Here is a 71796-nt window from a genome sequence, read left to right as displayed (position 1 = left end):
TCAGGGAGCTCAGAAGTTCTATCCTTGCTGGTATTGCAAAAGTTCTTACATTTGTAGCTTACACTTAGTTCTGCAGATGTTCCACACTTTACTCTAGGATCCCACTTTTTTTCGCAAGCATTCCAGAACTACTTGCAAGAGAATCCGCAGTCCACTGCATGATTACTTCCTCTAGGCCAGGTATTTAGAGTGGCAATACTGCAGCACAAGTGATGTTTCTCAACCTGTAAACCAGATCTACAGCATCCAGCTTGTCACCTGAATGGACTGCATCAGTGCAGAGAGCAGGGTGCCAATTTTTAGAAAGCAGGGTTCTTACAGGTTCTTACAGGTTTAAGGCAATACAGGGTCCCGAATGAACCTCACATGTGAACTCCATGACCCTGCCCCGGTGCTGTGGCCCTGCCCCTTTCTGGGTGGCAGTAGGTTTCAAAATCAAGATGACTAGATCAGTTCACACCCCTTCAAGCCATTGTTTCAGGCTGTCTGCAGACTCAGACAGGCTTCCATAACACTTGGTTCACATTTTTGAGCTTTTCTTTGCATCCATCAGGGACAGAGCCTTTTTTTTCCACGAAAGCTAAGATTTTGATTTCAACATGTGACTTTAGGAGATGGTCCCTTTGTCACAGGCCTATAATGCCCATGTCTTAATTGGGCCCCCTGTAGGTTCATTATTAGGTTCATGCTGAATATTAAACAGTTCAGCAATTCTCTAGTTGTTTTCTGTAAGTCACGGTAAATGGACATGATAATTTATCTGTATCCTATTGCATTTCTGGCTCCCCCTAACCCATAATAGCTAATGGAGAGGCAGGCTGAGTCTTTCTGATGGAAAAACAAGTCTTTTCTTTTTCTTGCTGTTGCCTTTTTTACGTGGCATTATTCAAACAGGTTGGTGCCTGAAAACTGAGCTCATCATGGCAAGAGCAGTTAAAAAAAAATCATGAATTAGTTATTTTCTACCATGGCTGACTGTATCACTTATCAGCCCTTCAATAGGAGAGTTGGCGCTGCTCTCTTACCATGTGCACACTAATGGCTCACTCCTCTATTATCTCCTTTGATCAGACACAGGTGGATGACAAGCCTTCTCCTTGTCTGTTGAAATAGGTGCCCGTTCTTGTCAGGGTGATTATATCTAATTACATCCTGGTTAATTATCAAATATGATTAATTATAACAGAGCCACTCTGCTCTGGAGATTGGTTCCTTTTTTCAGATGTCACACTGCTGTCTGTAGGGTGCAGTTCCCCAGACCTCTTTTCACTGTGGACAAAGTCATCACTGAGAAATACAAGTACACGATAAACCCTAAACAGTCCAGTATTCTTTATTTCCCCCTTTCTGGTCTTACTGATGATCAGTCTAGATCACTTTTCTGTGTAATTTGCACTGAAAATACAGGTGTCTTACATTTCTTTAAATGGTCCCATTCACTGATGTCAATGAAGTTGCACCTTCTTGTACTAGGTCTGAATTTAGTCCTCTGTCTCTCTCTCTATTCCCACTTGCTCTTGCACTTTCTATCTTTTTCTCTCACATAGTCTCTGTCCAGCTTTCTCTCTCACTCAGACAATCTCACCTCCTTAGTCCATTACCTCATGATGTGTACAAGAGTACTGGAGGGAGAAAGATGTGTCAAAAAATATAGCAGGAAAAGGGGTCCCCTGCATACCTGTGACCATCCCAAAGCAATGTGGAAATCAGCCTGAGCATAGGGGACAATGGGTGGTAGTTCATATACTACTGTTGGCCCCCATCCTACTGGATTCAGACTGGACCCCCATGTTACGTGCAATGGTGATTTGCAGGTTTGATTTCTGAAATGCACCATGGTTGGGAATGAAACTGCTTGACGTAAAAATAAAAGAGTTTGTTAATGTAGAATGAAGCCACCTGCAACGCAAGCTACTGACAGCACATCATCCCAAAGCACCACACTCTTTACTGGCTTCTTGCTAATTCAGGATGTCAGTGCTCATCCATGGGGGTGACGACCTCACCCTGAGTGATCGTGACCTTCCACAATAGCTATGTTCTCCTGGGAAATTGAACTATGGTTTCATACATGATACTTGAGTGCCAGAGGCAGATCTGACCCAGGATTGAGGGAGTTCACTTCCAGAAGAGACCAGAATGACCATGAATCGCAGCACTCACAGAGCAGAGTGCAAAACCCACTTCTCACTAACCCCACCAACAGCCCCATCTATAAAAATACCACATCAATTAAAACTGCAGAACAGAGGAGGAGAAACAAACACATGAACACTTCAGACAAACGTAAGGTGCTCACACACTGCAGTGACGGTCAAGGCACAGCCACTGGAGCTGGCTTAACATTTTCGACATTTTTCATTGATGTTTCAGATTTTGATTAAAAAAATATTATCATGACCATTTTTGCAAAAGTTTCCTCCTGTTTTCCAACCAGATCTAATAAGACGCTAGATGGATACAGAACACCAAGCCCCAGTAAGGTCTGGGGCAGGGTGAAGAAACTGTCACAAAAATGCACACATGAATATGGAACAAGGAGGCAACCCGGTGCAGTGGCATCTGGCATCTGCTGCTGGCAGGTTTCCTTGGCAGTGTGCTGGGACAGTCATAGACAGTGCTTTGAAGTGCCAGACAGCTGTCTACTGAGCTGAGGCTCTGTAAGCGAGGCCCACATCACCATATTGTAGCAGAGCTGTCTTCTGTGTGTACCCATATGACCGCACTAATGACCTTTATGTCACCTTTCTCTATTAGGGTCAATGACATGTGCAAGAGCCAGTATACCATTCTGCTGACTGCTAGTCAGTGACCTACCACTGTCTGTGGACACTGTCCCGCTGGTCAATACTGCTTAGCAGGTCCACTGTTGCCAAAGTGTCTTCAATGAGTATCAAATTTTCATCATGCTTTTAACAAATCATCTAAAAACACCCAGTAGAACTACCACGCTTAGCTTTAACTGGCACCTCCCCGCAGGCTCTTCTCACTCACAGAAGAGGTTGGATGACATGATGCAGATGCTGTTTTCATTACCCATTGGTCCCCTTGTGGACATGATACTTGGCTTGTGCACATCACTCAAACACTCCTACACAAGCTGGAGCAGCGCTACAGCTTTTCCATTTTCATGTGCATTGCTTGTCTTTCTCCAGGCCAATTCATAACTTGTGTCTCTTTCAGACTATTCACACTGGGGGCGCCAATTTGTGCCTTGCAAAAAAATACTTCATTTCATATCGCAGTTTACATAAAAGACAGAGAGCTTTGTTCTCCACCTTGGGATTTTACCTCATTGTGGTCCCTGCTAAGGCTTTACTTTTCCACTGAATAAAGACCTCAAACTCAGGGGCTGCAAAGACCCATTTAAAATGGGTGGGTGGGGTATAGATTTGTGCCCCTCCACCTGATCATCCTTTTCTCCTTTCAGGCTCTCCCTTCCCCAGCAGCCTGACCCTCTGCACCTCCAGCCTATGAGCCCTACACCTACTCCCTCCAAGTCACTTAAATTTGGCCTGAATGCCCCTCTGTTGTCACAGTGCCAATCAGCTCCACAGCTTGAAATGCTTACTGACTAATTCCAATATCATTCTGTCTGCCCTTTGCTGGAGCTTCTGCATCTGCGTAATACCCCTGCAAAGAGGGGAAGAGAATAGAACCACAGAATACACAGATCATTAATATCACTCATCTCTTATCCAATGTTAAAATAATTTCTTTTTACATTCTCCCAATATATATATACACACGCATACATAGGAACTGCCAGACTGGATCAGATCTGAGGTCCATCTAGTCCTGTTTCTGACACTGCTCAGCACCAGATACCTCAGAGGACAGTGCAAGAAACCCACAGTAGGCAGATGTGGGATAAACTACTCCCACTAAAGTCTCATCCGAATCTTTAATAGTTAGAGATGGTTTTAAAACCTGAAGTGTTGACATTTTTATCACTTCCAAAACTCTTTGTTTTCATTAACCTTTATAACTTTGGCTATTCTTGTTGTCCATATAAATGTCCATTCTCTATTTGAATTTTACTATATTCTTGGCGTTAATGAGATCCAGTGGTAGTGAATTCCAAAAAATTATTTCCCTTGATCAGTTTTGAATTTGCTACCTATACTTTCATTGAATCCCCCCTTGTCCTTGTGCTATGAGATAGGGAGAAGCAAAGTTCCCAATCTACCTTCTCTAGGTCATTCAGTATTTTGCACATTTTTCTCATGTTTTCTCTTCCTCGTCTCCTCTTTATGGTGAACAATCCAATCTTATCAATCTATCTTCCAATGAGAATTTTTCTGTACCCTTGATCCTTCTTCTCACCCGTCTCTGAATCTCCTCTAGTTCTGCAATGACCTTATGCAGATGAGATGCCCAGTACTGCACGCAGGGCTGTATTCCAGATGAGTGTACCATTGATTTACATAAGATATTCATAATTTATATTTTTCATGTTATTCTCCATCCTGTTCCTTATTTATCCTAACATCTTGTTTTCTTTCTTTTTTTCTTTTTTTGACTGGAGCTTTACACTGAGTAGAGAGATCCTCAGTTCAGCTGTCCAGGTCCCAGTCCTGAGTCAATGCAGTTAATTTAGATCCCTGTAAGGTGTCTGAGTAGTTCCATTTTCCCCCCTCCAACATGCAATACTTTGCCTTTAATGAACACTAAACTTCATTTGCCATTGTGTTGATCATTTACCTCATTTGACTGAATCCCTCTGAAATTTCTTAGTCTTCCCTGGATATCAGTTACTCTGTATTATCTGAAAAATGGGCTTGCTCATGCCATCTTTTTCCAGATCATTAATATTAAACAGTACTGGACCTAATGAAGAATCCTGAGGCACTCTGCTGTTAACCTTCTGCAATGATGAAAATTAGCCATTTATTCCTACTCTTTGATTCCTATCTCAAGCCAGTTTACACATACGTACGGGACAGTTACGTAGCGAGGTGGGATAAAAAATAATGTTGTTGGCCCTCCCCAAAATCCTAAGGCTGGTGCCATGCATATGGGTATGATCACAGTAAATAGGGGCCCTTTAAACTTGGCAGGGGAGGAATTGTCTCGTGGGACCGCTCCAAAATGGAGAAAGTGCCTCTGGCTTGTAGCTGTTTTCAGTGGAAGCCATGTGCATCCAAGGATAGAATTTTTCTTGAATTTTACTGTATTTAACCCACAAACATCCTCCTCTATTTCTCCATTCGGTTGCGCTTGCCAGAGGTTCGGTGAGCACCAATTGCCCATCCCTATGCATAACTGTGACAGGGTGTATCTTCCCCACACTGCTACAGCAGGGGTTAACCCTTCTCTCTTAGCCCAGGAGGCCACACACCCCTGGCTCTGCTGGGCATGCTCCAGCTGGAAGCAGGGTATAAAAGCCAGCTGAGCAGCTCAGTCTGGGCTGACTGCTGGCGAGGAAGGAGATGTATCACTAGCTCCTGAGAGAGGACTGCCTGCACTCCTAGATGAAGAAGCCAGCCAGTCGGAGACGGACCCCAACACACCACTTGGGACGGCACGGAGAGTGGAGAGACCAGAGAATCCCAGAGATGGACAATCCAAGAGACTCAGGTAGGAAGTAACCGAGGGAGGTTTTGCAGGGAAATGGTCACAGAACTGGAGCAAGGCTCGGTGTGTTTTGGTTGGAGCCCTGCCCGAGCTGGTGGAGAGCAACCCTGCCACTGATAGGGTCCTGAGTTGGGATCCATTGGAGAGGGTGGCCCAGGTCCCCCTATCCTGGCCATACCTACCCTGAGGTGGTAACCCCACTCACCAGTATTAAGACTCTGGCCGCCAGGCTGCACTGCCCTGAGAGCGAGGGCCATACCATTGGCTTGGGCCATTGGGCTGCACTGCACTGAGAGATTGACTCTGGCCACTGGGCCACACTGCCCTGACAGGAAGGGCTGTAGTATTGACTCTGGCCATTGGGCCGCACTGACCTAACAGTAGGGGCTGTATTACCTACTCTGGCTGCTGGGCCGCACTGCCCTGACAGCAGGTGCCGCAGTACAGACTTTGGCCACTAGGCCGGAATGCCCTAATAAGAGGGGCCGTATCATTCATTCAGTCCATCAGGCCATACTGCCCTGATCACAAGGGTCATCGGACTAAGGCCACAGGGCCACGCAGCCCCAAGACCGGGGGAAGCCCTACAGACACAACCACGGGGCTGGAACGCCCCCACCCCCAAAGGGTGTCAGGTGTATCAGTCCTGCGACAGTAACACCTCATTATTTTAAAGGAAGAATAGTGTGCAATGTGGTATTGCCCAACTGTGTCAGACCCAAATATGGCAACACAGAGAAAGACAGGAGAGGTGCCAAGCATGAATTAAGTCTGCATTCTGTCAGAACAATACCGCCTAATACAGATGTGTCCTAGGGCATACAGAGCTCTAGTGATAATTTCACAGAATTAATTTTCCCAAAATTGAAAATGGTAACAACACAGAAAACACAAGGCAAATTACCATCACTAATCAATCTCCCTCTCTCTCTCTTCCCCTTCCCCTTGTATGATAATTATGATAATTAACAAGATAACAAGCTTCTAGTAAAAACAGTTCCAGAATTTCAATGTATAATTAATATTTACATCCATAACAAGTTGCCATTTATAGTACATGTTGATTTTTTAAAAATCAACACTTTATACTCAGAAGAGAAAATCCTTCAGAGAACATGCACAAAAAAGGCAGCCTATATTCAGAAATTGTGTCCTTATTATTTTATGTGGAGATTTTTTTTATGCCTAGAACTTTAGCATCTGAGCTCCTTACAAAATATAAAGACACGCATGTGCACACAAAAAAAATTTTATGCTACACAAAAAAGATATCCCCAGCTTATCTCAATTTCAGAACATGGCTGCATCCAAATGGCCCTCATGGTGTCAGGCATTGTACCATATTGTCAAATGCCTCATCCAATCAACCTTACGTCATTTCTTGGTGACTAGGCTTGGATGGACAGTCAGATCCAGGTTGCCAAGATAAGGGCCCTTCACTAAATAAAGCTTTGGGGCACATCCAGAAGTGTTCACTCCCAGGAACCAACATCTGTGGTGTCCCAGCTGTGATGGGGTATAGGGTGAGAGACAGTCTTTAATAAAATAGGGCCTGTAGTTCTTATTCTGGCAGATACCACAGTCAGATACCACGGTGTGGATAGATGGATAGATGGATCATTGGATGGGTAGACAGATAGGATATGGAAAGATGGATGATAGTATCATCCCACAAGTGGCTAGGTGAAATACCACAAAGGGAATTTAAGAAGGTCTAGCACCCAAAGTGCAAATGAAAGCTTTCTTATACTATCAGAGAGAGCTATAAGGGACAATCTTGATGATAGATGCTAATTCAGTAGAGCTGAACCCTTTTTCATACCATATCCCCAATTTCAGTCACTCACAAATGGTTCTCTTCAGAGGCATTCTATTTCCCATAACACCATGGCCTATGGCACTTCAAGGGATTTGCTGCAGGAACTGGTACAATGATTTATGGGGCACTCCTGGTTTCTGAGCAGCACTAGTTGCAAGAAATCAAGCAAATCTGTTTCAGCTGAAGACTAGATATAAACAATGGGAGCAACGTCACCAGTCTACCAGCCCGGAAAATTGCTGGCAACAACCATCTCCTTTATTTGTTATTACTCATCCTGATATATGTGTTGGCTGGTTAGCTAGCTTGCAGAGTGAGCATTCCCTATAGTCATTATATTTTGCTTCATACAAACCACTCAAAAGGAGTAAAGTGGATTGTCCCCAGTAGGTTGGTCGGACCATGAGAGCATCAAGTCATGACACAATATAGGAGATCCAAATTTAAAATCAGTAATGATTACATGACTCTAGCTCCCTCCGGTGGAGACCATGCCATGTGCTGCAGAGGTGATAAGCTTGGCTGCTGGCTAGTGAGCAGGGTGGAATACAAAGACAAAGAGGAAAAAAAATGAAGGCAGAAGAGAAATTTGTGTTAACTATTTCAGACCTGGAAAATATAAGTATAGAAGGCTGAAAGTCTCTCTACAGCAGAGGGAATTAAGGAGATGTTGGTGCCCATACCCTGGAGGTGAAACCCTGGGAACAACTTAGGAGAAGGTTTAAGTTTTGTTGTTGTTTAAAATAATCTTTTAAGGTAAATCACCAGAAGGGGGGAAGTTGGAACTATATCCTGTGTGTGCCCTGTGCTAGGTTAAGAAAGGACTGTACAAGATTGAAAAGATTTGGCTGTCTCTGTGTACTAGGCCTATGCAATTGACCACAAAGGAACATGAATTATTCAGACTACCTTGCAGCCAATGCTCCCATTGAAACATGCACCCACTCCAAATCTTCATTTTCACAATACTTCACACAGAAATTAAATGAGCCATTCAACTGTTATGTTTCTTCCAATCTACCTGACACAGAGACTCCTGTTGAGGACTTTATGGCAGGGCCATTCGGGTGGTGTTTCCGAGGTGACAGAAAACCTAGAATTAATATACTAGGACTTAGTTTTAGGATGCAAACCCTGTATCTTTGTTGTATACATCCATCCTGGATGGATGTCTACACATGTACTGATTAAACACTCACAAAATGTCCAGCCCTAGGAGAAGCTGAGTCTTGTATTCCAGCTAAAATGGATTCTTCAGGAGCTGTATCTAGTGTGCTTGTTCTAATGTCCTGATCAGCAGTGCGAGGAGGGGATCTTTCCAAAATCTACATCTAGGATTATCAACGTGAGTTTATGGGAAATAACTCAGAGCTTGCTAAAGTTTTTACAGGGAGGGTAATTAACGACTGGAACAAGTTTCCAAGGATTTGTGGTGGATTGTCCATCACTGGAAATTTTTAAATCAAGAATAAAACAATATGTTCTGGTTCAACCACAGCTACTGGGCTTGAAGTAGTAATCAATTCAGGAAGCCCTATGGCATGTATTGTACAGAAGGTATACTAGATGATCACAATAGTTCTTTCTGGCCTTATAAAACTACGAATCTCTGGTGATGGTAGTCTCTGACATGTCTTTCAGATACATAGGATCTAAAAGTGCAACAGAGATTTTTCCAGTTATTCTTAGATGTATTCTTCTCTGCTTTGTTATTTTTCTGTTCCTTGAAAGAAACAGAAGTCATGATCAGAACCCAGATGTTTCCCTCCTCAGTTTTCCCCTCTTGTTAGACAACATCACCTGAGGCTGTAGCCACTATCCTTCTAGTCAAAGTCTGGTTGGAACTCCTTACAAGGCCTGTCAAAGAATTACTATTAAGGGGTGTGCAATACAATCTCCCACCCCACTCCCAAAGAGTCAGAGCAAATTGCCTCCATAGTATTAGCCTCGTATTGACAAGGAGAGAACACATCTCCTGGTAGCATTGCAACGTGGCTCAGTTTATCTTTCCTTAACAACTGCTTTCTGGTAAAGCACTACTCCCTGTTTTATATTTGATTCTTTAAAGCTCAATAATGCAAGGATATCTTGCACTAGAGGCTATGCACACAAAGGCTGAGTGAGGAAGAAGTGTCCTTTGCTTCCAGCTGGACCCACTAACTCGTACTTTAACAGGTGATGATTTTAAAGTTAACCTTTTAATTTCTCTGCTGCCTGATATCAGGTTAATCTCTAGACTTTGTCCCAAAGTTTGCGATGACAACTTTATAAACCTGTCTCTATTTTTAGCCAGGTAAAGGGGTGTGGATACTCTAGGAGACTGACAAATTCACAAGGGGAGTATATTGTCTGTTACTGATGCCATTTTAGCAGATGTGTGTACATCATGCTTTCTTTTTGTTTAATATCATGCCATAACCATATGCGTCATAGCACATCTTGCTTCAGCTCCCAAAGGGATTAGTGTGAGTTCCCACTAATGCTTCAGCCAAAGACAGCAAGTGGGTTGAGGGGGGCCAGGAGCCTGGCCACACTCCCAGGGCATCTGACTGTGGTCCCTTGGGGCTGTGGAACACTGCGGAGTGCTGGGCCAGGCCTCCCACCTAGCTCTGCAGGGGATTGCTCTAGGTCTGCATTCTGTAGTGTCTGTGCACAAGTTCACTGAGAAAAAGAGTCCCCTAGCTGTCTCCTGACAAGAGCATTCATGCAGAGCAGCCTAGAATTTTGTCCTCAGTTTGAAGGTGCCAGTGGTTAATCAATGGAAGACCTGATTATTTTATCCCTACATAAAAACGTGCTTCTGTGCAGAATAACAGAAAATACAACAGCCCTCCCTCCCCCCCCCCGGGTATATTTGTTTTCAATGAGTTAAATCTTTGAGGAAATCCTTTTGATAAAGCCAGTTAATAAGATTAGATAAATGTCTTTGAAAGCAAAATGCTGATATAAAAATCAGAATAACAGTGCCCAGAGCACCAGCTGGCTTTTCTTTCACTCATTCAAATGCAGCTGGAACGCCTCAGCCTGCTAACATTAAACCTGACAGTGATAAGCAGTAAGCAGGGAAACAAGAGCAAGATGCTTCTGGAGGAATTTTCCCCTTGGTGAGAAAGGTAGATTAACTCTAATTCTCAAGGCAGCTAAACCAAAACATTTGCCTAAATTCAGACATAATTTAAATATTGATACAGAGAAATGTGACAGCCCAAAGTAGCTGTGAAATAAGATCTTAAAGTCACAGCCAATTATTTTATTTAATGTTGAAGATGATTTTTCTTTTAAAGGAAGGTAACTGTTGTACTGTACAATTCAGAGACCAGATTAATTAGGTGTAATGATTAAAAGTTGTTTAGTTAAGGACACCAGGTGAGGGAAGGATATTGCAGGCTATGATAGCTCTGTGCACACAAACGCACACAGTGCTAGGCAGCTTAACCTGCAGGGTGCTGTGTACACAGCAGGCTAAATAGAGAAACATTAACTAAATCACAAGATTTGGATCATTTATCTTACCGTTGCATGGGGAATAGTTTATCTTTCAAGCAGGCACACCTGTTCTTCTTGTAAAACTTTACTCCTGCCATTCCTGAGAGCGTTACTGTTTCTTGTTCAAACATTCCACTGAAGGAATGGGATGGAGCAATATGTCAGTGCCAGACAGGGTAGGGCACCCCCTATCCCCAACTGATTCTATGGGTATTAGTGCAGATTAGAAGTAGACAAGCTCCAGTGCCCATTCAAGTTACCAGCATAAAAGATGTTGGGCTGAAATCAAACCTTCCTTAGAGACCTTTACAAAGGTCATGGAGACATTTTTTTCATTTAAGATTCTGATTGCTTACATAGAGGGGACCAATATTGTTCACATATTAGAGAGGCAACAATAGAGGGAATGTCCAGGGGCCAAAATCTGTATCCCTGTACTAAATCCTGAGCAAATAGGACTTGTGTCAGAGGCAAGAGGAAATGGAATCCTCCTCTTCAAGGCAAAGAACACCAGTACAGCCACTGCAGAGGTTGTAGTTGCTGCACCATCGTAAAAATCAGAACCCAGATGTGGCCAGTGGATCTCCATTGTCATGGACCAACTGCTCATGTCCCAGTGCACCCACAACCTCTCTGCCTGTCTCACTGCAGAAAGGGCTGCTACATTGCAGCATGCAGATCTGGTCCTGCTCCCCAGCCCTAATGCAGTGCAATCACAGTGGTTCTGTTAGGTGTATGATCTCCTGCAAAATGGGACAGCAGGATCTGGCCCTCAGCAACTAAACTTGGTCTTAGCCCTCCAGTCACCCATGTCTTTTAATCTCCTTTCAACATGAGCTCACAGAGTGTGTACATGATGTCTAAGTGATAGGGGAAAAGTAGTTCAGATGAAATGCAAACCACTGTGCCTTCCTCCACAGTCTCAGTCTGCAAATTTGTACAACCTTTTCTGAGGTTCGGAAGTGTTGCCCCATTTACCACAACTCCACACTGCCAAGATCTAGCCAAGAATGAGTGAAATTGCTAGTTCAGATTATGAGGAAGCTCTTGTGAGATTCCCAGCCTGATTCTGTAGACTCTAGAGGTTCCAGTAGGGATCCAGGTCTTGGGGCGCTTATCCAAACTGAAGCCAAACTCTGAATTCCATCACCTGTGTGAAGTCATGATATGATACAGACATGCGGCTAGATTAACCACTCTGCTAGGAGACATGTAGGGTGTTCCAGGAGTGCTTCATCTCTCTATATAGGTAAATAGTTAGTTAATAGATAAGGTGCCAGTAGATGACACTCAAAAATATGCAGCAATGGTCTTGCATTTTGTAGTACCAGTAAAACTTGTTGTTGTGCACTGCAGATGGCTTCCTCTGTACAGCAGGGCTCTGAGGGCCAGAGGGCCTAGTGGTTGTGCACTTTACCTCCAACCCCTGTCTCTCTGTCAAAGAGGGATCGTAACAGTGCCTGGCTCGTGACCCCAGGCTGGTAAGTAACACCGGCAGGTTCCTCCTCATAGAGAGCCTAAGTCTCCCACCCTGTACTATTTTCTGCCTATGTGCTCCTTCAGTATGGGGAATGGCTTCTATAGTCCAGACAGTCAATAGCTTAACAAACAAAGTTCTAAATGAGAAGGTTCCCTGCAAGATCAGCTGGATCTCAGAGTGGGTGGTGGTTAGAGAAGGCACTGCCTGAGGGCATTACCTACTCTGTGGTTTCCTCTTAGGCTCCACCTTCTGTCTGGCTTCCTAGAGAAGGATTCCTCTCTCCAGCAACCTGTCCACCACCCTTTGCCTGGGCTTCTGAGCTCCTTTTAAACTGCTCCTCCAGTCAGAACATGCTCGGCAGGCCTGTAGGGACAGAGCTACCTGGGCCCAGTATTGCCTTTTACCCCCTTTGGGCACAGGGTGGGGTTTGTATACCCCATCACAAGCTCCTTTCATCAGCTCTTAACAGGAAGCATCAAAACAGCACAACTCCAAGCCAGACTGGGTGGTAAGCATGCAAAGGAGGAGCACACAAGCCAAGGAGGCACCTCCTCCCTCCCACCAAGTCTGTGAACACTCTTCCATGCAAATACTAAATCCACAGATTTCAGGGGAAAGTAGCTAGTCAGAAGAGGATAGAGTTAGGAGGTAAGGCTACTTTATGGAGTATCATCCCCAAGCAAACCAAGGAGAATTTCCCATGGAGGCAATGCTGCTAATTTCAGTATTAATGCATTCTCTGTACTTTTGCTCCCTTCATGGATGAGGATAGCATTTAGCCACCTGAGACAGAGCTAATGGCAGCCCAGCTTCCAAGTCAGCTATGCCACTAGGAGAAAGTGGGGCTCAGGGAGCGGCATGAAGGGGCAATCCCTCTGAGTGTATGTCCCCCTACCCCAATATCCACAGGCTGGGGACTGGATTCCTTGCAGATCGTTGGCATGGTCAGAGGGCCATGATCTTTGTTTTTGCCATGATCTTTGTTTTTACAGGTTCCCTCCAGAAGCAATATCTAGCATTGTCCATGGCTCTCAATTGCCATACTTCCCTATTTTTCCACCTTCCATTTTCTTTTGCATGGAAGCAGATTAAATAGTCCTAGGTATCTATAGGGCAGTATACCACCAAAGTTCCTTAATTTGACTTTAGCACAGTCCATGCAAAAGTTATTTTTCATTTATCAAGGAAATAATATTGCTGAGAGGAGATTTTGCTGTCTTTTTCCAAGAGACAACTTTGTTCCTATGTGGGAAGTAGTCCATCAAATCCTACCGATAAGTGAATATGAATCATAATTATTATTTTTTGTTTTTGTACCGCTAGTTATAACCTTGGAAGCCAAAACCAACTACAAAGCAATTGCTTTTCCACCTCTGCAGTCCCCCATAGATTTTAACTGTGAGGGAAGTGTTATTTACCCCTTCACCCAACACAAGGACAAGAGCTCACACAATTAAATTAATAGGCAGCAGATTTAAAACAAACAACAGAAAGTGCTATTTCAAACAACACACAGTCAACCTTTGGAACTCGTTGCCAGGGAATGTTGGAAATGTCAAAAGTATAACTGGGTTCAAAAAAGAATTAGATAAGTTCATGGAGGATAGCTCAATCAATGGCTATTAACCAAGATGGTCAGGGACATAGCCCCGTGCTTTGGTGTCCATAAAACTCCAGCTGCCAGAAGCAGGCACTGGACAACAGGGGATGGATCACTCAATAATGGCCCTGTTCTGTTCATTCCCTCTGAAGCATCCAACACTGGCCACTGTCAGAAGACAGGATACTGGGCTAGATGGACTATTGGTCTGACCCAGAATGGATGTTCTTATGTTCTTTTAAGTATTGCCTCATTTTCAGCGGTTCCGTTGCTCATTTTCAGTGTACTTAGTACTTAGCCCTTCTCCTGTAATTTAGTGCTAGTACGTGATGCTGACTAAAGTCCATAAAACGGACAGCTTGAGAAGCTGCAGTATAATCATCCCACCAGTGTGCTTCAGTCTGTTCTGAAGGGACAAGCTGAGGGGCGAAAGGTGATGGAGAGGATACTAGACAGAGAGCTAAAAGACCTCAGCTCTATTCCTGACCATCCCACTGAACTCCTGTGTGACCTTGGGCAAGTTATTTCAGCTCCATGCCTCCATTTCCCCTCCCACCCTGAGTTTGTACAGTGCCTAGCACAATGGGACTGTGATCTTCCATTCAGTTCAGATTATTATTTATAATCTCACTTGGGGCTTCTTAACACTACTACTATAATGCAAGTAATACATGATGATAATTCAGTCTCAATGCTCATTTAGTTCTTGCCCTCTCTCCTGAGTTTGCCAACATTTCTCTTTCTTCAGTATAGTGGTTCAGTTCTAGTAAAGGGTCTGCCATCATCTTGATGTTTAACAACTTCCATGCTATCTAATATTCAGGGCCAGCTCTACAGTTTTTGCCGCCCCAAGCAGTGAAAAAAACTGCCGCCATGGATGGAAAAAGGGAGACGCTGCGGCTGAATTGCCGCCACAGCAGGCAGAATAGAGAAGCTGTCGCCAAATTGCCGCTGCCACAGAAACACTGTCGCCCCTTTCTAACTGCCGCCCCAAGCACCTGCTTGGAACGCTGGTGCCTGGAGCCGGCCCTGCTAATATACCAGGTATATGGAGCATGCTGAAAACAATGCGCTTTGTACACATGCAAATGACAAGACAGACTTGAGCCCCCCCTCCACCCCAAAAAAACAAAGCAGGTTAAATTAGCCAGTATTTCTAGTTCAAGTAATGGATTTAAAATAAATAAATAAATGAAAATGTTGGGTGGCAAAACTTTAAAGCTCACAATGTGATTCTACATGTCAAGCAACCATTGATTAATCTGAATTGGAATTAACACCAAACTGGAAGATAATTGTGCAGCAGCTATGTAAATCTTGGCTCCAGAGTGCAGGTTCTGGACCACATCTGCCATTGCATATAGTATATAGGCCATTACTCTTAACCAGAAAACACCCTGTCTACTTTTACAGCATAATACTCAAGAGGACACAGAAATGCTATCAATTTAATAGTCATCAGTTCTATAATTGTTCCATAGTCACCTCCCTGGAGATAGATTTATTATTCATTTTTTGAAAGGAATAGATCTTCCCGACTACAGGGGTAGCACACCCAGTAAAATGACACACAGAATAACATACATTAGAGACTGAATGTAATCCCCTGGATCGATGATTCCAAGGATGCGTATTGTCCCTCTCATCCCTCTCTACCAGCCACCACAGAGGGGAAAAAATATTTTGAAAGAAAGCGTAAGCATGGCCTCCTTTTAATGGTCAATGGGGCTGTGAAGTAGAGGGACTTACTCCTCTGATCCAGGTCCCTAATCATCAAGAAAATCATAAAGAGCAGTAACATGGTAGACTCACAGGACATTATCAGTTTAGAAAGCCTTGATGTTTTAGGAGGGCAGCCAGATTTATTTTACCTTCCTCTCCTGTCTCTTTTCCCCTCCTCTTCCCTCATCTCTCTCTTTTTTAGGGGGGGGGGTTACTATATAAACCAGAAGGCAGGGCATCCAGCTGCTTCCACAGCAGAACAATGTTTGGACAGAGTCCATGTTGACACAAGTGCATTATATCCGGAAGGGTCAGCTGCATCTATTTTTTTTTCTTTCTTTGCAAACAGGGTGAGAATAAACTGTGCATCTCCACATCCCTTCTACTGCTCCAAAATTAATGAACATGCCTAATTATCATTGCTCAACATCGAACCCTACAACATGTTGGATAGTATTAGTATTCTTCCCATTAAAACTAATTAGTAACCCCCCTCTCTTAACACTAATTATGCATAAGATGTGCACTGGGGAAAGGTTAGATAATATCTCCCCTTCCTATCTTTTGTTCTTTTGAACAAGTAATATTACTTCAGGGAAAGCTGAAACATGAGGATTCAGGCTAACAAACCCTACCCTCCTACATAAAGACATCAGCAGGAATCAAACATGTGATCTGGAGCATCCCCAGCACAAGCTGCTAACGGCTTTGTCAGGGGAAACTCCTTCAGCTGTGAGTAAATAGCAAGCTGTGAGAGTGAGTTGGGCCAACCATTAGAGGGCAACACAATCACATGCAGTAACCCAGTGTATTACTCCAGGACAGAGGTGCGCAAACTACGGCCTGCGGGCTATATCCGGCCCGTGGGACCATCCTGCCCAGCCCGAGCTCGTGGCTGGGGAGTCTAGCCCCGGCCCATCCACCGCTGTTTCCCCCTCTCCCACAGCCACGCCACTGCGCAGGCAGCATGGCTGCGTGCTCCTCCAGTGCAGAGGAGCAGCATCTCTAGCTCTGGCCAGGCTGCGTGGCTGCCAGACATGCTGCTCTGAGCACTATGGTAAAGGGTATGCTAAGGGGCAGGGGTGCTGGGGGGCAGTCAGGGGACAGGGACTAGTTGGCTGGGGTGGAAGTTCGGGGGGGTGGTTGGAAAGAGGAACAGGGGCAGTTGGATAGGGCAGAGGTTCGGGGGTGGGAATGGGGGGGTTAGATAGAGGATCCCAGGGGGCGGTTATGGGCAGGGGTCCCAGGAGGGGATGGTCAGGGGACAGGGAGCGGGGGGGAGCAGGGGGAGGTTCTGAGGGGGGCAGTCAGGGGGTAGGAAATGGGAGGGGGCAGATGGGGGTAGGGGCCAGGCTGTTTGGGGAGGCACAGCCTTCCCTACCTGGCCCTCCATACAGTTTCGCACCCCGATGTGACCCTCGGGCCAAAAAGTTTGCCCATCCCTGCTCCAGGACCACAAAGAAGGAACTGAAGCAGGAAATTTGTCATTAACTAAGAGCAAGGCAGCCCCTGTGGCAGCACAGTGGTGGCCGGCTCAGGTATTGCTGTTTTTACTTCTGCTGTTTTTTTACCCTCTGTTAAAAATAAAAAAGTAAAACACATTTTAAGAGCTTAATATAAGGGATTTTTAATATAATTAAATATATCCGGCACTCTAGCAATGCTTTCTACCCATTTGCAGGGAGAACCCAGACACTGGAAACCTCTTCTATCTAAAAGTCAAGTTCCTCTGCAGCAAACTGGTAGGCCTGAGAGCTTCCACCTCCTGGGTGCTGGAATTGTCCAAGCATACACTTTCTTATCTAGAGCAGGGACATGAGGGAGCTGTCCATAACACCTAAAGCCTTCTGAGTCTCTGCTGAGGGCTAGGGAACCCCAGCAGTGAGAATGGATAGGGAGAACCTGTGGCACTCCGACTTCTGCAGAACCCCAGTTTGGACCCTGCAAGAGGAGCCCAAGTCCCCACTGGAAATGCCTAAGGAGATGGAGGGAGTGGAATGGTGGCTAGAGAATTGGTCCACATCAGATGACCCCTAAGGGACATGGACTGGAGAGCACTACCTACCTGAACCCCTCAAATGTTATCATTCATTATCTTTTTTTTTTCTTGTGTAGTTGGGAGTACCCATGGACTTGAGATGCTCCACCTAACCCCCACTGGACAGCGGCCTTGCAGACTTAATGGTATGGAAGCTCACATTAAAGGACTATGCTAGTGAGAGCAGTTATATCAATCCAGGTCCCCAAGTCCCATACCATGGCAATTCTCTCTTGTGCTCTGATTTAGGGACATCTTGGCAAACACACTGGCTTGCAGCCCAGGGAAGAGCTGATGGCAGAAAAGGCCAATCTCTTACATATAGGCCATTGCAACAGCCAAAACATTTTGCCTGACCACCTCTTCTGGCAAAGGGAAAATACCTTCATATTTTCAGCAGAAAGTGTATCCTCTCTGTCTCACCATGTAGGCTACAACTATGGTGGGAGGAACTGTTCATACAAGCGGGGGCCAACCTTCCTTCTAGTGTAGAGATCCATCTTCTGATGCAGAGATAGGGAGGAGCAGCCATAAATCCTAGTTCTGAGAAAACTTTGATGCTGTTAAAAGTTGTCATAGTAAGAGAGAACAGGAAACCTCTTGAACAGTTCTGGATATTCTAAAAAGGTCATGTTTCTTCTACAACATACTGTAGGTGTTTCTGTTGCATTCTACCTTATAGTACACTTCGGATGGTATTTTCAGAAGTGCCTGAGTGATGTAGGAGCACAAGTCCCTTTGGTCTTTAATGGGACTACTATAAGGACACTTAGGCCTAAATCCACAGAGATACTTAGGCTCCTAACTTCCACTGATTCCTTAATGCTGACTATAGGTTATATTTTATTAATTTTCTGGCATTTGCTACAGATACAAACAGGCTTAGAAAATGTTTATTTTCAGTGATCGTTGATTACATAAAAGCAAACTGCATTTTAAAAAAATACCACCACTAATTTTTCTAAGCCAGTTCTTAGTGCGTTTATTTTATATAACTAGCCTGATTGCATCTTTGGGTTTCTAGAGTGGCATTCGCAAAAAGAAAAGCAGTACTTGTGGCACCTTAGAGACTAACAAATTTATTAGAGCATAAGCTTTCGTGAGCTACAGCGTTCCAAAGACTTGTGCTTCTTCCCTTAGTGCCAGATCATAACAGTTGTCTGTTCTGTATAAAACATGTTTACACAGTACATTTACTTCCTGTAGCTACAAAGAAAAGTTAATGAATAACCATTCCTACACTTCAATTTTGCAGGGCTCTGGGCAGGATCAGTGCATGGGAAAAGAGTTAATGTTCAGCCTCTCTCTGGCACTTGAAAATGTGTGACTGAAGACTAATCCCTTACATAGAAAAGAAAACATGGGAAACAAACTGGTGTTGGCTGGTTCTCCCATGCTTTGTTGTAGTAAAACTGTGAGATGCATATACATGGGAGTGGAACAGAAGAGGTATTCAGTGAAGAATGCCAGAAGCCATGGACAACCCGTGACAGGCAACGCATTTGTTGCAGTTGTGTACACTCCCTTAGCTTCTTGCCTCCAGAATAAACACATGAGGTCTCATCGTGCCAACTCTTATTACCAGGCATAGTCATCCTGCCCACACTTACTACCAAGTATAGTTCCATTGATTGAAGTCATGGAGATGGGGGAGCTTTTCAGAAGCCTTCAGGCCTGGCATATTGGAGGTATTTTCATTCTAATCCAGCTGTGTTTGGAAGCCTGTATGCCAAAACTAATTCTATTTGATAACTGAACTTCTTCATTTACCCTTGGGGTTTCAAAAAGAGATGTCCCAACTCACTGTGGTGCCCCTCCACGGACCCTGCAAAAGGTGGAGCTTTGTTTAGAGTGGAAAAAATCATTTTAAATGGAGAATTTGATGGTTTGTATGAAACTGTAAAAGCATTGCATAGCAACAAACATGCCAAGTAAACCATTCTTAGTTATGTTGTTCTATTTGCTTGAGTTATCTAAAATACGTCTTTCTAAAGCTCTGAGAGAGTAAATTATGTAAACTTGAAAAGGCAGCACACATGGGAACCAGTCCACTCTAAAGGAAATCTAAATAGAATGAGGCAGATGCTCAGCTAATGTAAATTGTAATCGCTCCATTGCAGCCAATGGGAGCTATGACATCTTACCCCAACCAAGGATCTGTGCCAGCATCTGTTTTATGGTTTATAAAAAATGGACAAATACCATATACAGAATAGGTGCACTAAACCAAGTTAAGACAAAAATATTTCCTGGTAGGGAGAGGAGGTCCCAATACTTCTGAAAAGGGTTTGTGTCACAGTGTAAAGAAATTGCTTTGTGCAGCTGCAATCCATGCTACCTATTTTTTAACTGCAACCTCGGTGCTACCCCAGTCATGGGCTTCAAAGGCCACACAATGAACACTTCTTAACAGGGTGGCATATAGGATAGCACATTTCAGTTCTTACTAACAGGTTGAAAAATCATTACTCATAGCAACAAAGTTGTGATGCAAGAACACAATTTTCATACCAGACAGATTCTTTGGTGAATAAAAAAAAATTAACATTTTCTTGAACACAGATTTATTTAGCTTTTCAGAATAAAGGATTAGTTTTGCTCCTGATATAATTCTGACTAATGAAGAATAAACTGGAGTCCTTTCTTTTTGCAATGTCACCAACATACAGTGCAGTTTTTGATCATACCCCAAATTAGCTTGAACTACAAAGCTAATAATTGAGCTAATAGTGCCTGCTCTTGGAAATGTATTTGTTTCTCTCTGAAGATCTTAACTTTTAGCAAATTTCATAAATCCTGAATGTGTGGTTGTGAGCCTGATGCAACTATCGAATTACTAAAACACTGTTTGAGATGCACCTTTTTAGACAAGTCTTAAGGTTATTTAGAAATGTTTTGAAACAAAGATAGAAGAAAAACAATTTTATCACAAGTGATGATCACAACACATGGCACTGCTATTTAGTAGATATTACTGCTAATGAGGTTTAAAGATAATGGAGTTTCTTTACTACCAGTCACAGGGAGCAGCTGAGAAAGAGATTTTGGGATGCAATATTATTTCAGTTAACAAATGCTGCCTCCAATTGTTTGCTGTAGTGAACAGCAGATTCCTTTAAAAATCAATCAGAGGATAAATATTGAAGGTAGAGCTGGTAGAATTACATGTTGATAATAAATTACTGGAGAAATATATCTTTGTATAACAAAATAGCAATCCCAACCCAAAAGGATTTACAATCTAAGTTTTTAAGCTTTGTCACTCACTTATCCTTATTCGGGGTATGCGGTCATATGATATAGTTTCTGTCCCTCATCCCCTCTCCCAAGATTGGAGGATAACAAATTAATAACAAATAGTGACTAATGAACACCAAGTATTGCAGGGACTGACTTTTTGTTATATGTTTGTACAGTGCCTAGCACAATGTGATTCTGATCTATGATTGGGAACCTTTGGTGTTACTGTACTATAATAGTTGCATGAGAATATATTTAACATTTATATGAACAAAGGGTATGAACACTTGACTCAAACTGAATGCTTTCTATCACTTTTTTCAGTATTTGACCCTCAACGTGTTAAACTTCTATTCCCAGGCAAAAACTAAACAGTTTTGTGACTGGCAGCCACATTTATATTGAGACTTGTTTGGTTTTAATATGCAGTATTTTATTATCTGAAACCTCCCCTACTGTGGGGGGAGAGTATCTTGCCCTATCTTGAAGGCAGTGGTCTGTGATGATCTCATAGGTTTCTCTTCCCATTTTTAGGATGGGATTTTCAAAAGCACCTTTTAGGTGCTTTAGAAAATCCCAATCTTATACCCATTTGTTAAACATTTTTGTGTTTCTTTGGTATTTGGAGTGCAAGTTCGTCAGGGCAGGGACTGTCTGTAATTCCATGTTTGTATAGTGCCTAGCACAACAGGGTCCCACTCTTGCTTGGTCCTTCAGCACTACCATAATAAACAAGATTACTAATATTTTGTATCTGGATCCTTGATGTCATGTGGAAAACATGAACTCATGACACATTGATGGCTATTCATTTTTGTCCAGTGGTACTTATTAAATAGGAGTTATGGAAGGACTGCATGAGGAATATCACTTATGTTAAGCCTATGAAATTTTCTGAAAAGGTGCTTGGTAAAAAGCACTCTCTTAGGTCAAGCTCTGCCTCTCACATTTGTTCAATGCCAGTATGAATATAAGGTCAAGGGAATTCCATAGCTGTAAAGACCAGGGCATTAGAACACTGGTTTACAAATAATCACTCTGATACATTTTGTGCAATCCCAGGAATTTGAAAAATATCCCAATTTTGTAGCAAAATACAGAGATGTATGAAGAGGATAGTAGATATGCATGATATCTAATTCTACCGAATTTTCAAACGCACAGCACAGCTTTTTACTTCTGACTAAAACAGAATAAATCTTTCCACATTTAATCTTGAGGACATATTTTGTGAGCTACTGTGTTCTGAGCAACTTTGAAAATATGGCAACTTTAGTGGTGTACTGGGAAGCTGTGCTGTTTTGAAAGTCTAGCCCGAGAAGTCATTTAGTTACAAAGTCAGACAACAGAGTCAGCCAAAAAACAAACAAACAAAAAATCAGTACGTTAAGAGCTTCTGAAGAGCTTTGGGCTGCTGCTGTTTCTTAACCGTACTAAATGGTCAGAGCTGAAGTTCCTTCTATTACCTCAAAGCCCAGCACACGAAGTCCAAAGAAGTGTGGCTAGAGGATGGGCAGCGTGGGTAGTCATGGCAAAGAGCTTGTGAGCATGTTGTTCTTCAAAGCCCAAATCGCCTGAAGGACAGGCACCTGTGCTTTTGGGAATCTAGATTAAGAAAAATAAAAAACTTTCTATTTGCCCTACTGTTCTCATTCTAACCCTTCTAAAATCCATGAGAAACTATGAGCCACACATGAGACCCAATAGAGTAAGGAATAAGTGAATGGCTGATTCAGAACCGATTGCATTTTCCAAGGGAGGTCCAATAATGTCTGACTGGTGAAGATAGGAGCAGAGTTCCTACTAGATGCTCCAGAGGTTGGAAGAATGAAGGGGGAGGGCTGTAGTTTGCCACATTCAGTACTGCAAAGTGGTATGCATGCATCCCAATGGCCAAAGTTCTCTCAGCCAAGATGAACAATGTGGAGGTACAACCTGTGTACATCATTGTAGATAGTATGCCAATGATGATCTATTTGCGATATTTTAAAGTCAGGTGATGAATTCATTTTGCTGTAGCTGTGTTTGCCTGACCATAAATGTAAAATAGAAAACCAGAGGAAATGTACTTAGTGATCACCAAGAAGCAAGTACCAGAAGCTACTACACATTCTTAAATGAATCCTCATTACAACGTAAAAGATTCCCCCCTCCCGCAAACACACATACAGTCTGAGATTTAAACCAGTTTAATACATTAAGTGTGGTAACCTACAGGCATGGCAGTTCCACAAGTATTGTGGGGATTTGCCATGCAAGTGTTAATAACAGCTTCCAAGTATGACTAAAATACTTGTTATGAGAGCAATAACTACTGTTTTACATTTAAAATGAAATGAAGGGAATAGGCATAGTGACTTGAACCAGTGTAATAGGGAGAAGTTTCCCACTGCCTGTCCACAGTGGCCAGTTAGATCAGTGATCACAATTCTAACCTACATCATTCTTTCCAGTTCTAGACCAGTCTTTTTACACCCATGCCACTAGTTTTCATTTCCTTCTTGGGAACATTCCTAATTTCTATATCCTTTTGACTATGTGGTAATGAAAAGTGAATGTTTAAATGCAAAATTATAAATACCACCTGAGAAACATACTGCTATGGGTACTGTTGAAGAAGAGGTCTATTTGTATGTAGCAGGACTTTCAAAACTTGTGTTTCTTCCCTGGACAAACAGAATATATAAAATCACAGGAACTAAAATGATAATTGATCTAAGAGTTTTCCAACTGGGATTTTCAATGAAGGATAAATAACTCCTAAAAAATACAATTCAGATATTTAATGGTGTTAGCCAGATGCCCTTTGATTGAATTGTGAAAGAAACATTACTCTCTGGATGTAAAGAATAATGACACACACTAGTGATAGAGAGTTACCAGCCAGCCAGCGAAGGAGGTCTTCATACTTCTATACAAACTAGCTTATGGTTTTAGAATACAAAAGAAAAGCTCATCTCTGGAGTGATCTTCAGACTAAACAAGTCAATCTTTTATTGTAATAAGCCTCTTACACTACTAATATATAAATACTAAGAAATGGAGACCTGACCAAGAGGCATTTATCTGTTTTACATCCGTTAGGAAAGACACATGGATTAATGTTCATTGGTAGATGGCTTGTTTATTGAATTGATGCAAGCCCCTTTCTTTGGGGGTTGGGGAGAGGGGAGAAGGGAAATTTATTTTCATAATTTTTGAAAAACAAAGAAAAATGAGGTATGCAACATAAGGACATATCACTTTTAGGATCAAGATGAACATTTATGTTTTCAGATTTTCAATGTACAAAACCAAATTTCTACCCAAACTATGAAACATTAAAAACTGGCACTAGCAGATAAAGTGAAAAATTAAACTAACCAAAAATGGTACCATGTCGAGTATAATAAATACTGTGCTCAATACTTATTGCTAAGAACACAAAAATATGTTAGTGTTTTCACATGTAAACAGTTTCAAATTCTAGACAAAATTTTAAAAAAAAAATCACACCCCAATGTTTGCCCATTTCTGTGCTAATACCAGCAAACAAGGATTTCAGGAAATGCTGTTAACTCAAAATGTTGTAACCTGGTTTTGTTGGTTTTTTGTTGTTGTTGTTGGGGGATGTGTTTAAGGGCATGTGAGAGATAATGGGTTGTATGTGGTCATAGAAATGGCCAAATATTAGCTTCACCACATTGAAAGCTTTTTTTCAGTTCAATATATTTATTTCAGTTGTTTTCCTGGTCATTTTCAGGTACACTATATATATATAGTGATATATATATCACTCTTCAAAGCACATAGTACACTTAAATAATAGATACATTTCAAATCATTTTGAGGTAAGAGCTCAGTGTCTCATTGTGCACTTTACAAAATGTTCCCTTTTCAGGAAGTACAATTATCCAACTCCAAACAGCAACACTGTTGCTACGTAAATGCCACATTCTGGTTTCAAAGGCATTTTGATGGAAGCTGCTCTCAAAGGAAGGAGTAGACATATTCTAGGACTTTTGGTCACATTAACTTTTGAGGCATTAAAAAAATAATAATTTTGAGATGTAACAGAAACAAAGTGTTTTCAAGACAGCTTCACTTGTGTCGCTAGCTGCATTAATGTTAGCTTTCTCTCGGTGAAAGTCCTAATTTTTATCAAAGCTTTGTGTGTAAGCTCCATGGATTCATCCCATTTGTTTTTCTCTGGCCTCGTGTATGTCACCAAGTTCTCGGTATACTGCAAGATTGACTTTAGAAACCTACAAGAAATAAAAAAAAATATGAAAAAGTCATTCTTCAAAAGACTTTCTAAAAGGACGACAGACCAGACCTTGATGATGCCCAACTTGGGACTGCTACTTTTTCCTGATTTCCAAGTCTCCCAACTCTCACATGATCATTGCTACATCACTTTTCCTTTACCTATGGCAAGGATGGGTAGAGAGAGAAAGACGGGGACAAGCAATATTTGCAGAATTGCAGTTGATATTGGTGCACAAAAAATGCAATATTATGGGACTATAGAAATATAACCGTATATAGAGGAGTTCTCTCCTACAATTTCCATTCTTTGGCAGCCAAACACTTTACAATGCCTGTGATCTCCAATAAAGTGTAGAGTGGAAATAATGAAGTTGATTACATGCTAAATCAAAAGTTTATTGTTAATTTTGGTCTTGAATGTGAGACCATGCTCCTATTTGTGCCAATGGGAAATCTAAGAAAAATTGAAATTGTGAATAGCTGAACCACGTGTTGTAAACAAAGACATTTCAGTTAGCAAGCCTCTCACTAGTCCCCCAAATTCTTACTGCAATGATAGGGGAAACAGACTGACTACCTGATGTATCACATGCTGTTAAACCACAATTTCAATAAGGATACATAATGTAGACCAAAGGTGTTCAAAGGAGGGTGAAAGGAGTCTATATTATTCACTTATTTTAATTAAGCAAGTACTGTATACTCACTTTATATATTGCTGATAATCACAAGGATTCTTCTGACAAACAGTATGGATGTTGATTAGTTCCAGAATAATCAACATTAAAATCAGACGTAACACAGGAGACAGAAATTTAATGCTAGAAATAAGCAGAAAATTGTAATAGAGTTTTTTTTTAAAATACAAAACTATTCTTCAGATTTCCTGTTCCACCCTAAAATGGGTATGGAGAATGAAAGAAAAAAATTCTGAAAGATTCATTAGTGAAAAATGGGGCAAAGATCATAGCTATGAACAATTTACAAGCAAGAAAAAAGGAAGAGCCATATATTTAAGTTTTTTTGGGGCGGGGGGGGGGAAATAGTGTCAGGATAGGGTTATGGCCAGTGCTGAATTTATAATGAAAGAGGTGCCAGGGCTCAAGCAAGTTTTACACATTCATAACTGATGTGGCAAGCCCAGAGGTGCCAGGGCTATGAACTGCCAAGCCTAGAGGTGCTGGGGGCTCAGCCCTGGCACACATTAAGTACTGGTTATAGTTGAGAGTACATAATAATTTACATTAATACACATTTTAGTGACATCATTAAATAAGCATATATACAACTCAGGCATTTTAGCATTTGCAATCCCAGATAAAATTAAAATTATTTTTAACTTATTAGAATTTTCATTTCTCTGACCCCACTCATATTTTTAAAGCTTAATCATAGACTCCAAGCAACACTGCTGGTTAGGAGTTACATTAATGGAATCCTAGCCATTACTCCTTATCTGGGCCAGCATCCTACTCGATAAAATGATGAGAGAAGCAGTGATAAGATAGGGACAAACTCTGTAACTCAGTTTTAACAGACTGGAAGTTTCACTTTTTTCCCTCCTTTCTTTTTTTAGTGCTTAGTTTCATCCAAGAGAACAAGCTAAAAAAACCCCAAATATTTAAATTACCCTTTTTATTTAGACCCTAATAATTCCAAGCCAGACAAGAGAAAAATGTTAGAGATATCCAAATAAATTATTCTCCGACTTGAGTTTTACTTCCATTAATATACTAGTGTATAACGGAAATTATGGAAAATTCTTAACTCTAAGTAGACCAATGACACACAAACCTATTTAGCTTTAACATTTTATAAACAGAATATGGAAGAGTACAAATGCAGAGTAAAAGGAAAGAAGTGTTCAGTTGCTCTGTTAAATCCATTCTTAAAATTAGCCCTTCACCTCCAAAAAAAAGGGAAAAAAAAACCAACCAACCAACCTGTTTAACATGCGTAGATAGTTATGCCTCTGTCGTGAATGCAGTATCTTGTTTATCCACTGCTTGTATCTCATTTCAGTGCTGGTAATAACTTGATCTGACACTTGATGGCACTGTGTGCTTATCTTACGGAACACAACCAATATTTCTAGTACAGAACGTGGACTGTACAGGGTACAAAAGTGCATACTACTGAGTTCAAGCAGTAGCCTGTAAACCAGGAAACATTTCTGTTTCAGTTTTCATTCACAGGGTTTAAAAACTGAAAGATTTCACATCCATTCCAGTGTAGCCTGAGCTAAAAAAATTCTAATCCAGATGTTTTGGAAACAGATTTACTCAGTCTCCTCATGACTCACCAAAACAAGAATATTTAGCATGAGTGATTTGTAGTCTCTCTCATATTACTGTAAGTAATATCACATCACTAGAACTTTGAAATGTTTCTCATTCCAGGCCAGAGCAGTAAAGAAATAATACCACAATATACAAAACTGGCCAAAAATATACAATATACACTAATGAAATAGGAGGTGTCTGTTTTAAAGCTCTCACTAATTATAGTTCAGTTCACAATAGACTGGTGTCCAAAACAGAAAATCTACCAAAACAAAACACCATGAGCTAAATAGTAGCAGTACACCAAGAACTAGTCTTAACATTTCATAAAATACAAGTTGTAGCTTTAATCAACACCACATTAGATTAGGCTTCATTAAGAGATATTAAAATGCCAACTTGTGTCATCTTTATATATGCTAGTCAGTGACTAAATATGTCACAATTCTTGATGATCACATCATTTCAAATTGTTTGTTTTTAGGGGAGAATTTATTAAAAAACAAACAAAAAAAACAAACAACAAGCAGCAAGATATTTCGCCATGCCAGACATAATGGTTGTAAGTGTAAAAAACATTAAACAGTATTAAGAAGCCTCCTAGTTTAATGCTTTAAAAGGAATTTTTGTGCTTGTGAAAAGTGACATTAACAGCATTGGAAAACAAGTCTTCTAACTATAAATTATGTAAACTAAAGGCAATAGAAGAGCCATCTTCAACATGCTATCCTGCCCACATGCAATGAGCCTGATGGAAACGAGAAGGGAAAGCAGTTTTGTTTTTAAATATATTCATTTAATCAGTGGACTCTTTGAGACTTCCAGCAAGGATGCATTTCACATCAGAGGCATTGACGATTGTACTTAGACACTTGTCCTCTACAAACTAGATTAAGTTAATCAGTTCATATTAACAAGGTCACTGAAGAGCCATCACGAGGAAATGACTGTACGTCACTGGTTCAAATCCAGCCCAGGGCGGTAAAGAAAGACTCTATGCAAACACTTAAGTGGGGCTTTTAAAAATGTGAATTGAAATAAGTTTCACAATTGAAACAAGTAATGCAAGCTATATTTAGACCTCCAGAAATCTCAGAAACAAAAATATACAGCAAATCTCAGCTTCTACTTCAAAGACTCAAGAAATGTAAGTTTGGCTAGTAGAGAAGTTTGTAGAGGTAGATGAACACTTAAGTGTCATGCACACCTGTAACATCAACCACAATGCTAAGACTAAAATCTCTAGTGCAGAGTGAAGGAGTACTTGTGGCACCTTAGAGACTAACAAATTTATTTGAGCATAAGCTTTCGTGAGCTACAGCTCACTTCATTGGATGCATGCAGTGGAAAATACAGTGGGGAGATTTTATATACACAGAGAACATGAAACAATGGGTGTTACCATACACACTGTGACGAGAGTGATCAGGTAAGGAGAGCTATTACCAGCAGGAGAGAACCCAAAAAACAAACGAAAAAAATACCACCAAAACCCCCCCCACTTTTTGTAGTGATAATCAAGATGGGCCATTTCCAGCAGTTGACAAGAACGTGTGAGGAACAGTAGGGGGTGGAAAATAAACACTGGGAAATAGTTTTACTTTTTGTGTAATGACACATCCACTCCCAGTCTTTCTTCAAGCCTAATGTAATGGTGTCCAGTTTGCAAATTAATTCCAATTCAGCAGTCTCTCGTTGGAGTCTGTTTTTGAAGTTTTTTTGTTGAAGAATTGCCACTTTTAGGTCTGTAATTGAGTGACCAGAGAGACTGAAGTGTTCCCCAACTGGTTGTTGAATGTTATAATTCTTGACATCTGATTTGTGTCCATTTATTCTTTTACGTAGAGACTGCCTGGTTTGGCCAATGTACATGGCAGAGGGGCATTGCTGGCACATGATGGCATACATCACATTGGTAGATGTGCAGGTGAACAAGCCTCTGATAGTGTGGCTGATGTGATTAGGGCCTATGATGGTGTCCCTTGAATAGATATGTGGACAGAGTTGGCAACGGGCTTTGTTGCAAGGATAGATTCTTGGGTTAGTGTTTTTGTTGTGTGGTTGCTGGTGAGTATTTGCTTCAGGTTGGAGGGCTGTCTGTAAGCAAGGACTGGCCTGTCTTATAACACTGGAAAGTGTTATACAGCACCACAAAGCAGATGGAAGGTAATTTAGTCAAGTTATTGTCATAAAGTTCTTGTGCATCTTTAACTATTTTGCTTCCCCACTTCTGAAATACAAGCATGGTTATTTCTTCAAGTTGCACTGCAAAGCAAAAAGATTACAACAGCATTCTCTCCCCTTCATTCTGGGGAACAGTTCTCTGCTAAATCCTAAAGACTTTTAGACTGAGGAAACTACAGTACCATACAAATACATGTGATGATTCCTTCAACAATGCTGCTCTATAAGATAAGGGAAGGAACAACTTGTGCAGCGAACTCTCATTACTGTCCTACATTCCTTTCATTTCCAGAAGTAAATTGTACTAAGCATGGATTCAAGGATGGGAGAACATTAAACTTACTTCTCAGTTAGAAGATTATTCATTAGATCATCTAAAATGTAGCAATTCTGGGGCAAATGGTGTTGCAACTGAGAGAGGATTTCTGTAGTTATAGAAATACAAGGACTAATTTCTGCACTTCTTTCCAACCTTAAAAACAAAGAAAAAAATTACTTTTGGAATCTTTCACAAAAATAAAGTAAAGTAGTGTGACAGTTTACATCTTAACACAATTAATTGAAGCAAAAGCTATTTTGTCACAGCAATTTATCCACATGCTCACTACTACCCTGTAATCCTTTGGCTCCTTTCCTTCCGTTTTACAAGCAAATTCTTGTGTTCTCCATCTCAAAAGCAATGTCCTCTCAGTCTCTTCAGCCTCCCTATGCATCATCATCCCATCTCCTTACTTTCTTTTTTAGAATCCTGCAGCATACTAAATACTTCCATTATGCACAGACTTCCTATCTTTCATCTCCTCAGGTTCCCTGACTTCTGTCCCCTCCATATCTCCAAAACTGCCTCATAAAAATCAATAATGGCCACCTCCTTGTCAAGTTCAGAAGAATTCCTCATTCTTATTCTCTCTCTCTGTTTTTATAAGGTCTTCCATCACTGTGGTATCCAAGCTTCTACCACAAGAAGTGATTTTTTTTTGTCTTCACAGCTGATTGCCTCTCCTTATTCATCCCTACTCCTTTTCAGTCCTCTGGGCTCCCTCTCTACTTTGCTAGCAGCTCCATCAATATCTCTTAGGGGAGGAGGAGCCACCAATCTGTTGGCATCCTTCAGGCTTCTGTTGCCTTCTCTTCTTGCACTATAGTCCTAGCAATATGATCATTTGCATCATTTCAGCTATCACTATGCCAATGACATGAAAGTCTCATTCTCCACTCCTACACTACCTTGCAACTGTTTGAGACGCACCTCCTCAAGCATTCCACAATCATCTCAAACTCCGTTCTTTTAAAACAGAACTGCTATCCATTCGTCATCTTGTTCCACCACCTTCCCCTCTATCATTAACAACTTCACTAACTTTATTATTTCCAAGACTCATAGGCTTATCTTTTACTCTTCTCTCCTCTTCCCCTTATGTCCTTAAGTCCTGTCAACACTTTAATGTTACCAAAGCCCACTTTTTCCATCATTATCAAAACTGTTGGTCATCTCTTACCCAAAATTACAGTAAATTTTTCTGGCTTCACCAGATCTCATTTTTACCCTGCACAGTCTCTCCAAGAAACCACTGCTAAAGTTATCTTCCTAGAATTGTTTCACTGAGGCTTTGACTCATATTACCTTCCTCTATTTCTAACTTTGCTTCAGTTCTGCAGTAGGTTCAGTGATTTCTGTAAGTGCTTTTAGTCCCAAAATACTTTATGAATGTACACCATTACTATCTCTTTTAGGGAAGCAAAGGTATTCACATTTTCTTACTCTTTCAAGCCACGTCTACACTACCCACCAGATTGGCGGGTAGTGATCGATCTATTGGGGATCGATTTATCGTGTCTAGTGTAGACGCGATAAATTGATCCCCGATCACTCTGCTGTTGACTCCGGAACTCCACCAGGGTGAGAGGCGGAAGTGGAGTCTACGGGGGAGCAGCGGCAGTCGATCCCACGCCGTGAGGATGTGAAGTAAGTGATTCTAATTCAATCTAAGATACGTCGACTTCAGCTACGCTATTCTCGTAGCTGAAGTTGCATATCTTAGATTGATTCCTCCCCCAGTGTAGACCAGGCCTTAGATACAATGTTGCTCATCTCTGAAGTGTGGTTACTAAACTTTTGAAAAGGAAAGTTAATTCAATCCCAGATTCAGAACAAGTTACTATAGGAAAGCATGAGTGTCTTATTCAAGAGGATACAGAATGAAACAAAACTTCTACACTTAATTAATAAAGCATACTGAATTACTAAATAAAGTCTCCAGTGAATTGTATATGCATCCCTAAAGAAAAAAAACCACAAACGTTTGTGGCCTGGAATAAATGTTTTGGAAGGACTAGTCTGGACGCTCCTCAAGGTGTTAACCATCTCAAGTTAATTGGTAACTTGGAGTTAAAAACTCTTCGAGTGGACATACCCCCAGAGGGCTAGCCCACTTACCCATGGCATGTGGGATATTGTAGTAACTGTATTATTCATTTTCAAGTTGAATTCAATAGAAACCTCCATTTTTAGTTTAAATGAAGTTGCCACAGAATTCCAGGCTGCTGTACCAGATTGCTGTAATATACAGGAAGTCCTGCTGCAGAATTTAGGTCCCACTTGCTATGGAGAACACAGGGTCTTATAAGTATGGTTTCAAGGTACATTTTTTTTTTTTTAAACGGATCAGGCATACCCTGGAATATCTTGAATTTGCTCTTCAGGCACTATAGGAAGCTCAGGCCATGAACTAATGCTCTTCATACACTCCAGCACCTAGGAAGTCAAATACACCTTAATAAAGCTAAACTTCAATACAAGATATAGCCCATATGAGATACCTTGCAACAGCAACAAATTTTACTATTTTAATTTTTTTAAATCTCTATTACTATATCTTGTAAATCATTTGTTCAGTAGTTACAATTAAGGCACGTATGTTCAAGACATAGAGGGTGGAAAGTCCTAAAATAAATGAAAAGTTCATGCCACAATATAAGCTTAAATTGCAGCCATTTTTTACTTTCCCCATCTTTTAATATGAAAGAATTAATCAGTACTATCACTGTAATGTACTTCATATCCTCACTAACTTAAAAAGTTTGTACGAAGGTACTGTCTAATACAGACCCAACTCAATAAAGAGCGAGAGACTATCGAGCAATTCAGTGGTTCTCCAACTGCGATCTGCAGATTATTCTCAGGGCACTGTATTCAGGGGGCACCACTGCGTGCCTCTGGGCCTGGGGTGCCCCTCCTCCCACTGACCTGCTCCATTGCTGCTTGCGCCTCCTTCCCCCCATATAGCCGCCTCTGGCCAAGCTGCTCCGGACCAATTAAAACTGCGATTAATCATGATTTTTTTTTAAATCTTGTGATTAATCACGATTAATTTTTTTAATCATTTGACACCCCTAATATATAGCAACACCTCCTACTAGTTTTAGTCTAATCCAAGACTGCTATGGTTTCCAAAAACTTTTTTGACCAACTAAAAAAAAAGTCTCTCTAGGCCTTCATACTTTTGTCAGATGCCTCTTTAATGTATATTCAATTATTAACAAATCTGCAGATAACCCTCAAATTAGTGGGGCAGCAAACACACAAGGATGGAACCAAACTGCAAAGTTACCTGAAAAGGCTGAGCAGATCCCCCAACACACCAACAAGAGAAGTGCCCTAACAAGCAATCTCAATAAATGGGGAGCTGTAGAAATCACAGAAATGTAGAACCGAAAGGGACCTCAAAAGGTCACATAGTCCAGCCCCCAGCACTGAGGCAGGGCCAAGACACCTAGACCATCCCTGACAGGTATTTGTCTAACCTGTTCTTAAAATCTTTCAATGACAGGGATTCTACAACCTCTCTTGGGAAGCCTATTCCAGTACTTAACTATCCTTATAGTTGGAAAGCTTTTCCCTAATATCTTACTTGAGTCTCAATTAAGAAAATAAAATAAACTGCATGGGTACATAAAGTTTAACTTCCCTCAAAAGCCTAACAGTTATTCAGGACTATCAAAGCAAAAAGACAACAGTTAAACAAAATTTTAAAGATGTATGGAATGTTTACCCTCCCTGTCATATCTACATACCTGTTTCTTAAGCTGGGCAACTGGATGAAACCGAGAACGGTAGCAACTCGCACAGCTGATCAGTGCTTTAATGGCTGTGTGCTCCTAGTTTACAAAAATAAATGATAAAACAGGTACTAATTTTAAAAATTCAGATCCTGATCCTGTAAAAACTTACGCACACACTTAACTTTAGACATGAGACAGTCTCACTGACTTCAAAAGGGACTAGTTATATATGTTCAATTAAATGTGTCAAAGTGAAGGATCAAGACATTAATTAGTATATTAGATTCTTAATATTTTTTTTGCTTGGTTTTCTTTATCAATGAAATTTTGTGTAAAAAAAAAAAAAAGCTCCAATCTCCACTGAAATAGGATATGTTGTACCTTGAAGATCTAGTAAAATGAGCTATAGATAATAAATGGAGGTTTGGCTCAGTAGAGCTTGCATTAATATATTGCAATTAGGGAAAGTAATCTTAAATATCAACAGGAAATTGGGAGGAACATGCTTATTGACCATTAACACTGAAATACATGTGTTTGTAGATATGCAACTAACATGACTCAATACAGTACATGGTGAAAACCACATTTCTATTATTGTACCAAGTTCACATTCATAGTTGTATTCTGTCAGATTTTATCTCCATAACTTATTCAGCCAGACTTCAGTGTGGGCACTTTTAGGTACTTCAATGCAAGATACTGATAAACTGGAGGTAATTCAGAGTTGAGCTACCAGGGAGATAAACAGCAAGGTGGAGAGGACAAAATGATCATCTTAAATTAAATATATACAGTTCAGGTTAAAAATTAAGCAGTTAAAGTACAGCTGGAAGAAACAACATATTAACAAGGAGGGGTGAAAAGAACAAACCAGGTTAAATTCAGGAAGGGCAATATTGGGGACAGTTTTTCTATGCTTCATTTCAGTATTACAGAGCAATGCTAGGAAAATATTTAAAGTTTAGCGTGGCACCTACAAAAAGGTGCTGAGGGTTAAAAACAATTACGAAAGTTGTAGCCCATAAATGGTTTTAAAATCATATTTGGCATCCAAATGATTATACATTGTTCCGCTTGCACCATACCAGCTCCTACCTTAAGAGCTGCAAGCTCCTCCTCTTCTGAAAATCTGCATAAAAGTGTAACTGAAAATGCAAGTATCTGATTGGCTATTTCTCTTGGAAACTCATTTAAGTTGATCTCTCCATGGCTTAAATGATCTCTTACACGTGGACCCTCTTGATGGTTCAAGAAATCCCAAAGGAATTCCTGTGGAATCATGTGTGGACAAAATTAAGTAAATAGCACAATTCTACAGAAACCCTAATAAGCATACAATTCTTGGGGCATAAAAGGCACCTAGGCCCATATGAAATGGAGAACTTAAAGGGGCAAGAGGAACACCTCTTAAACCCCACTTCTTTAAAAAAAGGCAACTCTCATCTTGGGAAAGGTCTGAGGAGAGGTGAAAAAACAAACAAAAAAAAAAAACAGTACAACACCAGCCCACAATCAACAAAAATAGCTGAAAATGACTAAATTTAAGCAAAGACTCCTGAGTCTATACTTTATAGCTCTGGCAGATAGAGTGGAATTGAGGGTCAGAAACAATGAAGTAGTCTGGATGGCAATATGATAAACAACGGTTAAAAGGAATAAAGTCAAGATGTTCATAATAAATAGCCACCTTTCTATTAAAAAAAAAATTAATTCCTGCTGCCAGTGAGTTTCTTGATGCCAGGTAATAAAGCCAACTCCCTACAAAAACAGATGCTCTCAAGTTAGGTTTCGTCTTCAACATTCTGTGCTGGTTTAGTTAATCTTATATTTATATGCCAAGTATTATTTTGCCTCTTTCATACTGAAGCAGGATCAGGGGCATTCATTGGTCTGTAAGCTCCTGGGGACATGATCTTCTTATGTCTAAGGAATCTGTTATACTTTTAGCACTATCAGTTATAAATGTACTGCTAAATAAAAAGCACTTAATACACTTACCATTGAAGACTCTCCAAGAATTAGAGGAAGCTGATTGATTTCTTTGTCATTCAGCTGTTTTGTTAGCATCTAGAAAAAAATCATTTGAAATTAAAGACAACTTAATGTTGAACAAACCCAAAGTTATAAAGCTAAATGAAAAATACTTTCTATAATAGTAAGCATCCATAACATTAAACTACCACCAAATCTCCATCACCTAAGTTAACTGTTTTATTTAGCAGTGATGGACAATATGGGATAACAAAATATGTTGGCTTTTGGAGAGTCAAATAGGAAAGAAATGGGTTATTATAGGCTGTTTGCTTCTATGTACATTTGCATTTATTTCAAACAGGTGATCCTATGCAGATAAAAAGAGCGTATTTTGTTTTTATTAGTGACATAAAATAAAGCTGTTTATAAGAAATTAAGTTATCACCTACTCATCAAATAAGCAACAGGGACATACAAAATACTACACTCTCCAGCTCTGGATTCTGTATTCCATTCTGTTGCAGCTTTTGGGACCAAACTACTTTCCTGATTTTATGTACTGCAAAACCACTGTGCTTTGGAAACAGATCAACGTTTATGGGGTTAATAAGAGGACTGAAAGAATTCTAGTTTATTTTAGATAAAAACAATGGAGTCACAGTGTAGATCAATACCAAACATTTCATGTTAGTTATGATCTCTCATTAAGGATTATAATTTATTGTTTGTATCAAGCCCCAAGGACTGGTGACATAATATACCTTCTTTGTACATAACTGCTTCAGTCACACTTAGAATACTTAGAATACTGTGTACATTTTGGAGCACTTTAATGGAAAATAAATATTGATAAGATGGGGGAAATTCAGAGCTGGGAAACAATGAAGATAAAGGACCATGAGGAAAATACACAGAAGTGTAGACTGAGGAGCTGCCAGGAGTTCATAGATGTTGTAGTGAGTCTTATTTTTCTATCTTTGCCACGTCAGGTCTGTGAAAACTTTTCTCAACTTCAAAAAGTTCATGGAATTATCTTTATTTTCAAAAGACTTCAGCATGGCCCATATGTATGATATTAGGCATTAGTATCTTTAAATTTATGTATTTCCATCTTTCTCTGGGCTTGAATTCTATAATAAACACTTTACTGTAAAAAAACAACACACATGTTCAAATATTCCAAAAGATTTTACAGATAACTTACCTCATCAAAGGTGGTATAAAGAGAAGATGACTACAATAGAAAAAAAGATACCATAGTAATAATTCCATTTTGAGAAACTAAAAGTGGTGATACTAACTACACTTACGTATTGAATTTTTATTTAATTACCATGACAAACCAGAGTTGCTATAAATTGGAATCATCCCTTTAAGGTAAGAAAAGAGGTAAAAATAGTATAAGCAGTTTTCCACTCTAAGTTATTACATTCAAGTGGCAATGCTATACTGTTGTACTTTTCAAACCTTTGTAAACAAAGGAAGAGAGCTATCAAGTGACACTCTAAAAGGTGTACCAGAGGTCTGTAAAAAGATCAAACTATATTATCCATTTAAAAGCTACTTGTTTAAGTATAATATTAAAATATTTTAGGACATGTTTGAAGCATGTTATGAATATATATTAATAAAAAGGTACCACGGTAATAAAAAACCCTACCTCAGCAGTTAACAGTCTATTTGGACACTTATTAACTGTGGTGAAGAGTAATCTAAGACCAGTTTCCAGCTGAGGGAGTAACAGTATAACACAGTCAGCATACCTGCAAAATTAGAGGAATGCATGTAAGATTTTAATTTTTTCTTTAAACACACACTGATCTTTGTGGAAGCTATGGCTGTCCATAAGCACTTATTAAAATTTGTATTACAGTGGTACACTGGACACCCAATCAAGATCAGGGTCAATTGTGCTGGGTGTTGTACAAACATACAATGACTAACCTTGCCCAGAAAATAGCTTATAATCTAAATAAAGACATGATGTGACAGGTTGGTGTAGCATATAATGGGAAGGGAAAAGGAAGACAGAACTAACATTGTATATGATTACACAGATCCACAAACAAAGTTTGCATATTTCAATTTTTTTTTCAATTAATTTATTATAATGCTCTGTTTTTTGGTCTCCATTTTTCTGTGTTTGTCATATAAACTCTTACGCTGACTTCAAAGTCTAGTTTAGAATTCTAGCTGTCACTTGTCTATTGACGGGTCTGCTATTCTCATACAAGGGTTTCACATAAAAAAAAGTGTAATATTTAATTTTGACTCCATGCTGCATTCTAATGAAAACAGAGTTTAATGCAAATACACCGGACCCTCGCTAGAATGCAGGATTTGGGATCCATGTGTAGTACCGTGTTAAAATGAATTGCAATTAAAGTAATTAAATTTGGGATCCATGGCCATGACCGCGTTATATGCGAATTTGCGCTATATAGACGTGTGTTCCAGTGAGGGTCCGGTGTACAAGCAAAACTGAATGCCAGGTCCACGATCTGTACACTTGCATGAGGCTAGTTAACACATTTAGATGCCATTAATGCTTCTGGTTCATAAAGCCTTGCAAGCTAACAGATTATTCCATAAATAATGGATGCCTGTGGGTAAAAAAATCATTTTGAAATTAGTAAGGAAAAAAAATGAAGGAAAATGTAATAGTGCAGTTCTGTTACCTGTGTTGCCTGAAAGCTGTTAGTGCAGCAATCCAAAATGGTAACATTGTTTTTAATACAAAACTGGACATCTTTGCTATTTCCTCAGTTAAGGAAAGTGCTTCATGATTAAAATCTACAAATCAGCAAAAACATTTGTTTAAATTAACAATATATACCGAAATGTAGAGAGTTAGACTTACTGAAGAGGAATTATTCAAAGCACTTCATTCAAAAATATAAATTATTTCTGCTTAATCTGTAGAGAGATCTAACAGCTATTCAATTATTTGGTTAAGCCTTTTAATGTCAACTAATTAAAGCTGTACGGTTAAAAACATTTTTAAGCTCAAAAATTGAGAAAAGAGTGATAATAAGATGCATTACCAGTGAGCTGTTATACATGACAGACTAAAAGAACGCATGAATTTTAAAAACTGGTTGCTGCCTATTGGCAAGGCTAGCATTCCACAGCAAGATTGACCTGAGTTCTGTGGCACTATGGTGGAAGTTCTGCATCACCTTCAGATAAATTTAGAAAGTGTAGGTTTTATTCTTCATTTAATTTCATTAAGAGTCAGTATAGTAACCTATGTGATAGTTTAATATTAATTAAATTTTGTGCTGTCCCTACATTTTCATTTTTCTGTGTTCCTCAGATTGTCATTTTTAGGTTTCATAGTTGACAACTCATCACAATAAATGCCTCTCAAAGCCATTGTGTCAGGCAACCTGGACACTCAGACATTACTGCATTGCCTTGCATTAGGTTCACATTATGAAGCTTTTCTCTATAACCATAAGGACTAGAAATAACTTCTTTTCTAAAAGAAAGCTTAGATTCTGAAGCACAATGATATGGCAAAAGACAAATTCAGAAGCAGCTGTATCATTTCATAATACTTGAGAGCTGAATGTTGGGCTGGATTTTGCCTTCAGAGGCCTGATCTTGGTTCCACCAGCAGAATGAGAGTCCATCTGGAAGTGGGTCAATGTAGCACAAAAATGTCCATAACCCCCATTAAGCTGAAGGCTTTGGAGCATACTGGTGCCACCCACAGAGTGGGAGGCATTGCCCAAGGAGGGACATAGCTAGGGAATCTAAGAAATTCCCCTCAGGCAGCCTCTACTAGCGGGGTTTCTAGAGAATCCTGGCCAAAAAAAATAAAAGATGCTACTGCTGCCATATCCTGGGGCTTCTGCCAGAGAAGAGCACTACACCTTGCCCTCCCTCAGGACTGAATCTCCAGTTGGGTACAGAATGAAGCCCTTCACAAGCCCATGTGGGTGAATGAAACACTGACTCTGCAAAGACTGACTTTGCAGAGGTAAAGTAGGAGATTCTTAATTACACAGATTGTACTTTCATTATCAACAGATTAGAGTATGTACTATAACGCTTATAAAAAAGCTTAAACTTCATGGGCTTAAATGCCCAATTTAGATTTTAGATATTCTTTTTCCATTTGTTTACACTCTAGTTATTTACATGTATTTATTTACACTCTATTAAGTATATTAAAATATTTCTGCAATTTACTTTCTTCATTTAACAGCAGTACACACAGATGTCTTAATTAAGGGCTCAGTGCTACTCTGAAACCAGTCCTAGAACTGTGGAATAGCCATTGTTTCCAATGGTAGTTTTGCATTTACAAAGAATTCAGGAGCCAATCTTAAAATGTCACAGCTTGTTAACAATTAGATACTTGCCTGGAAAAATGTCCAACTCCTTTAAGTTAGTGAAGGCTATATAAGGTCGATGTACTAAAATGGTTTCAGTTTGCAATAGGTATATCTTTAGCAACTGGCCCAATCCTGCAGTTAAAATAAGCAGCATAGAGCAATATCTAGGGGAAATACCACAACATCACAATATGTTAGAAGGGAAATTGTACATATATTCCAGAAAAACTGATGTTTGTGGCACAGGGATATTCTAAAGAAATCTCATGCACAAAATCTTGAGAGTATTGCCTTTTTAAAACAACAAATCCAATCCTCCCTCTCTCCCCGTCACCTGAGTGAAAACACCTAACATCTGATTTGGTGAAAGAAAACATAAGGAATTATAAAAACCCACTTTCTAGCTGTGTCTGTTCGCTTTTCTATCTACCCCATTCCTGTACCTTTTGCACTTGCTTATTCCCACTGCAGCTCAAATCACCTTCTCTAACACAAAAGGCATCAGGTTTCTCAAAAACAGCACTGACTCACTCACTTCCCTATCGGCACAATTAAATACTTTAAACTCAAAGTTTAACACCAAAGCAAAAATAGCTCTTGAATGAATTCCCCACTCACCCAAACACAAAATGAAACTTGACTAGCCAACTGAGACATATCTGGAGCAGAGCTGGGAAAACAATTGGCCATGGCAGCGCTATTAAAAAGCAGCAGTTTTAAAAAATAAAATTGTGAAGTGCTGCCACGAGTTTCCCCTGCGCTCTGCCCTGCCTCTATTCAACCACAAATACAGATTCTGTTCACTAGTTTCATTTATGGTTGAAATAGTCAGTTGGAAGTGGATTGGTAAAAAAAGGGGAGTGTACCAATTTTTCATTTCAAGAGAGAGAGCTATTGGTTGTGCTGAATGCTCCTCTACAGCTTGCAGCCTGACAGGCAAAAAAAGGGACATTTGGAAACACTTCACCGGTAACTTACTTTGCAGGAATTTCTTGAGGTGAAGCAAATCCATGCCACAAAATGTTACGGAGATTTAAACCATATGGAGACCCAATGAATACTCTTAGCACATTCATCTAATTGGGACAGAGGAAATATGTAAGGAAATATATATTTCAACTTTTGTATGCCTTTCTCCTCCTAAAAAATGTGAGAGACTATTTTAGCGGATATTAATATCTTCAAGGAATGTCCTTAAGCTTAGCCCCATCAAGATGATCGATCATGGTTTACAACAAAAAGCCACAAAAATAATTTACTCGCGATACATGGCACACTTTTTTTTTTATAAAAAGGTTTTCCCTATTTTGTTTGTACATTATTCAGTTTTTTATGTAAAAAAATAAATAAATAAATAAATAAATAGGCGCAGCCCGTCTATCACTAGTTACAAACTATGCTGGATCAGGAAGAACAAACAAATGGGACCAACTTTTGCTCTATATTCTAGTGTATAAATCCCCAATAATGTAATATATATCAATACATTTATACTAATGTAACCGAGCAGATCTTGACCCAAGAGTTGGAACTTCTTTAGTCAGGCTGGATCTTCCAGATTCATGTCCACAAGAGAAAAAAAAAAAATCTCAAACTCTGCTGATTGTTTATTTGTGAAACTTGGATTGCATGTACTATCAAAACCCAAAGATCATCCTTATGAAATATGTTATATATTGGTTTAAACTACTGTATAAATATACAAACAAACTAAACATCTGAAGCAATATCAAATAACTCATGTCTGTCTATCTCATTATATATTTTTAGAAGTGTAAATTCTTTGAGCAGAAACTAACTTCTCTCTTGTTCACATAAAAAGCCTAGCATGATGTAAGCACTACCAGCAAAATACCATCCCCTTTTTTTGGCCAGCTGCTCTGCATCACTATGAAAATTACTACTTCTGGGAACTTCAGAAGGCACTTCACAACAACATAGTGGCAAATTCTTTTAAAACTAAGCTGTTCTGATGTGACATCTTCTAGCTTGTATTGGACTATTATAGTTTGTAACATTGCATTCTAGAAGTCACAGACCTAAAATGTTTAAATTTCTGTAATGTCTGATGTTAATTTTCACATATGTAGATTTTTGGTTGGAGACTATACAGAATATAAGAGTATTAATATATATATACATACATATATATATATATATATATATATACACATACATACATATATATATATATATATATATATATATATATATATATATATATATATACACACACACACACACACACACACACACACACACACACCTCACCATAAAAACATATTTCCACTTAAGATTAAAATTTTAGCTAACATTCTTGCACTATTCCCTCCCCCAGTTGACTACTTGTTGTAATTAAGTAACATTTGGAAAGGGATATCAACTATGTACATACTACAATATTTACAAACGCTTGTTCAACTTAAGTTGTAGTTTGCTTGGAACCTAGTCATCTTATAAAAAGGACAATGCACCTCACATGCAGTACGAACTGACTTCAAGAACCATATACTCACCACAGATTGTCCAAAGACTGCAGCAAGCTCCTGAGATGCAAGCAAATCTCTTAAAAGGAATGGACAGTCCTTACCAATTAGTAAGAAAACCTAAAAAAAATCAAAGCAGGATATTGTGAAATAAAGATGGATATATCTCAATATATATTTAAATATTTCAAGTATACAACTATTTCATTTCTACATCCATACTCAGTTCAACTAATAAAACATTTGAAAAAAACCCTCTACTTTGAAGTTTCACGAGATGATAAAAAGGACAAATTGGAATAAGAAACTCTATCATGAATCAAATCATCTAAATCATAGAATCTTACATAAGTTGTTTCTCCGATTCCAGTGCCACTTTAATTCCAGTACTAGAAAGAAGACAGACAAACACTAACTAGAAATTAAGTGGTAAATTATTTCCACAAAGAGGCAAGAATTTGGTGAGGAAGAGGCATGGCAAGAAGCTTAGTGGAGAGAATGTAGATTACAAAAAAGGGGTGGGTGCAGAGGCACCTCAACAGTGGGTTAAGCACACAATCCAATAGCATTTACTGGAAAAGGCGAAGTAAGGCTCATGAATTAGGACATTCTTGAGGGCCTGCTATGGGAGTCAAATACGAAGTCCCATGAAGAGCCACCAACCATCTACAGATCAGATCATATGCCTAATTTTTCAATTCTCCAATACTGGAAGCCAAAGCTGGATTTTTGATGTAGTAAAGAAACTGAAGAATTCTTCAGAGACCATCTTTTCTCTAGACATTATTCCAGGAACACAGGCTAGGAGTTGTGAACTTTTACTGGGAAATTAAATTTTAGGATACAAGGGCAAAAGCCGTGCAACATAAAGGCAAACCATTCCTTGTTCTTAAAGACCACTTTGGCCAAAATATAGAACAAAATTGTTTTAAACTAGTGGGCACCATAAAGGAATTTGCATGAAAAGCAAAGGAGTAAAATTACTTCTATTTCATGTAGAAATTGACTCTGCAAGCAGCCCAACACTCTATGTATGCTATAAAATAAGAAATCTGGAGACAAGCTTCCAGTTAGTGAACAGATTTTATTTTCTGGCTTCTAAGAGTCATACAGAGAAACAGGTTGGGGGGCTTTTAAGTCGCAACAAAATATTTTACTGTTCTAATATCCTTAACTAATTAGTGAGTCTCCTTTAACCTTGTAATTAGGTCAAGAATGGAAATTACCAGCTGGCACCCAGATTTCAAGGCAGTATATGAGGCTTATATCTTACAGGCTGCCCTATCTATTAACATATACAACAGAATCCTAGTTTCAACTATGGTAAGATCTGCAAGCACATTTCTTTGCTTCTTAAACCAAAACTTCAGCACAACCTTAACTGTTTGCACTTACATCACCCAAGGCTCGCTCTAGAGAGGATGTTAGTTTCATTAAGCTAAGTGCAATTGCTGTAGCTTCCATGCTCTCCAGTGCAGCAAACACTTCAAGAAGTAGCTGTGAGGTCAGAAGAGAGGGGAAAAGTTATGTTTCACACAATCAGTGAACTTACATAAAAACTGAAGAAAGCTGTCAAACACATACAAATAGGGTTAGCTGAAATGAAGTCTCCCAAGTTTTTCTCAAAAGATTTCCCCCCCCCACTCATATACAAATATATAAAGACTTCTCTGTCCATGAGACCAGATTGCAGAAAAAACTTGGCAAGATCACCATCTAGAGAATCATTTTAACTCTCTGTTCATGCCGTACCCAGCCTTTGATTTCTGACACAGAAAAACAATTCAACAAAAGAAGGACCCTTACAGAGAAGCAAACATACATATTAGGCTTTACAGAAAAGCAAAGACAATCCTACTCATCCATTGGCACGGGCCAAAAATATTTAGTAGATTTTTTGATTGTGATAACATGGATAAATTGTAGCATATTTCAGCATAGTTCTTACCCTATTACTTCATAGGATGCAAATTAGTTTCAAATTCTGAAAGCTACAGAGGGTATTTTGCTTTGCTGTTTACTTTTGTGTAATCTGGTCCCAAACTCTTCAGACAGCTGCATAATTTAAAATATTTACTGCCAATATTAGTTTTCGTACCTCTGTACAGTTTGTCCACTGGAACCACAATGAGTACTGAACTTCAAACTGTTCCATGGTCAGGGATTGTAGATGCAAATGAACAGATTCACATAAAGGTCCTAACAGCTGCACACTTTTTATGTAATCCACATTTTGATCTTAAAATTAAAAATAAAAGGGTGGTCAGAGCAGTGAAGTTCAAAAGGTCTACTGTCTCAAATCCTATGGAGAACTAAACTTGTTCTCGTCAGGCTATACGTTTTAAAAATCAAAAGTCCCTCTCACCCTAACAGATTATTCTGCCAGGACAATAGGACACTTGTAGTAGATGGAAAACGAAGGAAAGGTTACAACGGAAAACAAGACAAGAATAAGTACCTATCCTAAATAAGGAAAGGTAAAAACTTTTTTTAAAATTTAAGGTATGCAAACGAAAGGGATTTTTTTAAAGCCCTGTTCCAATGGAAGTTGGAAAAACTCATTCATATGAGAAAAAAAAAATACTTCCAGATACTTGTCTTACCTAATAACCTGAAATTTAGGTAGTTGCTTCTCTTTCCTACATACTCTAAAGAGATTTCCTGTTTGACAGTTATCATGAATGTCATATTCTAATATTTTGCCTCTATGTTTTACAGATAAAAACAACAACTTTAAACTGTGTGTTTCCTAACATGGGCTCAGACAATTTCTTAGGTATCTAAACATCGTGTGCTTGCAAAATGCAGGAGTAGAAAGGGAGGCTGAGCTTGCAGAACCTAGCTTTTAGTGATTTCATAAAGGTCACAGAGATGGGAATAGAACCCAGAACTCCCATGCCTTAACTACAGGACCATCATTTTTGGAAGACCAGTACATTCATCCGTAAGTATAAAGAGAGAAGTTGTATGCAACATGGCAATATATCAAGTTGCTCGACAAAGTATTTGTTACAAAAATAAATGGTGCACAAGTTAAAGATGTATTGCAGAGGGCCGAGTAGAATAATGTTTTATAATGCACTTGCCCATCATCTCTACCAACTCCAGTACAGACAAGTAATAATATCTTGCATAAATGACATGAGAAAATGAATCATAAAAACACCATATGAGTTGGTATAATTGGCAGTCTCTCAAACAAAGGCAGGAATGATAGCTGTGCTGGGATCAGGATAGAAATGACAAGGCTGTAAAGGTTGCTTGCTACAGGTCCTGCTGACATAATGGACCAGATTCCTAGCTCATGTAAGTAGGTGAAACTCCATTGACTTCAATTGAAAAGTGTCTGCGGATATGGCCTAGTACATGTACTTTTTTTGTTTTGTTTTCTAAGTGTTATATCACCTCTTCTCTTTAGGATGAAGTTAGCATCCCATGGGGGAAAAAAATAATGTCCCCCGTAAGCTGTACTCACATATGTAACTACTACATATGACTGAGGCAGACAACATAACTTCTCTCATTTCTACCTTCCCTGGAAGCAAGTGACAGCATTTGTGCTATAGCAGATTTGTCAAATGAAAATTCAGCAGGTTCACCTTGTTGCTCATTTTCCATTGTGGCTAAAGTATTATAAAATGCTTTAGAAAGAAATACTACCTCTATATAACTAGTGTGCTAGGAATCAGCACAGGGGGTGGGGGGAAGCAACAATCAAAGGGCAGGTATCAGAGTCTTTCAGATTTCTTGCAAGAGGGGTACAAAGAAAAATAACATCTGAGTGGGAGGGGAAATCCACAAGAGAGGTGATTTTTAAATCTATTCCCTCTGTACCAATTAATTTTTCATCCAGCGACCATGATTTAAAAAAAATCAGATAGTATTTAAAGTATATATTCTATGTTTTGGTTTTTACCATTTCAATGGAGTTTTTTGTTTACCCCCCTCCCGCAATAAAAGATTTAAAGCTCTTTTAAAAAGTGAATTCCGTAACATAACCTGTGATGCAGCTGTTGCTGTACTATAATACAATGTCCTAACCATGCTAGGTCTACCTCAAAACTGCACTGTATTTTTGCTTTCAGACACAACACACAATAGATCTAAAGCAAACACTGACCTGATTCAAGGTAATGCACAAGCTCTGTGATTGTTCTCCAACATACTTCACCATTTTCAGACACAATACTATTAACAGAATGGCTGTCTATCTCAAATCCAAGTTTGCAAACCATATAATGCACTGCAGGAGAAAGACAGCTGGTGACTGGATCAGCTAGTGACATCTGGAACACAAAACAAAGGGTACTTCCGATTATCAGGAAAAAGAGTATAAAACAAGTCACTACTTAGTGATTGCATCCGATGAAGTGAGCTGTAGCTCACGAAAGCTTATGCTCAAATAAATGTTAGTCTCTAAGATGCCACAAGTCCTCCTTTTCTTTTTGTGGATACAGACCAACACGGCTGCTACTCTGATACTTAGTGATACTGTAATCTAAAGTATGTGTTTACAATTGTGTTCAACATGGTGATCCAACTAAAGTCCATTCAACACTATAATCAGGGGCATCATTTCAGAAAAAAAATGGGGGAGGGAGAGACAGCAAGGTTGTGTCAGCATAGGAAAGTTATATGTGATTACATTATGCCCTGGGAGGGGCCAACAAGTGGTGCATAGAGATGTATGAAAAATCTGATGGAGGGCAAACCCCAAGTTCTGGGACAACTGCCCCCCTTCCCTCAATAGCAAATTATGCTAGAATACAAGTTCCCACCACATATGTGAGAGCAATCTAAATGAGCAGAACAACACAGGATGGTGACAGTGTAGAAGGAGAAAGAAGAAATAGTGTATTTGCATCATCTTCTCACACTTCAGAATAGAACTCCTGAATGGGATCTCTCTTCTGTAAGGTGTGAAGAAAGGATAATAAAGAAAAGAACAACCATCCATTTCAAAATCTCCTGCTTACCTCTTAGATTTCTGTGGGAATTAATACTGCTTGAAGCATTGTTTACAAAGGGTGAAACCATAGGCCCTGAAGTTCCTTTGCGAAAATAAAAGTGTGTTGCAGAATTTACATGCTCCACAGTGAGTAAAGGGAATGACAAATTCTGTGCATAAACACAGCTTCCAAACCACTATAAACAGAAAAGTGAAATTATTCCAAAGCAGAAGTATAAATCCAATTACCGGTAAGTTTAAAATTAACAATATAAGTGCTGAAACTTGTTTTGAAGAGTGCATTGAACTATGAAAAATGAGCAGTATGATGGGAAATGAAGTAGTAAATATCCAAATGTCTACCCACAAGTAACCCACATGCATTCAGGTTTTACCTGAAGACAGACAGATTCACTTGTGACATTTATTTAGATACATCTTGTGCCTATCTTAAGTTCTAAACACTACACGCTTTTAAAAAAAAAAAAAAAAAGGATGTTTTTAATCCAACACAACAGTTCAAATCCAAGCACACAATCTCTCTCTGAGTAGGCTCATCACAAGAAAAAAAAAAAAACCACTCTCCTGAGCCCCAAGACTCCCATTACTAAATATCTTCTCACCATCCCCCACATATCAACCCACATTTTCCCTACACGCTACAAAAATAGGAGTATTTTAAATTAGGCTTTCAGAAGGCCTTTGACAAGGTCTCTCACAAGATGCTACTAAAGAAACTAGTCATGGACTCAGAAAAATAGTATTGTCTTGGATGAAAAAGACCAAGACAAAAAACCAAGCAGACAAATGGCCAATTTTCATCATGCCAATCGTTTACCAAGTTTCCATATTAGGTCCAGTGTTGGTTAATATATGTATTAATGATGTGGGAAAGGGGGGATAAGGAGTGAGAAAGCAAAGTCTGCAGATAATACAGAGTTAAAGTCCAGAGATGACTGAGGAACTTCAGAGGGACTTCACCATACTGGGTAAACGGGCAATGTGATGGTAGATGAATTTCAATGTACATTGGAAGGAAATATCTGAACTAACAGACCTTACAGGATTCTGTAATATGTTAGTCTAATCCTGGTTACTGGGCTCAATGCAAGGATAAGAGGATTGGGTTTAGTGCCCTGTGATGTGCAGGTCAGACTAGATTATTAATACAATCTGGTGGTCCATTCTGGCCTTAAACTCTATAATCAGAGGCATAGAAAAACTCTCCTATGAAGACACTGAAAAGATTAAGATCATTTCCTTTAGCAAGGAAATGAACAAAAGAGGGTCTGATAAAAATATATAATTAGTAGTGGTGAGAAACTACTAACTAGGAGCTATGTGAGAAAGACCCCACTACCAAAAGGAAACATTCCTGAAAGTGAAAGGTGGCAAATTCAAAATGGATAATTAGATTGTGGAACTCACTGTCACAGGATATTGACTCTTACTAAATGCTTGGCCTTAAGAAAGACTGATAATAAGAATACGGAGTTATAACAATTATTGCAAACAGTTCTAGAAGGGATTAAAATCTCATGGTTCATGTTTTAAACTGCTCTCTTGCTATTAGGATGAGACTTTTCTGAGGACCGATTGTGGACAGATCATAAATGATCTGGAGGATGGTGTGGATTGCACTCATAAATGATCTGGAGGATGGTGTGGATTGCACTCTCAGCAAATTTGCGGATGATACTAAACTGGGAGGAGTGGTAGATACGCTGGAGGGGAGGGATAGGATACAGAAGGACCTAGACAAATTGGAGGATTGGGCCAAAAGAAATCTAATGAGGTTCAATAAGGATAAGTGCAGGGTCCTGCACTTAGGATGGAAGAATCCAATGCACCGCTACAGACTAGGGACCGAATGGCTCGGCAGCAGTTCTGCGGAAAAGGACCTAGGGGTGACAGTGGACGAGAAGCTGGATATGAGTCAGCAGTGTGCCCTTGTTGCCAAGAAGGCCAATGGCATTTTGGGATGTATAAGTAGGGGCATAGCGAGCAGATCGAGGGACGTGATCGTTCCCCTCTATTCGACACTGGTGAGGCCTCATCTGGAGTACTGTGTCCAGTTTTGGGCCCCACACTACAGGAAGGATGTGGATAAATTGGAAAGAGTACAACGAAGGGCAACGAAAATGATTAGGGGTCTAGAGCACATGACTTATGAGGAGAGGCTGAGGGAGCTGGGATTGTTTAGTCTGCAGAAGAGAAGAATGAGGGGGGATTTGATAGCTGCTTTCAACTACCTGAAAGGGGGTTTCAAAGAGGATGGCTCTAGACTGTTCTCAATGGTAGCAGATGACAGAACGAGGAGTAATGGTCTCAAGTTGCAATGGGGGAGGTTTAGATTGGATATTAGGAAAAACTTTTTCACTAAGAGGGTGGTGAAACACTGGAATGCGTTACCTAGGGAGGTGGTAGAATCTCCTTCCTTAGAGGTTTTTAAGGTCAGGCTTGACAAAGCCCTGGCTGGGATGATTTAACTGGGACTTGGTCCTGCTTTGAGCAGGGGGTTGGACTAGATGACCTTCTGGGGTCCCTTCCAACCCTGATATTCTATGATTCTATGATGGGTTAGGTCACAGAAATCCGCTTAGGAACTGCCACCTGATATACTGAGACTACCTCTAAGCCCATTTTCCCTGCCAGCTTGGGACTTCAGTGCCCTGCCTTGTTGTGCCATACACGCTAGCCTGCTACAAACACAGACCCAGGGCTGAACCACATCCCCCACAAGCTGCAGGCTTAACTGAAAAGATCTTAAGAAGTGTTCCTGTCTCCGGCACTCAGATACCCAAACTCTCAATGGGGTCCAAACTCTAAATAAATCCATTTTACCCTGTATAAAGCTTATACAGGGTAAACTCATAAATTGTTCACCCTCTATAACACTGATAGAGAGGTATGCACAGCTGTTTGCCCCCCCTCCCCCAGGTATTAATACAGACTCTGGGTTAATTAATAAGTAAAAAGTGATTTTATTAAATACAAAAAGTAGGCTTTAAGTGGTTCCAAGTAATAGACAGAACAAAGTGAATTATCAAGCAAAATAAAATAAAACAAGCAAGTCTAAGCCTAATACAGTAAGAAAATGATTACAGATGAAATTTCACCCTCAGAGATGTTCTTTTACAGACCAGCCTCCTTCTAGTCTGGGTCCAGCAATCACTCACACCCCCTGTAGTTACTGTCCTTTGTTCCAGTTTCTTTCAGGTATCCTTGAGGGTGGAGAGGCTAACTCTTGAGCCAGCTGAAGACAAAATGGAGGGGTATCCAGGGATTTACATAGTTTTTCTCTTGTGGGTGAAAACCCCCCTCTCTCCCTGTGTAGAAGCACAGCTCAACATGGAGTTTTGGAGTCACATGGGCAAGTCACATGTCCATGCATGACTTACTTGTCTACAGGCCAAGCCAAAAGCTCAGATGTGGATTGGTGTCTATCAAGGTCCATTGTTAACCAAGTACTTGCATTTACTTGAATAACCCCTTCACACTATATTGACCAAATCTGCCTTAGGTGTTCTCTACTGCAAACACTTTAAATACAAGCACAGAGCCAAAGCTCATAACTTCAGATATAAAAACGATACATGCATATGAATAGAATGAATACATGCAAAAGAACATAACTGGAATATGTTTTATGCTAGATATGTCATGTAACATCTTTGCAAAAGTTATGTCATATTTACACTCATAAGCATATTTCTATAAAGCATTATGGGGTGCAACATCACACCGATTATTCCACATCTGCTTACTGGGGGTACTGGCTTTCCCCCCCCCCTTCTTAGGCATCTGCTGCTGGCCACTCTCAGAGACAGGATACTGGACTAGATGGACCATTAGTCTATTTCCAACATGGCAATTACTATAGTTCTAACTAAATCAGAGGGAAATGTGGCAAACATTTGATTTTGTTTCGGAATGGGGTGACAGATTTTAAAATATTTATTAATTAAAAAAATTGAACATACAAAAATATTGCCATACACTGTTTTACATATATTGTTTGAGAATTTAATTACAATTAGTAAAATCAATAGGAAACACACACACAAGTGATAGAAGTTTCTATGCTGTATACTAACTTCATTATATTTTTCTCCTAGAGAGCCAGGCAATAAAAGTTACCAGGCTGAACCATTTTCTGCATGTATTTTAAACAGTAAAGAATTCACTTTAGTCTTGTATAGAGGGTTCTTTCATGTCTGGAAAATAGTTTCGGATAGATGGCTCCTTAAAGTCCAGACTTTTAGTACTTGAAACTAGTATGGGAATTTCACGTATTATGGCCAGAAGGAAAGGTATCCAATCAAAATTCCTATCTCATATAAGCAAAGAGTAAGGAATTGACGCAAGTTTATTTGTGGCTCCAGGCTTTGCTCTAGATGTTTAGGAAGTTATTTTCTCTCCGCTCCTCTGTGGACAAAGTTTAGGGCAAAGGCAGCAAGTAGCCTGTAAACACCTCCCACCTTGCTGAAAGTACTTTTGTTCACTCTCATGTGTGCGCTTGCCAAGAAAAACTTCTGCTCTTTTCTTCAGCCCTCTGTCCCAGCATATATCCAATATATTCATCCCAGAGTTAACCCTTGCTCTTACCCAAGTTTTAACCCAGTGCCCTTATGGTTCATACACAAGAACTTTTTACCTAAGTTTGGAGGTGCTTTCTTCCCCAGCTAGCTAGCACAGCTGGGTAAGAGTTCAAGTTCCGCTTTAACTCTGTCTGGAACCCACACACTTTTTCAGTGAGGACAAGTAAAATCATACTAGTGCTGCTAATTCTCCAATGCTTTCCCACAGTTCCCCCTGAAGGATAGACAAGTTTTCCCACAACTGACTGGAAAAGAATTCTACAGCACCTTGTTACAAAGAACAATAGCATATGCTGCTCACACACACACACAGGCAAGTCCAGAAACAGCGAGGACACAGTAATTTGGGCATAGCTGTGCAATGGTGATGTTCACACGCAGGTTAGGGTAAACTGGGGGCTTGGCAACACTTGCGGGTTACAGAGCATTAAAAGAGCCGTGGGCACACTTGCTCACTACCTGGCCACACTGGCAAGGCACATAGAGCGCACCGACTCCGTGGCTGGTCCGCTCCTGGTACTCCACCATGGCAAGTAGAATAACGTTTTGTGCGCCCACGCCGCAGCACCAGTGTGGATGCCCTGGTCTGTTACTGCGCTCTGATCGGCCTCCAGAAGTGTCCCACAATGCCTGTTCTAGCCACTCTGGTCATCACTTTGAACTCTACTGCCCCATCCTCAGGTGACCAACCATCAGTCCCACCCTTTAAATTCTCTGGGAATTGTGAAAATCCCCTTCCTGTTTGCTCAGCTAGGTGTGGAGTTCTCTCAGCGAATCTTTCCAAGTTACCATGCCTTCACGTGGCAGGCGATCCCCAGTATGGAGCAATGGCGAGGTGTTGGACCTCATCAGTGTTTGGGAGAGGAAGCTGTCCAGTCCCAGCTGCGCTCCAGCCGTAGGAATTACGATACCTTCGGGCAGATATTAAGGGACATGATGGAAAGGGGCCCGTGACTGGACGCACTGCAGTGCAGGATTAAAATGAAGGAGCTGCAGAATGCCTACCACAAAGCCTGCGAGGCAAACAGCCACACCAATGCTGCCCCCACAACCAGCTGTTTCTACAAAGAGCTGGACGTGATACTTGGGGCCGACCCCACCTCCACTCTGAGTACCACAATCGACACTTCAGAGCCCAGTTCAACAAGGCAGGAAGAGCAGCAGCAGCAAAGCGGGAGTGAGGGTGCTGAGGCGGAGGAAGACACCCCAGAATCCCTAGATGCATGCAGCCAGGAGCTGTTCTCAAGCCAGGAGGGAGGTAGCCAGTCACGGCGGCTGGTGCTTGGGGAACGACAAACACCAGAGCAAGTTCCCAGTAAGCGGCTTTTATTTTGGGAAGGAAGTTATTTGGTGTGGGCTCTTGGAGTAAGGAGGGTTAGGGCGGCATGCATGCCTAGATGCGGAATAGGGCATTGATGTGCTCTCTCAGATCGTGGTAATCGGCCTCAGTGATCTCTTCAAAGGTCTCATCCAGAACTTGGGCAATGTGCTTGCGCAGGTTTCTCAGGAGAGCCAGTGTTCCTTGTCCCCAGTAAGGCTAACTTGTCCGCGCCACTGTGCCGTGAGGGGCAGGGGGACCATTGCTGCACACAGGCAAGTTGAATATGGGCCAGGGCGGAATCCTCATTGCAGTAGAAGACTCTCCCTTGCTTCCCAGGTCACCCTCAGCAGCGAGATATCTTCCAGGATGAACTGCTGTGGAAAATGTGGGGACAGTGTTCAGTATAGGGGCCTCCTGCTGCTGTTGGCTCTCCCCAAGGCACAGAAACCCAGAGGACAGTACAGCCGTGAAACAATCAGTCACGCCTGACCCTGTGCTTACTCATCATTTTGGGGCTCATGTGCGCTCGCTTTAGACTATGCTTGCCCTTAAGTACGGGGTAATCATTGCTCTGTCCGGTGTGAACAAAGCTGCCTCTGTTAAGTACTGCATTTTGCCTTTACACATGCAACCTTGAGAACTCAGCCGTCTGTGTTATCACCAGCCGAAAGACTCCAAAGAATCAGAAAGAGGCCACATAGAAGCAAGGAAGGCATGTTGCCTGAAGTTATGCAGCATTTAAGTAATGAAAATCGAGAAGTGCAGGAGTGGTGGGACAGTGAAAGGAGGATCCGCCAGCAAAATGAGGAGCGCTGGCACAAAAGTGCGGTGCTCCAGCAGCAAAGCACGGATTGGCTGATAAGCATAATGGAGTGCCAAGCAGACTTGATCCAGGCGCTCGTAGCCATGAAGGCGGAACACTATCATGCCCGACCCCCCCCCCCGCAGCCCTTGTCCCAAAACTCTTTGCCCAGTGCCCCCATGTCACCTCCAACCCACTTTCCCCAACATCCGGGTTCTTACCACCACCAGCTGCCTCCAACACCTGTAGCTTCCCCACCCAGCCCTGAAAACTACGGGCTTGGCTACACTTAGATTTTATACTGCTCTAACTTACTGGCTTGGGTGTGAGAAATCACCACCTTGAGCACAGCAAGTCAGAGTGCTTTAAAGCGCTAGTGTAAACAGGCTCCAAGCACTACAGCTCCCAGTGCTTGGAGCTAATCCCCTCGTGGAGGTGGATTACTAGGAGCACTGGGAGAGCTCTCTCCCAGTGCTCGCACGCAACCACACTCGCACCTCAAAGCGCTGCCACAGGAGTGCTCCCGCAACAGAGCTTTGAAGTTTCCAGTGTAGCTATGTCCAAAGACCCTTACCCTCTGCACTCAACCCCCATCACCATGCAGCATAGCCATCCTGAAAGTGCAGCACTCATTGCACATCACTCCAGACAGAAAGGCTGAGTATAATAACAGGACATACGCAAATCTGTGATTGTACCATTCCCCACCCCCTTGCCCTTTCTGTTTCCCAAGCAGTTGTGTTTCTTTTCAACAAATGGATTTTTTGGCTTTGAAAACATTCTTTATTATTGCATAAAGTAAAAGATACCTTAGCCCAGGAAAGAAACAGGCACTGCAAGTCAGCGTAGCAGACACAGATTCCTACTAACATTGGAACCACTGCACTTAACTCGCATGCAGGGCACCAAACATTACTGGGGCTTTCAGCCTCAAATTGCTCCCTCAAGACATCCCTAATCCTTGCAGCCCCGGACTGGGTCCCTCTAATAGCCCTGCTTTCTCTGGCTGTTCAAATTCAGCCTTGAGGTGTTGAACCTCCAAGTTCCATGCCTGAGTGAATCGTTCACCCTTCCCTTCATAAATGTTATGGAGGGTACAGCATGCGTAACTTCAGGGATGCTGTCATCTACCAGGTCCAGCTTCCCATACAGAGCGCGCCAGTGACCCTTTAAACGGCCAAAAGCACACTCCACAGTCATTCTTCACCAGCTCAGCTTGTTGTTGAGCTACTCCTTGATGCTGTCAAGGCTCCCTGTTTAGGGTTTCATGAGCCACGACATTAAAGGGTAAGCAAGGTCTCCAAGGATCACAATGGGCATTTCCACTTCCCCTATGGTGATCTTCTGGTCTGGGGAAAAAGTCCCACCTTGCAGCTTCCTGAACAGGCCAGTGTTCTGAAAGATGCGTGCATCATGCACCTTTCCGGGCCAGCCTGCATTAATGTCAATGAAACACCCACGGTGATCCACAAGCGCCTGGAGAACCATAAAGCAATACCCCTACCGATTAACGTACTCGGAGGCTAAGAGGGCTGGTGCCAGAATTGGAATGTGTGCGCCATCTCATCACCGCTCCACAGTTAGGGAAACCCATTTGTGCAACGGCATCCACAATGTCATGCACGTTATCCGGAGTGATGGTTCTTCTGAGCAGGATGCGATTAACGGCCCTGCAAACTTGCATCAACATGATTCCAACTGTCAACTTCCCCACTCCAAACTGGTTAGCGACCAATTAGTAGCTGTCTGGAGTTGCCAGCTTCCAGATTGCAATAGCCACCTGCTTCTCCACTGTCAGGACAGCTCTCAATCTCGTGTCCTTGCGCCACAGGGTGGGGGTGAGCTCCTCACACAGTCCCATGAAAGTGGCTTTTCTCATTCGAAAGTTCTGCAGCCACTGCTCGTCATCCCAGACTTGCAGGACGATGCGATTCCCACCACTCAGTGCTTGTTTCCCAACCCCAAAAGCGGCATTCCACGGTGGTGAGCATGTCCATGAGTGCCACAAGTAAACTCGTGTCATATGCGTTACTTAAGTCGATACCATCATCAGAGCCCTCACTGTCACTTTGGATCATAAGGAATAACTCGACTGCCAAACCTGACGTGCTGGCGAGACTCGTCAGCATACTCCTCAGTTCGGGCTCCATTCCCGCAGACCAAAAGGGAAGACAGAGCGCGCAGAACAAAAAACGTTGAAAGATGGTGCCAAATGTGGACGGAAACACAGGGATTGCTGGGATGCGAACCGATGCATTATGGGGCATTGGGACAGGACCCAGAATGCCCCGCACCTCCCCACAAGCCACAACACCAGAACGGGAAGAGGTGCTCTGTGAGATAGCTGCCCATAATGCACCACTCCCAATGCTGCTGCAAGTGCCACAAATGTGGCCATGCCAGTACGCTTGTGCCTGTCAGTGTGGATAGACGGCAGCGCTTTCCCTACTGTGCTCTCCGAAAGTGGGTTTAACTCAAAGCGCTCTACATCTTCAAGTGTAGCCATGCCCTGGGTGCAAATCACTCTGTAGTGAAGATATACCCCGTAAAGCAGTAGGGAGTGGTCACTTTATCCCAGTCATGCCAGCTTTACTGGGCCTTCCACCAGTGCCACTGAATGTCCAGCTGAATCTAAGGAAGAACAGCCAAACAGACGACAGACCCACCAAAGGTGTGTTGTTCTAAGAGTGGCTCATTCCTTAAAGTAAGTGAGGAAGACATAAAAAGGGCCACTTCCTTGGAGAAGGACAGAATCCTTCACTATAAGGATCTAACTGACTGTACCAAAATTCCTAAAAGCACTCTCTAAACATATGGTAAATTCAGAAGCAACCTATCCAGTGGTAGTATATTTTTTTTTCCTGAAACATTAACTTTCTGTACTACTAGATGACACATGGTTAAAAAGTGTATTTAACAGACAGCATTTTACCTTGTGCATTTTTTCTACGCACCTTTTATTCATTTTAAGTATATTAAAAAAGAAAGCTGCTCCCTATGCTCACTTTAATTTGTATTTAACAATGTAAACCAAAGTCCAGTTTCCTTGAAGTGACACATGCGCCTAAGACAGGAGCTGCTATGTCTCAAACTAGCCCGGTTTAAGAATCACGGAGATATCGCAATATGATAGATCCTAGGGTTAGGCTGTCAGCGTCTCAAGGAGTTTAATGTCTGTTTCACTGACACCCACCGAGCGCTGAGAAAACGCTTGAACCACCAGCTAAGAAACTAACCCCCGAGGGGATCCTCGTCCCAGGGAGCGAGGTGGCGGCGCGGCGCAGCACCGTTGTGGCCAGTGTCGCACTCCCCTCCCCATAGATCCGGTTAACCGGGCAGCGGGGCTGAGCACAGCGGCGGTTTCCTGGAAGCAGGAGCCGTTATCCCGGACGGGGCTACCGCCTGCATCCAATCCCAAGCAGAGCCCCACGCCCAGCCCCCTCGGTGGGGGGGGACAGCCAGGCTGACAGTGGGTGACTCCAGCCAGGGCCACCCAAGAGATCGGGGGCAGGGGCGTGAAGCACGTTACCCGCCCGCCCCCCCCCCCCCGGAAAGGGCGCGTCGCTGTGTTTCAGCTTCCCTCCCCCGCTCGGGACATCCAGGGCGGAGGCCTCGCCCGCCCCAGCTCGCGCGCGACCAACGCGCCGAGGAGGCGCCGCGCGCAGTTACCTCGCTTACTTCCGCCTTCCTCCCCTGCCGTCGCACACGACCGGGGCCGCTTTGCCGTCCGCAGCCAATGACGACATCACGGCACGTGCGGGAAAGCCTCACCCTGGCGCTGCCGAGGGAGGGCGGCGCGGCGCGAAGCTGGAAGCTCTTCGTTGCCGTTGGGTGGCGGTTGGGGGAAGGCACCGCGCCCGCTCTCCTTCCTCGCAGGGGCGCGACGCGACGCGACGCGACACGTCAGGGCGGAAGCCATGGACAAACCCGCGAAGGCGTCGAGACTTCTGTCGGAGGGTGGGAAGGGGGAGCGGCGTTTAAGCATGTTCGAGAAAGACAGGGTGAGCAGTGCGCAGGCGCGGATTGGGGAGCTGGGCCGTGTTGGGTCGGGTGGCGGTGGGGCATTATGCACGCGCTTGGACAAGAGCGGCGGGTCGCAGGTCCTCGCGCTCTGAGTGACTGTCAGTTGCGCAGAGCCTCTTGGAGGGAGGGGCGAGAGAAGAGGGAGTCAGTGGGCGTCTCCTGCCTCTTAGGGCAGAGGGGAGGGAGGCTGAGGTTCCAGCACGAGCCCATTGGGGTGGCTTCTCCATTTAGAGCGCACCAGCTTGCTTCTGGCTCTGCAAAATGTCATCGGTGTTTCCGAGTAGCAGCCGTGTGAGTCTGTATTCGCAAAAAGAAAAGGAGGACTTGTGGCACCTTATTCTTTTTCCGCGAGGCAGGAAGCAGGCCTGGGCTGGGGCAGGGGTGAAAGCAAGTTAGAGGACTTACTAGTACGCCAGAGTCCTGAGCAGGGGGCGTGGCCTCAACCGAAAGAGGCAGGGCCTTAAATCACCGGGCCCTTCAAATCTTGATTTAAAAGGCCAGGGCTCCAGCTGCAGAAGTGGCGGCTGGGGGGTTCGGGGATGATTTAAAGGGCCCAGGGCTCCAGCTACTGCAGCAGAGCCCTGGGCCCTTTAAATCACTGAGGAGCCCTGGGGGCTCCTGGCTGCCACCGTTACCCCAGGGTCTGGGGTAGCAGCTGTTGGAGCCCCGAGCCCTTTAAATCCCTGCCCAGGGCTCAGGCCGGGATTTAAAGGGCCCCAGGGCAGTAGTGGCGGCTGGAGCTCGGGGGCCCTTTAAATCCCGGCCTGAGCCTTGCTGCCCAAGCCCTGGGGTAGCAGTGGTAGGGCTCTGGTGGGGATTTAAATGGCCCCGGAGCTCCAGCCACGGCTACCCCTCCCGGCCCTTTAAATCCCAGCTTCAGCCCTGCTGCCCAAGCCCTGGGGTAGCGGCGGCGGGGCTCCAGCGGGGATTTAAAGGACCCTGGGCAGCAGCGGCGGCTGGAGCTCCAGGGCCCTTTAAATCCCCGCCAGAGCCCCGCTGCCGCTACCCCAGGGCTTGGCAGCAGGGCTGAAGCTGGGATTTAAAGGGCCGCGGGGGGGTTAGCAGCGGCTGGAGCTCTGAGGCCCTTTTAAATCCTTACCGCCGCTACCCCAGGGCTTTAAATTGCCCTCTCTGAAAGCTGGTCCTGGTACGACACACCGGCTCTTACCGGTACGTCATACTGGCTTACTTTCATCTCTGGGCAGGGGTGCACCCTGACCTCCAAACTCCTGTTTCCCACTGGCTGGTGTGCAGGCTGGTCCATTGCACCTTCTGTTCTTAATTTAGATGCTCCTCTGAGACTCATTACTCCTCATGGTTTGTGCTTGGCTCCTGGTTGCAATGGTTCAGCTCCATAAGCTGTCTGCTCTGCTTGATCAGTGTTAATCAAAACCTGGTCTTTTATAAGACCCTTCACACTAATCCCTCTCCTGCTATATCGCCACCATCTGGGACTTGACACATACTCTTGCATCAGGTTGTACCTCACTCAGGAGAGGCCCTAGTCATTTTCCAAACCAGGGAAGAAAACACTGCCTTCATCCCTCTCCCCACAACAGCAGAGCAAAAAGGGGAGGGAAGCAGCACAGCACAGCAGCTTGGTACCACTTGAAGTTGGCATCTAGGGTGGCTGCCCCCCCAAAAATCACAAGATTGGCATTCAAAAATGATGACTTAAAAATACTATATTGTGTGGTTTTGTGGTCTGTCTTTTGATTTTTTTAACTCTCTGTACGCATCCCCAGAGAATGTGCATGACTGTTAGTGTTGCCCACTGTCCAAATATATGGGGTGATTTTGGCCTATGCTGCAGGAACTCTCACTCCCAGGTCTTAGAATCGTAGAATATCAGGGTTGGAAGGGACCTCGGGCAGTCATCTAGTCCAACCCCCTGCTCAAAGCAGGACCAATCCCCAATTTTTGCCCCAGATCCCTAAACGGCCCCCTCAAGGATTGAACTCTCAACCCTGAGTTTAGCAGGCCAATACTCAAACCACGGTCCGCCTGTCTCCTGTGCAGAAATTAATACTGTCACTCAGTCTTCCATCAGTTCTGTACCACCCCCCTGGCGTCATCTCTGCTCTTCCTAGGGTAATTCACACCCTCTCGCAGGCTTCAGGAGTGCAACAGGATTCCACTTCTCATGCTGGGATGGGGGCAGCTCCGGGGTGGTCCTTAACCTCCTGCCCTTTCCTAGGCCAGGTGCTATAGTGGAGAGTGGGAAGAGGTGCACAGGCACCATTCTGTCTATTTCTCATAGGTGAAGGGAGCAGAATCGTGATCAACTGCTGGGTTCTTTGATCCTTCCTGTGAGAATAGCAAGCAATAGGGAAGAAACTCTGTGGGCTTCCGGCAGAGCTGAACTTCATGAGGGGGCTGGATGATCTAGTATCATTACAAGACGGGCTCCAGAACCCTTTGAAATCCTGTTACTCAAGAAAAAAAAATCATAAAAGTTAACAATGCTGTAAGCTTCTCTCTTAAGCACCTCAATACCAACTTCATTCAGTACTTACCCTTGAAGCATGAATCTTCCATAGATCTTCATGTTTACTTCACAATGGTACAGTGTCACTGGCTTGTCTTGGAACAAAGTTCTCTGTGCTCGGGGATCTGATTCCTGAGGTGATTCTATTTTCCCAGCCAATGAGGTCAGAATAGCTTCTTACACAACACTGGACTGGTTCTAAATTGGATCATGTACTTTTGAGCGATGCTCTGAAAGGGACCACACTTAAAATATAATGTAATCGGAGAAAGTGAGTGCTATAACATTTATTAACATTATTTACAATGCCAAAAGTACAACAAATATAAAGTAAAATGGTATTAGTAACTGTTTTACTAAAAACTACTAGTAGACTTATTTATGACCATTGAAAGGTTTTTGGTTCAGAGAATGATAAAGATAAGACTTAGTAAAACTGGCCCATGGTCAGAGATCTTTAAAAGACCTAGGTTTGCCTCCTCATTCAATGGCCCTTTCAGCATAGGGAGAATTTATAACAATTTCAGTTCAATTGGTATTAGCATTGTTGGGAGCCTTAGTCTAGACAAGCTGCTGGTTGCCACTGATATTTTTAACATTGCCTCATGTAACCTACTCAGGGTATCTAATTAACGTGTCATTGAAGATCTTTCTGACCCATCTACACTAGGACTTTCAATATTGCTAATTTTGGAACTGAACTGGTGTAAACAATGGAGATTTTTAGAAAATGTCCTTATTGTAGACAGGGCTGATTTGTGTAAGTGACTTCTCAGAAAAGAATCTGCATGGCTTCCTTTGTTTTTGAGCTTATTATCCTAGATGTCTCCTATCCTTTTCTCTCTCCAATGACTGAAATAAAAGTTTTTGTGAGCCCCTGATCTTTATAGATCTTTTGAAAGTACTTAATCTCTTCAGCATATCTATATGTCCTCCATATTCTTAGAAATTTTCATTCACCTTTTAGCATCACAGTCTAGCAGCTGGGACACTTTCTGCTCAGGTGCTTGTTCCATTCTGCTGCCTGATTAAGCAGCTGATGACTCTACCTGCCCTAAACTATCCCTGCAACCCGAAATTGAAGCTAGCAACTGAGAAAACAGCAAAATTGATCTCAAAATAGTCTTTTTCGAACATGTTAAAAATTGAGTTTTACTATAAAATTGTGTTTTCAGAATAGCAACACCATTTGATAAAACTGTTCTTCAAAGTATGTTGCACACATATTTCACTCAGGTGTATGCATGCCCAGCTGGAGAGTTTTCTGCAGTAGTACTGTCTGGAATGCATATGCCTCTGCACATCTTCATGGTCCCTCCTGAGGCTATATAAGGGCAGCAGCACCCTGCCCCTCTCAGGTCCTTCTCACCACCTGTGGCCTGATTTGGAGCTTCCCACATGGTTTACCTCGCTGTTTTTTTCATCTGCATAATTAGCTAGTTTAGCTTTCCCTTTCCCTTTAATAGTTGGCCATTAGTACCAATTAGTTGTTGGTTTATTCTTTCAGTTTCAGTGCTAGGCCCTATTGCTATGAGGTGCTCTCTGGGCTTTAAGCACTGTCCATCTTCCGAAGTGTTTACACAATGCCGTGCCCCTTTATGGCATATACCAGCCTTCTTAGCCTCTATAGCTATGTGCATGGATAAATACAAAGATTTGAGTGTTTTTATTTTCATTCTGCACCTAACTCTGTAGTAATGATGGCTGCCAATGAGAAATCATGACCAGGGAGACGTAAGTCAACTCCCAAAGGGAAAGAACCCAGGAGACTTTATTTACTTTGGAGAAAAATTTACTTCACCTTCTCCTCTCTTCAAATGTTCATAGCAAATCATTGGGTGGTTTTAGCTAAATATGACTTTGGAAGCTGAGATGCAATGTCTAAGTTTATTGAAAAATTATCTGAAAATTTTAGGGCGGAATTTAAGGCTTTCCTGCCAGAAGGTTACATTGTGACCAGGACGTCTCTCCAGTCTGTGCTTGGTGCAGCTGATGCTTTTTCTAGAGTGATGGCCTCTGCCATAACAATGAGGAGAGAGTTCTGGACATAGCTAGTTTGTTGAATATCCATATTGAAGACTTTCCTTTTGATGGTTGTCCATTTTTTTGGACAAAACAGATGAGACCTTACATTCATTTGAGGACTCGCAAGCTGCCCTTAGCTCATTAGCAATATATAGTCTAGCCCCTAGGAGACACCAGTACAGAGCTCAACAGCAGGAACAGAAACTATTATAAAAAGCATTTTTACCATAAGACACAGACTTTTCAAAGAAAAAAGCACAAATCTCAACTAAGGAGATTATCTAACTCAAGCATTGCATAGACAATCATCCTCAATAAGTATTGGGAAACAGTCCATTTGACTTCCTCTTTGAGAATAGCAATACTGTTGTTGGTGATCCCCCCCATCCCGATAGTCCCCTATATTATTCCATTTCCTCAGTGCTTGAGAATCCATAACTATGGACAAGTGGGTCCTAAGCATTGAGGGACCTGGAATGTTCCATCCAGTTTTTTTCTTTTCCCCATCCTCACTCGTCTGCACACATCACATCTTTCTTCAGGGACTCTTCCCGCTAATCCGTGCTTCTTCAGAAAGTTCATACTTTAGTCCGTCTGGAAGCTATAGAGGAAGTTCCCCTTCAGTGTTGGGGATAGGATTTTTCTTCATGGTTCTTGCCCATTCCCAAGTCGAAGGGCGATCTGAGACCCATTCTAGATCGTCAGAATCTCAATAAGTCCATAAAAATTACATAAGATTTCACATGGTCTCTCTAGCATTGATTATTCCTTCCTTAGGTCATAATGGCTGGTTTGCTGCCCTCAATTTATAGGACATTGTAAGAGAGTATATTCAGTGGTAGGCACCCCATCGTGACTGGGTGTGGAGTAGCAGCTCTTCACTAGACTAATACCCCATTGATTGTCTCTCTGGCCCCGTGGTGGCTTTCTGCCTCGTAGCTTGTCCAGTGACTCAGCCCTCTGAGTTCACAGACTTTAGTTTGGGTCACAGTTGTCCCAAACTAAAATGTCTTAACACAAAAATAGAACCTTCTGCCTTCTCTGGGGCTATTTTTCACCCTCTGTCCTGTTTGAGCAGAGTCTCCCCCAGGCCTCCTTGCATGGAGAGCTTTTCCAGTCTCTCCCCCTGCCTGAAGAGCTTTAACTCTGTTGATTCAGGGATCTGCTGGAGCCTTTGATCACTGCAGTCTCTACAGATATAGTAGCAATTTTCTGAGCTTCTCCCCTTACATTGCAACTTATAGCTCCGAGCGTCCTGCCTCTATAGGAATCTTCCTGCAGCTCTGTCCCCATCTGGACTTTATCGCTACTTAAGCCTGGCTCCTTTTACTGTAAGAATCACCTGAGTCTCTCAAGTGAGGCCCATTCTGTAATCAGGTTGGCTTAGCCTCAGGCTAAGCCACCCTGTTCCAGGTACCTACTTCCATGTGTCGGTTTTTCCAAGTCACAGGAAGTTGCTAAGATTTCTGATAAAAGACCAACATAAGTACTTCCTTTTTGCCTATTATCGGCCCATAAGTATTCACCAAATGTGTGAGGGTAGTGCTGGAGTCTATACACCTGACCTAACATGCCAGGCGGTGCCTGTGCAGCCACCAGGGGCTGCTGAAGTCAGTCTATTGGCTGATCAGCTATCCCTTACACATGTTGCTCTGTGAACCTGTTTTGGTCCTTGCATCTTTGGAATGATGGATGGATCAGAACAATGTGTGCAGGGGCATTCCATTCTCTTGTCCCTTTGCATCCAAAACGTATATCACCAATGCATCCCTGATAAGGTGGGGTGCTCTCCTGGAGGGTTTACTAACCCAAGCTTTGTGGACGGAACAAGAGGTGACCCTTCACGTCAATGTGCTTGAACTTCAGGCAATTCACAAGGCCTGTCGCACTTTTCTCCCTCACATTAAGGGATTGTCAGTTCAGATTCTGACTGACAGTACAGCTATGATGTACTGCCTAAACAGACAGGCAGGAGCAAGATCCAGTCAACTTTGTCAAGAAGCTGTGAAATAATAGGATTTATGCATCAAGGATGATATTACTCTTATTGCCTCCAACTTACTAGGCTCCCAGGACCTCTTGGCTGATCATCTCAGCAGGCGATTTTCCCAAAACCTTGAGTGGTCTCTGAAGAACAGTGCGCTCAGAACCATCTTTCATGCCTGGTGTATCCAATCAGTCAGACTATTTGCAACAAAAGGCAACAGGAAATGCCATGAGTTTTAGTGTCAAGTGGGTCACAGCCCAGGCTTTTTGACCCCTGCTTTTCTCCTTCAGTGGGGGCCAAGCCTGCTGTACATATTTCTCCCCATTCCTCTCATCACACACATGATTTTTTCAAATTAAAACAAGACCATACCAAAATAATTCTTATAGCTCCAGCACGGTTGTGACAGTGCTGGGTTCTCAGATCTTCACAGCCTCTGTTTGACCTCCATGGACCCTGCCTTCATTTCCAGATCTACTTTCCCAACAACAGTAAGTTATTATACCCAGAACTGGATAGCTTGCATCTCATAGCATGGGTATTGATGGGCTATATTAGGCAGATAAAGATTGTTCATTGGCAGTTCAGGAAGTATTGCATAACAGCAGATTGGTTTCTGCTGTATCTGTTTATTTAGCCAAGTGGAAGCGGTTTTCAATCTGGTCTATTCCCCATGCTGTACCTGCAACAGAAGCTAGGATACAGGATATTTTATAATACCTGTTCCATCTGAAATCCTTAAGTCTTCTTTAGTTTCCCAGAGGGTCTATTAGGAACGATCTGTCCTGGGCCGATGGATGAATTGCTGAGATCAGATTTTTCTAACCCAATAGTTTCCAGATTTTCAAAGAGGATTGTTCGGCTTTACCCCCAGTGAAGAATGTGTAGTTGCTTTGGGATCTCCACATTGTGCTAGCTGTTCTAATGGGTCCTTATAAGGTTCCTTGAGTCTGAGGCCAGGGTGTCCCCCTCAGCAGCAGTGGTGAATCTGTGCTCATGCCAGGTGGGTTGATCAGGCATTCTGCTCCACAGTCGAGCAACTGGGCTTCATTTCAACAGCTATTCTCCAATCCCACACCCCTTGAATATAACTCCTTGACTTTACCATTCCAAGACCACTTTTTATAATTTAAGATGTACTCAAATAAATGCATATATCCACATTTACATTTTTGGAGATACCTGTGTATTGGGTTTTGGTGGATTAAAATGCTGCTGGAAAAAAGTTCAGATTAGTAAATGGAAGGACATTGTTTACAGCTGAGCTCATTGAACTTTGGTTTTATGGCGCCCACTGGATGAGCTTAATGTCCAGTTCTCTTTTTTAGACAACGGAATCTCCCGTCAGTTACACAGATAACTAATACCATTTTGGTTCATGTGGTGGTTTTTTTTTTTTTTTTTTTAAACAAAACTAATAGAATACTACAACACAGAGCACAGAGATTAGGGAGTCTAAAATTATTGCCCTATAAATTATATACAGTGTTGTAGCCATGTCACTCCCAGGATATTAGAGAGACAAGGTGGGTGAGCTATCATCTTTTATTGGACCTTCTGTTGGTGGAAGCTCAAAAGCTTGTCTCCCTGCCCTATGGATTAATGTTTTGGGATGGACTGCTGCCTTCCACAATAAAATCCCTGAAGGGAATAACGGGAGAAGAAAACTTGAGTTTCCCCTTGTGGAAAAGGTTCCATTTTGTTTCATCAGCAAACTTCTCACTCACTGAATAAGATGCAGGGTCTGCTACTAAACTTTTTGAGTCCTGTGGATCCACACTGATGTTGAAAGATCAGTGGGAGGTCAGGGTCATCAGCTTGAAGACCTTGTGCCTCAGTGTGAACTTTGTATCCCTGGGCACTCCACCTTCTTCTCCTTGGCTGTGGCTGCCTCATGTTCCTCTTAAAACAAGCTCCACGCTTTGGAGAGGGCTTTGTGGGAAAGGTAATATAGTTCCATGCTATACAAATTTTGGGGGGAACTTCCCTTAAACATTTGTAAAGCTATCTCATTGTCCTCCATAAAATCCCTCCTTAAAACTCTCCTTTGTCATGATGCCTACAAAAATGGTTATCTGGGGTGTTGAGACCACTGCCTATCCTGCCCACTGTTATTGTGTTGTTGATTCCTTGTGCTCCCTGTTTGTGTGTATTCTCTTGTCTTTTTTTTTTTTTTATATATTTTGATTGTAAGCTCTTTAGGATGGGGACTGTCTTTTTGTTCTCTGTTTGTACAGCTCGTAGTTCAGTAGGGGCCCTGGTCTGTGACAGAGGGCTCTTAGGTGCTACTGCAATACATATACTACTCATAATTACATTTTCTAAGGAATTTACAAGGGGTTAGTCTGGGGATGATGTGTGTCCCTCTGGACCCCATCCATCATGGGGCAGCCCACTCCCTGTTCCCTACCACCTCCTCAAAACAGATCCCAAACCCATGTCTGTATCTCCATAGGATTGGGAGTTGGTACCATAGTGGCAGCAGACCCACCTTCTGGGTAGGACAGGTGAGACCTGCACAAGGAGGATCCACTCTAATTATGGCTGCGGAAATGTCACTTTCTTACCCAACAAATCTGCTTTATCACTGTGTATATATTTAGGATCATATGCATTCCTTGTAGTGGCAAAAGTATGTTTATACTACTTTTGACTCCTGGTAGAACTGCAAAGTCAACACACCTCTGGGAGACTGATTTTGATTCTGTTTTGTCTCTGCATCATTAGTACGATTACTTAAGTTTCAACTGCAATGTCAAATTCTGCTCTCGGTTACTATTGAAGAGAATGACATTATATTAGTGTAACTGAGGGCAGAATTTGGCTGTGCAGAATCTTTATAATAAATTTGTTAGTCTCTAAGGTGCCCCAAGTACTTCTTTTCTTTTTGCGAATACAGACTAACATGGCTGCTACTCTGAAACAAAAATGATCACTGCTTCACTTTCAGATCCTGTAATGGGTTCCCTGGGTTGCAACCTGGAACTTGGGTATCGCTGAGCCCTCTGGCACCATCCTGGGCTCCCTCTCACACTGTGATGCTGTGACAAGCTGCAAACCTCACCAGGTGCTGCACTTACACAGCCATCCACAGGCAGGGATGCACCCAGCTGAGTAACATGAATGCTTCTCCTAGCCACTCATGAACTAACAATAGAGAGGATCTGGCCAATTCCCCCAGTTCCCCAGCCTAGGACCTCAGGGCTGTATTGTCCTGCATTGGTCAGAAGCCTTACCAGTGCAAGTTTATTACCCAGTCCGCCCCTCCCTCAATGTGGAGAGAACATGCTCTACACATTGTACACTGCAGATTTTTCAAGCATTTCAACCAAAACACACTGTTTAAGGTAAAATATAAAACAAAATCTATCTTTCTGTAGTTAATAAATCTAAGTGATTATAAGTTATAAGCGTACAGATCAAAGTTGGTTACCTAAGAAATAAAAATAAAATCGCAATCTGAGTTCTGTAAACTAGACAGGATTTGAATCAAGCAGTGTCTCACGCTATTGGTATAGTTCCTTAATACACAAGCTGGGATTCTCCTTTCCAGCCTGGGACCACCTCCCTAGTTCAGTCTTTGTCCTCCAGATGTGTTTCCAGGTGTTGAATTGTGGGAGGGAGTGAAGCCAAGTGATGATGTCACTTCCCCTCCTTTATAATTTCTTCCAGCTTACTGGAAAGTTCCTTTGTTATGACAAGTCAAACAGTCTCCACTGCCTATGTGCTCTCTCTGAGAGGTCTCCATTGCATACAGTTCCTAGGGTAGTGCTTGTGATTGTGGATTCCACTTAATGGGCTGTCATCAGTGTCTGGCTGCTCTGTTGTTGTACCTGAAAGGCTGGTTATGGGTGTGCCCAACCTCGCAACATATTTCAGTAATACATATAGCAAAACTTCGTAACTTCTCATACAATGGTACCACTTACAATCTAACAGGATATTCGTGTTCAACAGGTCACTTTTACAATGATACTTCACAAGGTATACTTTGTACAAAACGTAATTATACGACAGTGGTGAATATGAGGGTTCCAGGGTGCTGCTTCAGGCACAGAACGCCACAGATCCAAAACTGACTTTTTAGTTCTTGCAAATAGAAGGAAGAAAAAAAAACCATTTCGCTTAAAATTGAGCAAATTTTATCTGGAAGTCATTGAGACACAACATATATGCATCTCTGCAGTGCAATTTGTACAGTAGTTTTTCAGAATATAATCACACAAAAGATCAATCAATAAACAAATCAGTAATAACGTTTATTATACTGCTATTGTATACAACATCAGCATCAGTACTGAAAATTTTCTACAGGTAACACAGGTGTTTAGATAAATGGCTGGGATTATGCTTTCTAACACTTTTTTGAAAGATAGTGAAAAGGATTTATTGACGGATTGATTGAGGGTTTCTTCTCCCCTGAGTGCCCAATTCTGCCTGCACTGAAGTCAACTTCAAAATTTGCATAGACTTCAGGGGAAGCAGAATCAGAGCTTAGGTGAGAGGATATAAGCTTTGGCCCTTTTCCCAGAAAGAACATCAGATAACTAGCACACTCCTCAATTATCCATAACAGAAGTGAACAATTCACAGTCTAGTTTTTTTTTTTTTCAGATATCTGCTAAAATGATCCCAAACAAAATTCAAGTCTTTCCCTCTAGTGATACCATTTTGAAGTGTCAGAAATCAACAATCAAATACCAAAGCATGATACTAAGCTTTATTTTTTCTTTTGTTTTAAAAAGCATGCACAGATCTTAAAAGGCAGAATGAGAAATTCAAGCCATGAAGTTCACGGTATGGAACCAATGGATGGGGAATCGTTTGCAGAGTTTGGGAAAAGTGAAATATTTACATTGAAGACTAGCATGGCAAAAATAAAATATGCCAATACATACAAAATGGAGCCATATAGGAAATTCCAGGCTCATTTAGTAAGAAACAAAGCTCAACATATACTAACGGTAGAGTAATACTTTTTGTTTAAATTGTCTGTATGTAAGATACTTAATTTTAGTGTAAATGTTAGGCCCCGGTCCCTAAAAGCCAGCCATGGGGTTACTACAAAGTTACTATGAAGTTAAGCATATCTATAAATCCGTCCACATGCTCATCACAGGCTCTAAATTGTAAGATACCGAATGTCTTTTACAGGGTGCTTGCTGAGCACCATCAGTGAAGGTGGAAGTGGAGGGTTTTCAGCTCCTTATGGGATTGGATCTCTTTTCTGTTGATAGATTAAAATGGGTCAGAGAACTATCCAAAATAAAATAAATAGGAAATTGTGGATTTATTTAATTTTATTCCCTTAATTGGTTTGGGTGACATTTCATGACATGAGAGCAAAGTATTCCTGGTGGAGTCCCTCTGGTGTTATTAACAACAGTCTGATTGCCGTATATGAAATCAAGTTAAATGGAATGAGGGACTCTGTTCTGGAGAATCTACTGATACAGTCTATAGTTGCCAAAGAGCAGGGAGATTGTACTATTTACCATGAAAACTAAGAACTAATCCCATTGACTCTGCAGTGCAGGAGACATGTCGTGGATATGCAGACTAGATGCTCCCTAGGCTATTTTCCATGAAACTGAGTCAAAAGGAAAAAAGTACACTTCTGTTCATTTCAAAGAAAACTAAGATTTGTTAAAAATGTTTTAAATATTTCAATATTTTGGCATATAAAGTGTTTCACAGTAAAAATGATTAACTTTTTATTTGGGGACGTCATCTATTGTGTACAAACATTCCAGTAGTTTACTTCCTTTTTCCTTTATAGCTAAGAGTAAGATTTGTTTATACAAAAGCTTCTTAGGATGGAGATTACAATTTTTTAAAACTCTTTTGATAGCAGAGACTTCAAAAAACCAAGTATAATGGTGCGACTAGTGTCTTCTTGTGTAATTCAATCTCCGAAGAAATATTAAGAGCTGTCAAGGACATGGGCTTTGATCGCTATAAATATGTAGTAACAGTCCTAATCTTGCAAAAGACTGGTCAGGAAATAAAAGTGAGTAGACAGATTAATTTACTCATAATATTTTCACAAACTGAGTTAGATGTTTGGGGCCCTATTGTGCCTCTTGGGCATACTACCACATTCAGGGTGGTCCAGATCTGCATTGCTTTAGTGTGAGCTACCCCTTGGAGCTCTGAGGTGTAGAAGAAGCTCGGCTGCTCTGTCTCACTTAAAGGACTGCAGCATGTATACCTCACCATGGCTGACTAACACTTCTGGTCAGTGTGAAGAGGACACAAGAGGTTTGCCTGAGTAAGTATTACAGATTTAGCCCGAGTGTATGTTTCAGTAGATATTTTAAAAGTGATAAGGAAAATCACTGAACAACATTTTTGGCTACCAGATTTTCAGAGCTCTTAAAGTAAATTTTCTCTAATGGAAAATAAAATGCATTTAATAAAACATTCAAACTCCCTTTAATTTGCAGTTTTATATACATTCTTATTATTTTTAATAAATTAATATAAACTAGCTGCACCTATATAATGCTACATGTTCATTGTAAAGTTCTAATCTGAAAAAATTTCCTTAAAACAATTTATTAGTACTTTGTTCTTTTCTCCCCCATAGATGTCCAGCAGATGGGTCTGGGATGTTGCAAGGGACAACTGGGTTTCAGCTAAATGTGAAACAGAATCCTTTGTTTCATTGGCTTTGATAATGGCTTGTTATTATGAGTAGTTGTCTAAAAGCAACCTCTGTTAACGGTCATCACAATACTCTGTATAATTGTTCAAAAATCTTCATAAAGTTACAGTTATTTTAGAACACTTTCTTTGTTAAGTTAAAAACAGTTGATACATTGAAATTCACATACATTTAAACAAATTTTACCAATTCTTTTCTATAATTTTTTTCAAAATGTATATGGATGAGTGCATACTGTATACATCCGTCATAATGTTGTGTTTATGAATTTATGACAGGTACAAAGAATACATTTTGCAAGGTGCTGAATGGGGCCTCGCACATTCTAAAGAACGGGGTTCCAACAAATTACATGTGACAATTCCATTCATAAAAGGGAAATATTCTGCT

General features: G+C 41.5%; 2 protein-coding genes and 1 long non-coding RNA gene across 13 annotated transcripts; 2 read left to right on the top strand and 1 right to left on the bottom strand.

Annotated features, from left to right (window-relative positions):
* Positions 1–5407: 5407 nt before the first annotated feature.
* LOC119853673 lies at positions 5408–21704 on the top strand. The gene is made up of 3 exons (XR_005292174.2): positions 5408–5580; positions 17800–17868; positions 18978–21704. It is a non-coding gene; the product is annotated as an uncharacterized LOC119853673 (long non-coding RNA).
* Positions 21705–23927: 2223 nt separating this feature from the next.
* Positions 23928–58019, bottom strand: ERMARD (ER membrane associated RNA degradation). 8 transcript variants are annotated; one of them, XM_038395022.2, is made up of 19 exons: positions 57886–58006; positions 47521–47689; positions 46665–46830; positions 44643–44782; positions 43940–44041; positions 42575–42664; positions 41037–41134; positions 40086–40222; positions 38394–38508; positions 37376–37478; positions 36920–36949; positions 35740–35808; positions 34837–35010; positions 33751–33834; positions 32352–32431; positions 30020–30148; positions 27154–27363; positions 25918–26031; positions 23928–25206 (listed from the first exon to the last, which is right to left on the bottom strand). In XM_038395022.2, the coding sequence occupies exons 3-19, from the start codon at positions 46828–46830 to the stop codon at positions 25032–25034; spliced, it is 2016 nt and encodes a 671-aa protein (XP_038250950.1). In that variant the 5' UTR covers positions 47521–47689; positions 57886–58006; the 3' UTR covers positions 23928–25031. The 8 variants fall into 8 exon arrangements, with proteins under 8 accessions (XP_038250950.1, XP_038250951.1, XP_043367264.1 ...); XM_038395023.2 differs by lacking the exon at positions 47521–47689 and having other exon boundaries at positions 57895–58012; XM_043511329.1 differs by lacking the exons at positions 47521–47689; positions 57886–58006 and adding an exon at positions 50612–50964.
* Positions 58020–58083: 64 nt separating this feature from the next.
* On the top strand, positions 58084–71528 carry DYNLT2 (dynein light chain Tctex-type 2). Of its 4 annotated transcripts, none has more exons than XR_006280072.1 (4): positions 58084–58217; positions 69485–69703; positions 70591–71010; positions 71329–71528. XR_006280072.1 is itself a non-coding variant. In XM_038395033.2 (4 exons), the coding sequence occupies exons 1-4, from the start codon at positions 58134–58136 to the stop codon at positions 71437–71439; spliced, it is 573 nt and encodes a 190-aa protein (XP_038250961.1). In that variant the 5' UTR covers positions 58084–58133; the 3' UTR covers positions 71440–71528. The 4 variants fall into 4 exon arrangements, 3 of the variants coding, with proteins under 3 accessions (XP_038250961.1, XP_038250959.1, XP_038250958.1); XM_038395033.2 differs by having other exon boundaries at positions 70591–70749; XM_038395031.2 differs by having other exon boundaries at positions 70594–71528.
* Positions 71529–71796: the final 268 nt, after the last annotated feature.

This window comes from Dermochelys coriacea, chromosome 3 (assembly GCF_009764565.3).
Source record: "Dermochelys coriacea isolate rDerCor1 chromosome 3, rDerCor1.pri.v4, whole genome shotgun sequence".
NCBI lineage: Eukaryota > Metazoa > Chordata > Testudines > Dermochelyidae > Dermochelys > Dermochelys coriacea.
The sequence above is the reverse complement of the archived record's forward strand: the minus strand, read 5'-3'. Positions and strand labels throughout refer to the sequence as shown.

Coding starts and splice junctions, on each gene's coding strand:
- DYNLT2 (XM_038395030.2), top strand. CDS start 58,134: ATGGACAAACCCGCGAAGGCGTCGAGACTTCTGTCGGAGGGTGGGAAG. Junction 58,218..69,484: donor GCATGTTCGAGAAAGACAGG/GTGAGCAGTGCG, acceptor TGTTTTAAAAAG/CATGCACAGATCTTAAAAGG. Junction 69,704..70,590: donor AAGCTCAACATATACTAACG/GTAGAGTAATAC, acceptor CTCTTTTGATAG/CAGAGACTTCAAAAAACCAA.
- ERMARD (XM_038395023.2), bottom strand. CDS start 46,830: ATGTCACTAGCTGATCCAGTCACCAGCTGTCTTTCTCCTGCAGTGCAT. Junction 44,783..46,664: donor TGTGCATTACCTTGAATCAG/GTCAGTGTTTGC, acceptor TTTAATTTTAAG/ATCAAAATGTGGATTACATA. Junction 25,207..25,917: donor GATTATCAGCAATATATAAA/GTGAGTATACAG, acceptor TATTTCTTGTAG/GTTTCTAAAGTCAATCTTGC.